This window comes from Solanum lycopersicum, chromosome 8 (genome assembly GCF_036512215.1).
Source record: "Solanum lycopersicum chromosome 8, SLM_r2.1".
In the NCBI taxonomy this organism is placed as follows: Eukaryota; Viridiplantae; Streptophyta; class Magnoliopsida; order Solanales; family Solanaceae; genus Solanum; species Solanum lycopersicum.
In genome coordinates this window covers 56,028,726-56,100,814 of record NC_090807.1, presented here as the reverse complement: position 1 = coordinate 56,100,814, position 72,089 = coordinate 56,028,726, and the positions used below count along the sequence as shown (strand labels likewise).

Sequence of the window (72,089 nt, the reverse complement as noted above, 5' to 3'; positions counted from 1 at the left end):
ATATTACGTACACTTTCAGTTCCCATCCTAATAGAGCTAAAAATTGTAATAATTTGAGATGAGAATAATTGCCTCAAATTAAAGAGATAAAAGTTTTGTGAGTCTCATTATCCTTGGAACCTTCAATTTATAACAACAAAAATTGCTTTGCCTTCTTAACTTTTGTGTGGTGAATCTTAAATTTCATCACTGTTATGTTGAACATGTTAACGGAAAATATCTAAAACTTTGAAAATAACGTAAACTTGAAAAAATATTTCATTTTTTCTCCCTTAATAATTAGGAGATAGGAGTCTTAGGTTCAGTTCGTCAATTCTTTAAAAAAATAAGGAATAATTAATGAAAGTTGGGAAAACAAGTTACTAACATTTTAATTGGTAGTAATCCACACCTTTCAATGCACCTCATCTTCATCCCCGTCCCTCTATCTTCATCTCTCATAGTTTTTATTTAAATTATATTTAATAATACATGTTTAAGATGAAAAAAAATAATTATGTACTAAATACAAAATAAAAAATAAAAAAATAACCCACTTATTCTAAAAGGCATTCTTATATGAAAAACATTTTTCGTTTTACCAAACACTCCCTTCATGTCTCATTTATTTTGTCAATTGCACACTTAAATTTTGTGGAAATTTAATTGTATTGGAATAATTATATAAAATGGCAAATTAATAATATAAAATAAATATAGTGGCTATCGTTTGATTTATTTGTGTTTCATAGTAAATTGTTTGTCAATCGCCTCTCTCCCTCATATTCTCGTTCTCCACTCTCCCTCTCACGCTCGCTCCCTGTCGCTCGCCTCTCTCGCTTTATACAACATAAATGTATAAATTATACATTTCTATTGTATATAGCGAGAAAAAATTGTATATACACATGCAAATACATATATCTTTGTCCTGTACACTTATAATTATACAATACAAATATTTCCCTGTCCAACTCTCTTTTGTCTTTCTCTCTTTCTCGTTTTATACAAATTCAAATTGTTTATAATTCTCTCTTTCTCGTTTTATACAATTCGATTCAATTGTGTATTCCCTGCTCAAGTCTCTTTTGTCTTTCTCTCTTTCTCGTTTTATACAAATTCAATTGTATATAATTTCGCTCTTTCTCGTTTTATACAATTCATTTCAATTGTATATGTATAGCAAATTATACATATATAGGTTTGCTATGAGTACAATTATACAAACTTTGCTATAATATACAAATATAAATTTTGTGTTTGTTATATGTGAAAATTGCCCTTAAATATTTTGGGAGAATCTATGATCCCGCTAAATTTTGTGGGATCGATTATATTATCTCATGTTCTTGTCTACAATATTAAATTATTAATTTAAAATATCAAGAGATAATTTAATGCATATATGTTTCAACATGAACCACACAAATATATAGACCTTACTGGCTATTTTTCAGCGGGAAACACACAAATTTATAGACCTTACTGGCTATTTTTTATTCTTGATAGTATAGAAAAGAGAAATTTTGAAATTTCTTGATTTTATTGCTACAAATTTTTCAAACTATAAGAAATTTTTAGTAATATACACGTTCACCTATTCCCTAGATGTAATCGGCAAATTCAGTTTCATCCCTTAATCATTAATTTTTAACATTTAATAAAATAAATATGTATTCAAATAATATAATAATCAGTTATGAATAAATAAAATCTCAAAATATTATTAATTTGAAATTCTTACCCGAATTCCACACTGACCATGGAGCATATATGAGAACTACATGTGTCCTCTCTCTTCACCTCTAATAATACCCTCATGTCCCTGATTGTTTGATCCACTTTTAAATTAACACACTTATTAAAAAAATAATTATTTACATAATAAATTTGTCATTTTATCTCTATGAATTGTAAAGTGAATGAATTAAAAAATTAAGATTTTACGAAATATAGTAAGAAACATACGAGTAGAAAATTAAGAAAAATAAGAAGAAAATTAAATAAACTATATACGAAATATAAATAACTCAATATCACAAAAACTGATAACATAAAATTATATCAATTAATAGATAATATATCTAAAATAAAATATAAATATATTTAATATTTAAAGATACAATGAATAACAAGAATAACAAATACAAAGAAAAACTTACTGAAATAATTATAGTGAAAAGACAAGAATTCGGACATAGTCAAAATAGACTTAATAATTACATAATCGCAAGAATTTATAAAAAAATCTACAATAGCACAGAGAAAAACTATTTTTTATCTAGAGATACAAATAGAAAGTTTAGAATATAAACTTCAATACAATCTATAAATGAATAAGGAATAATAAGTGATATATGAAAAAACATATGAAAACTACGATGGATTAAAAATAAAAAAAATATTTTCTAATCTAGGAAGAAGATATAAGAAAATAGGTGATAATCTAAATTTAATGTTAGAAAAAGAAACGGTAAAACTAGAAGATAGTTTAACTGCTATGATAAGAATAACAAAAGAAAATGAAGGAATAGATAGGAAAATGGAGATCAAAAAATAAAACTGTCACGATCGGAGTCTAGACCCCAAACGAGACCGGCGTCGTTGACCTCTCAGAGGTCGCAGACAAGCCTACTTACATCATTCTTACTTCGTCTAACTTAATTTTAGCGGAAAATTTGAAACTTTGTGTTTCTTAACATGCCTACTAAATATTCTACTACATACGTAATTATTCACCATCAACCATCTAACATTAAGATCATCAAATGAAAGAATTAGTTTATTATAATAATAAATATGTACTTGCCAAAATGACACCAATACAATGAATAAAAACGGGAAAGATTCTCTAGTGGAACATACTCCAATAGCTCAATCCTACAACTAAGCTAGAATGTAAATGGAAAATCATCCTCGAAAGCATGAGGGCCTACCAAGTCCGGATGAATGCTTGACGTCCGGATATCTGCAGCGTTGATCCTGTAGCTCTAGCGTCCACCTGTGCCTACACCACCTAAAAGTTTAGAGTTGTATAGGGTTAGTACACACTTGTACTAAGTATGGGTAGATGCAAGAACACACCAAGGACATGCATGAGTAAGAATAACTCTTTCCTAGCAACATGATTATAGCAGGTCAAGTCAGTGGACTTACCAACTTGAGATTAGGAAAGTGGATGAACTTTCCAAATTTGGATTAGGAAAATTTATGAGCTTTCAAAATTTGGATTAGAAAAGTTATGCCTTGAGAGTAACATGCATCATCATACTTAACATTTTGCACACAACACACAGCAGTGTACACATAACACATATCATAATTCCTATAACACATTACGTTGTTCATATTATTCATTCTTATGCCATGAGACCTTGGAATCATTGACTTGACATTAAGACTTTCCAAAAATTAGGGCTCAACATATGGGACCTCAACTAGGGAGTTTGCTTTAGCAAACACAGAGTCTTCTTCGTTCATTCATACGTACTTCATTTCATAACATTCATGGGCCAGTGTAAACACTAGCTATACCTAAGATGTAGTTTAAGACTTTCATCGGGTTCGTTGTGCAATGACCACGAATGACCTAATGTCATTACTCGAATCTAACTCACCTTTTGATTATCCTATTCTAACACCTTTGGTATCATTATTTTTATTACGTGCATCATTTGAGGTTGTCCTCATTCATTCTTTGGAAACTTTAACTTTAACCGACATAGATCATGTGAGCATCATGAAATTTAGTGTCTTGAAACCCCACACCGAAAAAAGGTGGAATCACCGGTCAAATAGATCCAAAATATGCTAGCGTACATAGGAATTGAACCCCGCCAGATCCCTATATTGGCAGTATAGGTTCGAAGACTAGGAGATATAAGGAAACCTATACTCCGCATAACGGACAGTCTCATCTCATGAGTTACGTGAACCTCCGTCCTTCCCAATAGAAGGTATCACCACTCATAACTAGTCTATCGGTGCTCAAAATAAAGTTCCATTACATTCAACTCATATGTCATGGAAGTTGGCTTCTAGTATGGGGACATCATAGCTCAATGGATGATTTATCATCTCATCATTAGTATTAAGTGTGTTAATCTCAATACTTTCGTTAGAGTGTTCATAGAGATTGATCTCTTCATTAACTTAACACTCTCAGAGGTTAGTACGTTTTTGTAACATTTACTTAAGGTCATTTGACATTTCTCTCATCTTTTACATTAGCCTCATATCATGTTGTCACCACATTCATTAACATTAGCACATTTGTTCTTCATAATTACTCACCCCTTTTTACCTTAATGTTCATTTCATCATATGCCAATGCACTTGGTCATTTAGTGTGTTTCACACTCTTACTTAACCCTTCTAGGGTTTCATCATTTCATTGTTCATTTCATTATTTCTTTGTTTATTTCATCATTTCATTGTTCATTTCATCATTTCATTGTTCATTTCATTATGTGCCAATGCACTTGGCCATTAAGTGTGTTTTATCCTCTTACTTAACCCTTCTAGGGTTACATCATTTCATACATACATCTTAGGTTCACTTATTTTTAAACGTATGCTAGACTTATGGGTCTATACATACAAGCCATGATGCTTCATTCATCATTCGTTTAAGTGATTCATATCTTCCTAAGATTATGTAGTACAAGACTTATGCATCTTGTATGTATGCCAAAATCTCAATTTCGATCTAAGTAGGCAACATTATTCTTGAATATTCAATTCACGTATGACTTATGTATCCATACGGAATTTGGGCAAGAGAACCACATTTAAAATCCCTTGGACAACACTTCACATTTAATTCAAGTCCACGTGACATTGGAACCCCAGATCGAGCCACAATATCACCATTTCCTTTTTAGTTCTATCCTTTGAAAATTCTCTTTCTTGGCTGAGGGGTTGTGGGATCAAACCCCCACAACCCCTTTTATTTTTTTTTATCTATTTCTCCTTGTCTATTTTGAGTTGACTATGAGGTCGTGGGATCAAACCTCCACAACTTCTTTTTATTTTTCTTTTATTCTCCTCCTTAAGTAAATCTAAGAGGTCGTGGGTTCGATTTCCACACGTCTCCCCCTTTATTTTTCTTTTATTCTCATCCTTACAATATGCCTAAGAGGTCGTGTGTTCAATTCCCACAGGCCTCCCCTTTTATTTTTCTTTTATTCACCTCCTTAATCTGCCTTAGAGGTTGTGGGTTTGATTCCCACACGCCTCCCCATTTAGTTTTCTTTTATTGTCCTCCTTAATCTGCCTAAGAGTTCATGGGTTCGATTCCCACATGCCTCTTCCTTTATTTTTCTTTTATTCTCCTCCTTAAATATGATTGAGAGGTGGTGCGTTCGAATCCCACTCCTCTCATTTCTTATTTTTTCTTCTAAGTTACATTTTCTAGCTAATACCATGGTTCGAATCCGCTTCACCACATTTCTTTTTACTTCTTTAAATTCATGGTTTTTATCATGGTGAGGTCACAGGTTCAATCCTCCATGACCTCAATTGTTTTAATTATTTCTTTTAACATTTTGAACCCTCTTTGCTAACCTAAATTCATCACTAGAAGATGGAAATTTTGTTTTAATTTTTCAGCATCTTTTCATCAAGTGACACCTTAGTTCTTAGGGGAATTTTGTAGTGCATTTAGAACGTTTTAGGTGCGTTTTCATGGATTCATTTAGACAAGAGATTATCCCTCAAATCAGCCACATTCAACTCATATGAACATCACATTTACATCAACATGTGTACATGAAATATAAAGAACTATCATGTCATTTCAAGTCCTAAACCATGAATAATAGCCACGGCAACACACAGATACACACGCAATTACATTTTCAAAAACATCAACATAAGTCACATAATTCCAAACATACGTATAAGCACATAATCATCTTCATCCTTAGTTTTCTACCATCAAACATAACCAACCTATGATTCAATGGGAGCTAGTGACAGGGACATGCAACGGGGAACAATCCTAGTTTTTGGAATTGATTCGTCTGAACCTTAGGGGGTCTTGGGAAAGGGACCAAGAGGGAAGAGAACCCATACCTTTTTGACGTTAAAATCTTGACTTTCTGCCCAAAAATATCACCCAAGAACAGGTCTAAGCCTCCTTAATATCAACTCCACTCGAATGACAACCTCCCTTAGCCTAGTGTGCGATTAACGTTTGTTTTTTTGTGATTTCGTGTGAGTTCTTCAAGGGTGAAGAACTTGGTTTATTTTTCTGCGTTTGTATATTATTTTGGCAGAGAAAAAATGTGAGAAATAATAAGAGAGATTTAGCGTGAGATTGGAGAGATAAACGTGAGAGAGTGGGAGTTGTATGAGGCTTAGGAGTCTAGTTTTAGGATTTAGTCAATAAGGTTTTGTTTATTTAATAAAAATATGATTTTTATTTTATTTTAAATCAGATAATAAATAATAAATAATAATTAATTACATTAATTCAATAGCTTAAATAAAAAATAATAATTTAATTCATTGCTTCCACCTATGTTCGAACTTAGTGGAGCAAGACTTCACGTCAAGAGGCCAATTTTTGTCCTCTCTACCCAAAATACTACTCCACCTTATTAATTAAATAATTAATTGTATATTTAGGGTTATTACGATACTACCCTTAGCCCCGAAAAAACTATTTTACCCCTAGATTCTCTAAACCTAAGATTTTCCATTTTTTAAGTCCGGTAAAGACTCTTTCAAGTAAATCTTCATATTCGAGAGTCCTACATGGTTGGACCCAACCTTTCCAAGCTCAACTAACTCCCAAAGTTAGTTGTCTTGGCTATAGTAAGGGTTCCGAGGTCTGGTTCTACGTGCATCAATCCGTGTGAACCCTGGTCTAATCATAGGTATTCTTGACACATTAAGCATTTCTTATCTTATCCATTTTTAGTGTTGTTACAAAAACAACAAGCAAAAAGGAAAGTACAACAATTAGAAGAAGTAAAACATACTAAATTAATGGAGCTAGAAAAAGAGCTAGCAATATTAAAAGAAATGCATGAAATTAAACAAAGAGAAAAAGAACAAAAAACAAAATTAGCAAATGAGATAATTAAATTCAAAGAAAAATTGCAATTAGAAGATGAATTAGAAGAAAAATAAGAAAATAGTCAAGATAATCTACCCGAAATAAGAATTGATGAAATAAACAATGATGATCTAGAATAATATTCGGAAACAAGCGAAACATATATCAGAAATTTTAGCAAATATAGATAATGCAAGAAATTTAGAAATAAATACAGGAGCACATCAGGAGTAAAAATCCCAAAAAATTCAAATCTAAAATATTAAATGAAAACTATAATCACTATGATAGAGAAAAAACTATATGGGATAAAAGATTGAATAAAAAATGGATACCTAAACCAATAATTGAACAACACAATTTTCTAGATTTAGACTGTGAAGAAGATATAAATAAAACAATCCAATTATGGTTAAGATATATATCAAAACAATTAAAAGATAACAAAATAGTAATAACAGAGACACCGGGATATATAGAAAGAAAACTTATAGGAACAGTAAAATTATGATTACAAAATTTATCAGATGAAAATTTAAAAACTCTAAGAAGTAATAAAAAATCTAGTGGCGAATTAGCTACTACAACTATGAAAATATTATATAAATATGAAGTAGCTATAAGAAATGAATTTAGCAGTATGACAACAGAGGTAGAAGAATAAAATAAAAAAATCATAAATCGAAATCTAATGATAAAATTAGTAATATGTAATATGTGCTACATAGATGAATATACATGTGCATTTAGGGAATACTATTATAAAGGAGCATATAGCACAGAAGAAAGTAAAGAAATAAGAAAATTATATTTTACAAAATTACCAAAACGTTTTAATTCAAAAGTCATAAAAGTTTGAACGAAGCAGAATTAACAGATATCTTAGGAGCTAGAATAAAATTCTTGCAACGATGGTGTATGGAACTATGTGAAAAACATAAAGAGAAAATAAAAATGAAAAAAAAATTAATAAAAAAATTTGCATGTTGCAAAAATAAAACAACACCTCAAATTGGTTGTACGGATAGGTATTATAAAATAGAAATAATAAAAAATACAGATCAAAATATAAATACAAAAAACCGAGAGAAGATACTATGTAAAAAATTATAAAATCAAAAAACCATATACACCAAAAAAATAACAGAATGTACTTGTTATAATTGTAGAAAACTAGGACATATAGAGAGAGACTGTAAATTACCTAAAAATCCAAATAAAAAATAAATATTAGAAATAATAATAAACGATAAAAAAATATACACATATAGAATACATAGATTATGAATTAGAAAGTGAAGATAGCATATATGAAATATCAGAAAATGAAATGGATAACGATATTAGAGAATGATCATTAGCTGTATGTGATAGATTTTAGGCATAAGAGTATATGATTGTTTTGACTTATTTATTTATTTTCTCCGGATCAAGTTAGTGATTATAATTTATGGATTTTATCCTATTGTATTCTATATGGTTGTTATATAGTAAAATATTATGGTTATATAAGGGTGTGTATTGGATAATTAAAGGTTCATTTTTATTGGAAGGTGGACATCTGCCATTAATGAGGAACAACTAAGTGTTAGTGATGGAATTTAATAATATTGGAAAAGAAGGAAAGTTAATTGGAGCCAATGGTTATTAGTAGGAATAATATTATTATATACAAAATAGAGGCAACATGTATGTTGAGGAGTTTTGTTGTACATAGCACGTATGAGTGCACAGTTTGGTGTTGACCGGCGTTGGTTTCATTACAGTGGCTTCAAACTTGTGGTATTAATGTTTTGATCTAAGATTATAAATTATGTGTGAATATATTGAGATAGGTAATTAAATATTTGGTGTATCATACTGTTTAAATTTCATTAAATTTATGATAATTGGAGGAATTAAGACTTACCATTAGGCTTAAACTTTAAGAGATTGATTATAGAATTAGGTGAATGATGGGTCTAGGCTAGACACAAAATAATCAGAGTGTTTATGGCCTTGTGAACTTACACCTTATATATATATATATATATTTGATAGATTGGAAGGGTTAGGAGGTAATAAGGAAAAGAAAGGCATTTGAGAAGTAGCTGCTTGACTTCGATTCTTTGGTGGAGCAAGTGTACCATCGGCTTCGGCTCGCCCTCAGCTCTAGCCAATCTCCAGCATATCAGAGTTTAGGGTGAGCTATTAATTCTAGCTCGTGCTGGATTCTCTCATTCACGTCTTGATGTCTTTGAATTTCGGACATGGGCCATCTTTTTGCTTATTTTGATTTCTTAAACACTTTTAGACTTGGTAATTTGGAAATAGATGTCCTTGATATGATAACTATCAGAATTTGGGATAATAAGTATTAAACTTTAAAAACTTATTTAAATTGCTTACTTAATAACTTTTGGAGCTTCCGCATTATTTTTGTTATTTATAGTTGAAATATTGGTATATGTTGGGGTTCAAACGTATTGGTTAGCCCACCTAGGTGGGGTAAGTGTGGGTGTCACTCACAATTTATTTTGGGTCGTGGCAAACTTGGTATCAGAGCGTTAGGTTCGTTGGTCTCATTACACAAAGACAAGTCTAGTAGAGTCTTGAGGAACGGTGTGGGGACGCCTTTACTTTTCTTCGAGAGGCTATAGGACTTTAGGAAAACTCCATTCTTTCTTTATTTCGTGCTATTACTTGGATTCAATTGTTATCTAGGTGATACAAATTGGTATATGACATTCTCACTCTATTTCGCAGATGGTTAGAACTAGAGCAACAACTGTGCCAACACCAACACCGGAAAGACACGGTGCGTCTGAGCCAACCATTGGGCTGTAACTCGAGGAGGAGCAGTGGCAAGAGGTCGTGGTAGAGGTCGCAGGAGGACGCCCATTAGAGGCAGATGACAAACACCTGGTCCGGGTAGGAATAGAGCAGTGACTTCTCTACCGACTGATGAGGTAGTGAAAGAGGGTGAGGAAGGGGAAAATGAGCAGGTTCAGGATAAGGAAGTACCACCCCAGCCTACCCTAGAGATGATTAATTAGGTTCTGACTTATCTTAGCGGGTTATCTGATCAGGTCCAGACACCTCCAGTGTTTTCTGCACCAGCACCTCAGGTTCAGGAGTACAACATGCAGCTGTTGTGGCTCCCCGCATGGATGCATCATTAGAAGTAGGCACGTTTCCTCGATTGACTACAGGGTCTATAATGACAGGTGATCAGCATGAACTTTTCATTAAGTTCTTAAAGTTGAAACCTTCAGTCTTCAAGGGTGCTAAATCTGAAGATGCCTATATTTTATGGTTGACTGTCATGAGCTGCTACATAAGATGAACATAGTAGAGCGATTTAGAGTTGAGTTTGTGACCTACCAGTTTTAGGGGGATGCCAAAATGTGGTGACGGTCGTATGTTGAGTGTCAACCAGCAAGGGAACCACCTATGACTTAGACATCATTTTCTAGCTTATTTATGGAGAAATATATACCCCGGACTTTGGGGGATAGGAGGAGAGATGAGTTCCTGAGCCTAGAGCAAGGAAGGATGTTTGTTGATGCTTATGAGGCCAAATTTTTTGCACTATCCAGGTATGCCACTCAGCTTTTCTTTAGCCCACAAGAGCGGATTCGTTGCTTTGTTAAAGGATTGAGATCATATTTGCAGATTTCAGCCTTACAGGTAGCTGCTGTAGCAAACTCCTTTCAGGAAGTGGTTGATTTTGTGATAGATGTAGAGGGGGTGAAGCCAGACGACTTCACCACAACACCGACATTTAAGAATTTTTGTAAGGGAGGTGAGTTTAGTGGTTCTTACTCCAGAGGGCAGAGTTCAGGAGGTTATCCAGCCCGTCTTATTCAATCTTCATTGCAGAATTTAGTTGGGGGTCCATCGTAGACCAGTAAGCCTTTTTCTGAGTTTGGAGGTTATCTCTAGACTTTGTCATTTTCACAGAGGCTTATACTTGACTCCAGGACTTTTTATGGATGTGGAGAGGCTGGAAATATTAGGAAATATTGTCCAAAACAGAGTTACAGATCCCCAGTAGTTAGAGGTAGAGGTAGTCATGGTAGAAGCCGCCATTCTGGGGAATGTGGTGGCCAAGGTAATGGTGGTCACCAGTTCAGTCGGGGTGGCGGGCAACTTGGAACTATTGCAGCGCATCTTGGTAGGGGCAATGGACAGATAGGTGATAGGGCCCATTGTTATGCTTTCCCGGGAGGTCTGAAGCAGAGACATCTGATGCTGTTATCACATGTACTCTTTTGGTCTGTGATTGCATGGCTTCTGTATTGTTTGATCCTGGATCCACATTTTCATATGTATCTTCCTCATTTGCTACTGGTCTTGATTTATATTGTGATTTGCTTGACATGTCTATTCGTGTCTCTACTCCTGTGGGTGAGTCTGTGATAGTTGAGAAGGTGTATCGATCATGCCTTGTAACTTTTTGTGTGGAGCAATACTTATGTAGATTTGATTATTCTAGAGATGGTTGATTTTGATGTAATTCTGCGTATGACTTGGATTTCTCCAAATTTTGCAACCTTAGATTGTAATGCTAAAACTGTGACATTAGCCAAGCCTGGGACAGATCCTCTAGTGTGGGAGGGTGACTATATTTCCACTCCAGTTCGTATTATCTCTTTTCTTCATGCTAAGAGGATGGTGAGTAAGGGTTGTTAGATTTCTTGGCACATCTCAGGGATGATACTTCCAAAGCACCTTCGATTGAGTCTGTTTTGATAGTCCCTGAGTTTCTGGATGTGTTTCCTGGAGACCTTCTTGGTATGCCACCGGATAGGGATATTGATTTTTGTATTTATCTGGAGCCGGGTACTCGCCCCATTTCCATTCCCCCTTATAGAATTGCTCCAGCTGAGTTAAGAGAGTTAAAGGCCCAACTTCAGGAGTTGTTAGGTAAATGTTTTATTAGACCGAGTGCACCCCCTTGGGGTGCTCCTGTTTTATTTGTGAAGAAGAAAGATGGAAGTTTTCGGATGTGCATAGACTACAGGCAGTTAAATAAGGTAACTATTAAGAACAAGTATCTCATTCCTCGCATTGATGATTTATTTGATCAATTACAAGGTGCTTGTGTCTTCTCTAAAATTGATTTGAGATTCGGTTATCATCAGTTGAAAATACGGGCAAAAGATGTGCAAAAGACTGCTTTTTGAACCAGGTATGGGCATTATGAATTCTTAGTAATGTCTTTTGGGCTTATGAATGCCCCTACTGCTTTCATAAGCCTGATGAACGGGATTTTAAAGTATTGATGATATACTGATATACTCAAAGAGCAGGAAAGAACATGAGGAGCATTTGGGAATTGTATTAGAGTTGTTAAGGGAGAAAAGGTTTTATGCCAAATTCTAAGATTGAAGCAGTGAAGAGTTGGGTAAGACCTACTAATGTTGCAGAGGTAAGGAGCTTTATTGGTTTAGCTAGCTACTACCGTCGATTCGTCAAGGGATTTTCTTCTATTGCTTCTCAGCTGAAAAATTTGACTAAGTAGAATATTCCATTTGTATGGTCGGATGAATGTGAAGAAAGCTTCCAGAAACTTAAAACTTTGTTGACTACTGCACCAATTCTTACCTTGCCAGTGGAAGGTAAGAATTTTATTGTTTATTGTGATGCATCTTATTCTGGTTTGGGTGCAGTGCTAATGCAGGAGAGAAATGTAATTGTTTATGCTTCGAGGCAATTGAAAGTACATGAACGTAACTATCCGACCCATGGTTTGGAGTTGGCTGCAGTTGTATTTGCATTAAAGCAATGGAGACATTATCTATATGGGGTCAAGCGTGAAGTTTATACAGATCATCGTAGTTTACAATATGTCTTTACTCAGAAAGATTTCAATTTGAGGCAGAGGAGGTGGATGGAGCTATTGAAAGACTATGATATTACTATTTTATATCACCAAGGAAAAGCTAATATTGTGGCAGATGCTTTAAGCAGAAAACCAGGGAGCATGGGTAGTTTAGCCCACTTACAGGTTTCTAGACGCCCATTGGCTAGAGAAGTTCAGACTCTGGCTAATGACTTTATAAGGCTGGAAGTATAGATAAAGGAGGATTTTTGGCCAGTGTGGAGGCAAGATCTTCTTTTCTTGACAAGATTAAGGGAATTCAGTTTGCTGATGACAAGCTGAGCCGAATTTGAGATATGGTATTGCGAGGAGAGGCTAAAGAGGTAGTAATTGATGAAGAAGGCATCTTGAGGATTAAGGAAAGAGTATATGTGCCCCGTGAGCATGATTTGATTCACACTATTCTTACAGAGGCTCATAGTTCAAGGTATTCTATATATCCTAGTGCAACAAAGATGTATCGTGATCTAAAGCAACATTTTTGGTGGAGTACAATGAAGCGTGACATTGTTGATTTTGTTGCCCAATGCCCGAATTGTCAGCAGGTAAAGTATGAACACTAGAGGCCTGGAGGGATACTTCAGAGAATGTCCATTCCTGAATGGAAGTGGGAAAGAATTGCAATGGATTTCGTAGTTGGTCTTCCAAAGACATTGGGTAAGTTTGATTCTATTTGGGTAATTATTGACAGGTTAACTAAGTCTGCTCACTTCATTCCGGTTAAGATGACTTACAATGCCGAGAAGTTAGCTAAACTCTATGTCTCTGAAATTGTTCGCTTGCATGGAGTTCCACTTTTCATCATATCTGATAGAGGTACGCAATTTAATTCTAAGTTTTGGAGGACATTACATGTTGAATTAGTTACTAGACTTGATTTTAGTACTGCATTTCACCCTCAGACCGATGGTCAGTCTGAGTGAACGATTCACGTGTTGGAGGACATGCTTCGTGCATGTAGGATAGAATTTGGTGGTCACTGGGATAAATTTTTACCTTTGGCAGAGTTTTCATATACCAATAGCTACACTCGAGTATTGATATGGCGCCATTTGAGGCATTGTATGGGAGGAGATGCAGGTCTTCCATTGGTTGGTTTGATGCATTTGAAGTTAGACCTTGGGGTACTGATCTTCTGAGGGAATCATTAGAAAAAGTGAAATTTATTCAAGAAAAGCTTTTAGCAGCTCAGAGTAGGCTGAAGGAATATGCAGATCGAAAAGTTAGGGACTTGGATTTTATGGAGGGTGAACAAGTCTTGCTGAAGGTTTCACCAATGAAAAGGTGTGATGCGGTATGGTAAGTGAGGTAAGCTTAGTCCGAGGTATATTGGACCATTTGAAGTTCTTAAGCACGTGGGGGAGGTGACCTATGAATTGGCCTTGCCTTCACGGTTGTCAGGAGTGCACCCAGTATTTCATGTGTCAATGCTGAAAAAATACCACGGTGATGGAAATTACATTATTCGTTGGGATTCAGTTCTTTTTTTATGAGAATCTGTCTTATGAGGAGGAGCCTGTTGCTATTCTAGATAGGGAGGTCCGCAAGTTCAGATCAAAGGATATTGCATCTATCAAGGTTCAGTTGAAGAATCGGCCAGTCAAAGATTCCACTTGGGAGAGTGAGGCTGATATGCGTAAAAGATATCCACACATTTTTACCAATTCAAGTACCTTTCCTTACTCTCACTTTCTTTTGATCGTTCGAGGACGAACGATGGGTAAATTGGTATCTACTGTAACGACCCTTTGGGTCATTTCGTGTGTTAAAACCTTATATTTCATAAAATACTTTCCGATATATTGTAAGTGGATATTTTGGACTATTCGTAATTATAATTATGAAATTAGTGAGGAAGCTTTTAATAGTTATTTAGTTGGTGGTTAAGAAAAGTAACATTAGAAGTAAGGTGGATCACTTTTACAATTTTTATAATTGGTTATATTATAATTAGGGTAGAAAATAACATAATCCGTAAAAGGAAAGAAGGGGAAGAGAAGAACGAAGAGAAAGACGAGAACAAAGTAAAGGCGATTAAGTCAGGTATGCGTTCATATGTAGATTTGCTAGATATATTAAGACGCCTTATTATATATATATTGTATATTAGAGAATGATCATTAGCCGTATGTGATAGATTTTAGGCATAAGAGTATATGATTGTTTTGACTTATTTGTTTTTTTTCCCGGATCAAGTTAGTGATTATAATTTATGGAGTTTATCCTATTGTATTGTTATATAGTTGTTATATAGTAAAATATTATGGTTATATAAGGGTGTGAATTGGATAATTAAAGGTTCATTTTTATTGGAAGGTGGACATCTGTCATTAATGAGGAACAACTAAGTGTTGGTGATGGAATTTAATAATATTGAAAAAGAAGGAAAGTTAACTGGAGCCAATGGTTATTAGTAGGAATAATATTATTATATACAAAATGGAGGCAACATATATGTTGAGGAGTTTGGTTGTATGCACGTATGAGTGCATAGTTTGGTGTTGACCGGCGCTGATTTTATTACAGTGGCTTCAAACTTCTCATATTAATGTTTTGATCTAAGATTATAAATTACGTGTGAATATATTGAGATAGGTGTATCATACTGTTTAAATTTCATTAAATTTGTGGTAATTGGAGGAATTAAGACTTACCATTAGGCTTAAACTTTAAGAGATTGATTATAGAATTAGGTGAATTGATGGGTATAGGCTAGACACAGAATAATCGGAGTGTTTATGGCCTTGTGAACTTACACCTTATATATATATATATTTGATAGATTGGAAGGGTTCGGAGGCAATGAGGAAAGGAAAGGCATTGGACAAGTAGTTGCTTGACTTTGATTCTTCGGTGGAGCAAGTGTACCATCGACTTCGACTCGCCCTCAGCTCTAGCCAGTCTCCAGCATATCAGAGTTTAGGGTGAGCTATTAATTCTAGCTCGTGCTGGATTATCTCATTCACGTCTTGATGTTTTTGAATTTCGGATATGGGTCATCTTTTTGCTTATTTTGGTTTCTTAAACACTTTTAGACTTGGTAATTTGGAAATAGATGTTCTTGATGTGATGACTACCAGATTTTGGGATAATAAGTATTAAACTTTAGAAACTTATTTAAATTGGTTACTTAATAACTTTTGGTGCTTTCGCATTATTTTTGTTATTTATAGTTGAACTATTGGTATATGTTGGGGTTCAGACGTGTTGGTTCGCCCATCTAGAGGAGGTAAGTGTGGGTACCACTCACGATTCATTTTGAGTCGTGACAACTTTCTACTTATATGTTTCAAAAATTGTGTGCAGCAAATAGTGATTTCAAAATAAGAAGGTATGAATACACTTGTGTCAATATTTCCTTTGACCTAATTTTTAGAATCATTTTTATTTAACAATTGAATTATAACCCTTTTTTTCATTGATTCGGTAACTCTGCAATTCCAATATTACAAAATGAGATTAACAAAAACCTTTTCTTTATATTTTATGATCCCCATGTCCATAGTTAACTAACCAAATTCAATTTTTGTCCCAAAAAAGTAAAGAAGAAGGAAATCAAGTGATGTTATATACCAAAAACACCCTTTATGTCTCTTTTTTACATTTCCACACTTCAAATTTTATGGAAATTCTATAATCCATGTTCTTGTCTACAGTATTATATCATGCATTTCAGAACATCATCAGACAATTAAGGATAAAAATAATCTTGAGTTGCATAATTGAATTAACCGGAGGTTAATACCTCAGATGGTCACTCAACTATGCACTCTTTTCTTAGAAAGTCACTCAACTTTGAATTTTAATTCAAAAGTCACTCAACTATCCACTCTTTCCTCAGAAAGTCACTCAATCTATTAAATTATTTTTTAATTAAAATTTATTGATATTAATTAGTTATATAACAAATCAAAAAATTTTAAAAATAAACTAAATCATTTAGTGATCCACCCACCTAACCCGACCCATTAAAAAATATGATATGACCCATTTTATTATATCTTTAATCCTAAATTAATCCCTCTCTTTAAATCTTGAATTAGGATTAAAGACCAAATAAAATGGGTCATATCATGTTTTTTAATGGGTCGGGTTACGTGAGTGGATCACTAAATGGTTTAAATGGTATTTTTTATTTTTAAATTTTCTTTATTTGTTATATAAATAATTAATATCAACAAGTTTTAGTTAAAAAAACAATTTAATAGATTGATTGATTTTCTGATGAAAGAGTGGATAGTTGAGTGACTTTTGAGTTAAAATTCAAAGTTGAGTGACTTTGTGAGAAAGAAGTGCATAGTTGAGTGACTTTTGAGTGAAAATTGAAAGTTGAGTGACTTTCTAAGAGAAGAATACATAGTTGAGTGACCATATGAGGTATTAACTCAATTAATCGTCATGTACAAGACACTCATATTATCACAATACAACGAGGGTAAGTCTTTGCTGAACTTGTTATTATCCTTAATAATGGAAAACATCTACACCCAAACACTTTAGAATTGAGGAAAATAACTTTCTTAAGAAATGAAAGTTTCGAAAACAAGTTACTAACATTCCACATTGGTAGTAACTCTCACCTTCCAACACACCTCATCTTCATCCACATCCCTCTATGTTCACCTGACATAATATCTATCTAAATTATATATAGAAACAAATGTGGTTAAGATGAAGAATACCAAACAAAAAGATAAAAGAAAAAAATAACCAACTTATTTACCTAAAAGACATTTTCTTATATGAAAACGTTTTTCGTCATACCAAACACTCCCTTCATGTCTCATTTTTTGTCAATTGCACACTTCAATTTTGTGGGGATTCTATTATTCCATTAATTTTGTGGGGGATTCTATGGTCCCATTAAATTTTGTGGGGATCGATTATGTTATCCCACGTTCTTGTCTATAATATTAAATCATTAATTTAAGATATCAAGAGATAATTCAATGCATATATATTTCAACAGCAATCACACATGAATATATAGACCTTAATGACTATTTTTTATTCTTGATAATATAGAAAAAGAGAAATTTTGGAATTTCTTGATTTTACTGCTACACATTTTTCAGACTATTAAGAACTTTTTAGTAATATATACGCTAGTAAACCAATAGGCAGTATACAATCACATTTTAAACTATTCCTTAAATATGATTGGCACCCGCCATGTTAGATTTTATTTATCATGATTTCTTATCATAAATAGATTTTTCTATTTGGAAAAGGATATGTCTCTCTAGTCCTTTTTTCCCTTCTTTTCTTGTAGGAAAAGATTTAGGACTCCATAAATATAAGTTTGTACCTTCTAACTTAATTAACATTCACATTGTAGTCTTAAACTTTGAGAGTTTTGATTAGGGAGAGAATTTGCGGGACACAAGCTTGATACATTATCATTTGTATGAACCTCCCATGCATTTTGAGTTAATTGGTTGAGGTTATGTCTCTATATATTTATTATAATGGATTGTTCATCTCTTTTGTGGACGTAGGTCGATTGACCGAACCACGTTTAAATCTTTGTGTTTTTTGTGTGTTTCTCATTTATCTTCTTACTCATGATCTTTCGAGGTTTGTTTTGCTAGCTTTCGCGTTACACCTGCTAATTTTTTATCCTAACACGCCACACTCCAGAGGCCAGGTAATTTGAATTTCATCCCTTAATTATTAATTTGCATCATTTAATAAAATAAATATGTATTCAAATAGTATAACAACTAGTTATGAAAATTAAAAAGGCAACTTTCACATATACAAAACATAAAATTCATATTTATATGCTATATCAAAGTTTGAATAATGCGCTCTATAGCAAACTTACATATGCACAATTCGCTATACATATACAACTGAAGCGAATTGTATAAAAAGAGAAAGAGAAAAATTATATACAATTTTGAATTGTATAAAATGAGAAAGCAAGAAAAGCATAATTGAATTGTATAAAACGAGAAAGAGAGAAATTATATACAATTTGAATTTGTATAAAACGATAAAGGCAAAAGAGACTTGGCAGGGAAATAAGTCTCAGTCAGATTGCTATTAATGGGTTCCACCGATTTGTATAAGTTAAAAAAAATTAACGTTATTCCCTTTGTACAATCTCTTCTTCTCGTTTATATCTTATATTTCCTTCAATTTCTCCCCAAATCAGTTTGAAAAAATTCAAATCTTCACCAACTGGTTCTCAATCGCGGTTTCACAATTTCTTCAAAAATTCCAATACCGCCAAAACTTATCTCAATCGATTAATTTAAATTTTTGTCTATTTTTTCAAGCTATTTTTCATACAAGTTCATAATTCATATAGAGTTTTCATTCAAACAGTGGATGTCCAATCTCCATTTAAAAGATTCACAAGAGATATACCCTTATATGGTGAAAATATTGTTGAACACACATTGTTTTTCTTGGTCTAATCGGGGTTTGGGGAGTTTGCAGGTTAATGTCCATATCTAACGCAAAAGATCCTAGTCGATGTTGCATTATTGTGAAATTATGAAATACAAAAGATCCAAGCCGATGCCACTAGTGACAGCGAGGCACCAGAAGGGTCAATCAGGATACACAGGAATTGTGATAGCAGTCAAATTAAAGGATCCTAATTAATTAGAACATTAGTATTAAATTTTTATTTTTTTCATATGCAAATGACATACATAATAACCTTGTATATTTTGAACTTCCAAGTTTTTTACTTATTTATTTTTGTTAATTTCATTATATATGCAGTTTAACACTTATGTAATTATAATCAATCAATTAATTATAAAAATGATTAAATTTGTATTTAAAAATGTATCAAAACAAATATTAAAGTCGAGGTAAAAGAGAAAATTAAGCATGAATAAAAAAATGCAACAAATGAAATGTTAGACAATGATTTATAGAGTGAATTAAACTTATATCAATAATGAATTAAACAAGTATCCAATAGGGACAAATAAATAACAATGCAAAATGAATTAAATTTGTATTAAAATTGTAATATACTGTGTTAAATTTGAATAAGAAGAGAGAATTAAAAATGAATGGAAAACGTAGCTAATGATTGACAAGACAATGATTTGTAGAGTGAATTAAAATTGTATCAATAATGAATTAAACAAGTATCCAATAGTAACAAATTAAAAAAATGTTCAATGAATTAAATTTACATTAAAATTGTATTACACAGTATTTAAAGTTGAATTAGAAAAGAAAATTAAGAATGAATGAAAAATGTAACTAACGAAAGACATGACAATGATCTATAAACTGATAAGTTATATCAGTAATGAATTAAACAAGTATCGATAGTAACAAATAAATTAAAAAAATTCAAAATTAATTAAATTTGCATTAAAATTGTATCATCTACTCAACTTTAATACTTTTGCAGGACAATTTAATGTTATATTTAATTCATTTCAATCCAATATTTCTCTTAAAATCAATTATAAACTTGACCAAACCCTCTTAAAATTGATATATAAACTCCAAACGACATTTTCAATTATTTGTAAAATTATCTATTTAAACTTATCACAAATTTGTAAATGCAAATAATGAATTCAAAATTTGAAGCTTATAATGACTATCAATTGTGAACTCTTACTTCTGTAATTTTAGTGATTCGAAATTTCTGCTTTAAAAAGTGATTTTTTACAATTTTACGGGTTTTTTGTTCCTCTTTTCATCTTTTTTTTTTTGTATAAAAATAGTGACATGCACATAGTGAAATATGAAAAATTGATTTGTTAATTAAATAAAAATTGAAAGAAGAAGAAGAATTAAAAATAATAATAATAATAATAATAATAAGAATAAGAATACGGAGATAATAATGAAAGAGAGAGAAAGATAAGAAAGAAGATCTTTAAAAAGAAAAGAAAAAGATTAAGAGGCAAAAGGACCGAGAAAGAAAGCGACGGTACATTTTCTTTTATTTCAAAAAATTGTTATATTTAGTTATAAAATTACATTGACATAAATGGTAAATATTTTTTAAATATAGCATATTTATGTGATTTACCCAATTTAGAAATATGTTTTATGTTGAGTATATATATATACACACATTGTTAGGTTTATACAATCATTCACAAAGTATAAATATATATACTTCATAAATTACAACATATATTTATATATTAACTATATAAATCTATGAGTATGTTTTATATTGAGTGTATAAATACACATTGTTAGGCTTATACAACGTTTATATATATATATATATATATATATATATATATATATATATATATATATATATATATATATATATATATATATATATATATAACCACCTTATACAATCGTTCATACAGTATAAATATAGAGTGTACATATGCATTTTCTGTTCAAAAAGAGAAAAATATTTCAATAGAACAAATACACATAGAATACAAATACATCGTTTAATATAACTTATACATATGCTATTTTAATAGTCAACTTATACAAATATAATAAAATGTTCAATTTAATTTATACATATAATATTTCTGTATATGATGGACAATACATACGATAATGATAACTCAAACTATATACAAGAGCATGAATACAAAAGAAGAACAAAATGTTTACTATTAATAGGACATAACAAATTTATTCCATCATCAACATTCCAACTCATATAGTTTAAACACAAAACTAGCTAACATTCAAGTATCCATAAAATCCAAGATTGCACTCCTATATAATCGAAAGACCTCACTAAACTTCTCGAGCCCTATTTCTACATGAACGCCTGTTGTGACGTTCAACTCCACATGTGGTACATGTATGTTTCCCTTTGAGACCAAGCAATTCACGTTTTGTTTTTTAACGAGGTTTATTTTTTGGCCTTTTAGGAGGTCTTTTGAATTTCGGGGTCGAACTTTATTATACATTAAGTATTCAGGTATCACCCATTTTGCTACATCAGGCAATGGATAAATCGATATTTCTTCGTATTAAAACTTTTCACAACCGCATGTTTGATTCTTTAAATAGACCACAAAACTCCTACCATCATCAGTCACACTGTATATATATTTAGTCGTCGTCACAACCTATTTCATTTAAATTATATATACATATACATTTATATGATTAAGAATCTCAACAACAAACAGAACATAAACTTAAACAAATTATAGAGAATTTAATTTTTCAGTTATATACATATACATAAAATAATTGACATATATATGTACATATACAGAATCCAATATCCAAAATAAGGATTAATATGCACTGTATAAATATACAAATTCAAATAAACAGTCAACAGTTTCATATACTTATACAACTCACAACAACACTAATAGATATATGTATGTAACGTACATGGAATTTAGTTTTCATTTATATACATATGTTGAACATACACTTATATGAATGATTATATACACAAACTAAATTTTTATACACAAATTTACAATTTCACACGGTGCAATGTTATTGTTATTTTTACCACAATATAGATTTTTGTATTTATATAAGAATCATATATCCAAAATTAGGATTAAAATATATTGTACTAATACACAAATTCAAGACAAAAAGTCAATAGTTTCATGTACGAATTATACATATCTTACTAAAATTATATCTAAACACTTATACGTATAAACTCGAAGCAAGTCATAATACAATTTCTTCATTCATAGGTTCGATATCAAATATACAAATTTGAACAAAAATACTACTGTCAAAAGAACGAATCTTCGATCACAAATTCAAAATAATCAACAATCTCATCGAGAAATTTTGCAAATCACAATTTTTCTTAGATTTCAAATTAACTATACAAATTATAAGTGTTAAACTCTATTACTAACACAATATACACCTATGAATCTACATTCAACTTAAATTGATTAAAGTTAAATAGAAAATCTAATTTTGAATACACGTTAACACCAATTTCGACAAAAGAAAAAAAAATCAGATTATATTCGTCATGAAATTACCTCCTGTTGTTATTTCTAAAATCAATATGATCTTGATTGTATGTATAGTATCGTCAACAGCTTGATCGATTTTTCGAACTGAGTTACAATAAAGTTCTTACTGTTGAAGAAGACATAGAAGGAAGGAAATTCGGTTGGAACAGAATGCACGTGACTTCAGCAATTCTTTTCCTTTTTTTTTCTAACTTAAAATATCGCCTCGTTATTTAAATTTTTTAATCAATTAAAATATATATTAAATTGAAAGAATACCGAAATATACAGAAAGACAGCTCCACAGCAAATTAAAATTTTGCTATGAAGCGCAATTATGATAAAATTTACTCTCTATTTTACTGGCATAATGAACAGAAAATAATAAATATTAGAAAATTCACTTATTTTTCTAAAAGCATTTTTCATATACGTACCAAAGACACCCTTCATGCCTCTTTTTTTTATTATTTGCACACTTAAATCTTATAGAAATTCTATGATCCCATGTTCTTGTCTACAATAATATTATATCATCCATTCCAGAACATCATGAGACAATTTGGTGCAAATCAGATCTTCTTCAACAGAAATCGCACAAGAATAGATTAGAAATTTATGGTAAAATATCTGCTCATGAACCAATAGACAAAGTATATAACATAGTTCATTAATTAGTGATTTACACATAAGTAACTTTGGTACATTGGTTGTAGGGGTGTCAAAAAAAATAGCCCAAACTACTTAACATGCTCAATTCGTTTAAAATTTTGTGGATCGCGACTGGCACCCACACTTACCCTCCTATGTGAGCGAACCAACCAATCTAAACCTTAACATTTCGAACATAATAAATAGAAAACAATGCAGAAGACTTAAAACTCATTAATAAAAACCAATTCAATAATTATTATTTCCCAAAATCTGGAAGTCATCACCACAAGAACATCTATGATCAAATTACTAAATCTAAGAGTTTCTAAGAAGCTAAAAATACATAAAAGCTAGTCCATGCCGGAACTTCAAGGCATCAAGACATGAAGAAGAAGATCCAATCCAAGCTAGAAGCATTAGCTCACCCTAAATTTCCGGTGTAGTAAAGACTGGCTTGAATTATTGTTGAGTCGAAGATGACGGCACGTTTGCTGCACTCCACAAATAACAAGAAGAAAACATAAAAGTAGGGGGTCAGTACAAACACGGGTACTGAGTAGATATCATCGGCCAACTCAAAATAGAAAACAGTATATATTAAGCAATATCATAAAATCAACTAATATCCTTAGCATGCAGCATTTACAGTTACCATAACCCTTGGTTACAACACCAAGCACATCAATGAGGACTCACGCCTCCTCATCATACTCATTTGGGAATTCGGTTCATTAGATTGAATATATTAACATCTTTCAAGATTCATTATCTTTATTCCCCTCGTGTCGGTACGTGACACTCCGCTCCTCAATATACTATCCTGGTGTCGGAACGTGACACTCCGATCCTCATATACTATCCTGGTACCGAAACGTGGCACCCGATCCATATTTTATCCTGGTGTCGGAATGTGACACCCGATCCATATTCTATCCTGGTACCGGAACGTGGCACCCGATCCTCATATACTATCCTGGTACCGGAACGTGGCACCCGATCCCCTAATTTCACTACTTTCATTCATCAAGCCTTCTTTTATAACAAGGCATCATCATTAACAAAGTAGATTAGGGTTTCTTTTCAAGATTTGGGATTCAATAGCTTCATCATGCTTATTTAGTCATAATTACATAATCACATCATTCATGCAAGCATACAATTAAGCATATCGAAGGTTCACAATACTACTAACACATATAATTCGCTATTAAGAGTTTACTACGAATAGCATGAAAACCATAACCTACCTCCACCGAAGATTCGTGATCAAGCAAGCAAATTTTCTCCAAAGCTTTGTGTTTCCCCTTCTCGATCGACCCTCTCTCTCTCTTCTTGTTCTTTCTATTTTCTTTATTCAAAACCCTCTTTCTTTTACACTAATTAGCATATAATTAAGAAAAAAAGATGGCAATAATAACCCACTAATTAATTTAAGGTTACCTCTTTTAACCCCCAAGTAATTAGACTTATTAAAATTAACCCACTAACTTTATAATTAAAGCAAGAATAGTCAAAAACGTCCCTTAAAACGTATAAAGAAATCCGACCCAGAGTGGGATTTCGCAGCCTGTGACGGCCCGTCGCGCCTGCGACGGTCCGTCCTGCTGCTCCGTCACAGACTTCAGAGACTCAATTTCTCTGAAGGGTCTGTGACGGTCCGTCACACCTGTGACAGTCCGTCCTGCCATTCCGTTACGAAGTTCAGAGAGTCGATTTTCAGTATCCAATTTCAGATTTTCTAAGTGTTTTGAAACGAGACCCTGCGACGGTCCGTCGTGCCCATGACGGTCCGTCGTGGGGTCCGTCGCTTCTGCCAGTTTTTCCAAAATTGAAGTCTGCTGCTCAAAACGACTAAACAGGTCGTTACAATAGATACCAATTTACCCATCGTTCGTCCCCGAACGATCACAGGAAGGAAAACAAGGGTGAAGAGGAGTACCTGAATCTGTAAACAGCTGTGGGTATCTTTCTCGCATATCTGCCTCCTTCTCCCAAGTGGCTTCTTCAACGGGTCGATTCTTCCATTGAACTTTGATGGATGCAATCTCCCTTGATCTCAACTTGCGAATTTCTCTATCTAGAATGGCAACAGGCTCCTCCTCATAAGACAAATTCTCATCAAGCAAAACTGAATCCCAACGGATAATGTAGTTTCTATCCCCATGGTATCTTTTCAACATAGACACATGGAATACCGGATGCACTCCGGACAGTCCTGGAGGCAAGGCTAACTCATAATCCACCTCCCCTACTCGCTTAAGTACTTCAAATGGACCAATATACCTTGGGCTAAGTTTACCTCTTTTACCAAACCGCATCACCCCTTTCATTGGTGAAACTTTCAACAAGACTTGTTCACCCTCCATGAACTCTAAGTCTCTAACCCTTCGATCTGCATATTCTTTTTGCCTACTTTGAGCCGCTAGAAGCTTTTCTTGAATAGATCTCACTTTCTCCAATGAATCCCTTAAAAGTTCAGTACCCCAAGGTCTAACCTCAAATGCATCAAACCACCCAATGGGAGACCTACATCTCCTCCCATATAGTGCCTCAAATGGGGCCATATCAATACTTGAGTGATAGCTATTGTTGTAGGAGAACTCTGCTAAGGGTAAGAAGTTATCCCAATGGCCACCAAACTCTATCACACATACACGAAGCATATCCTCCAACACTTGAATCGTTCTCTCAAACTGACCATCGGTCTGAGGATGGAACGCAGTACTAAGGTCCAACCTAGTACCCAATTCCGCATGCAATGTCTTCCAAAACTTAGAAGTAAACTGCGTGCCTCTATCTGATATAATGGAGAGTGGAACCCCATGCAATCGCACCACTTCCGAGATGTAAAGTTTGGTTAACTTCTCCGCATTGTAAGTCACCTTGACCGAAATGAAGTGAGCAGACTTAGTTAACCTATCAACAATTACCCAAATAGAATCAAACTTTCCCAATGTCTTTGGAAGACCAGCCACGAAATTCATCGCAATCCTTTCCCACTTCCATTCACGAATGGGCATTCTCTGAAGTGTTCCTCCGGGCCTTTGGTGTTCATACTTTACTTGTTGACAGTTTAGACATTTGGCAATAAAATCCACAGTATCACGCTTCATTCTACTCCACCAAAACTGTTGCTTTAGGTCACAGTACATCTTGGTTGCACCCGGATGTATCGAATACCTTGAACTATGAGCCTCTGTCAGAATAGTGTTGATCAAATCATCGACGCGGGGTACACATACCCTTCCCTTAATCCTCAAAACACCTTCCTCATCGATTGTCGCTTCTTTAGCCTCTCCTCGCAACACTTTATCTCGGATCCGGATCAATTTTTCATCATTAAACTGCTTTCCTTTAATCTTGTCAAGGAAGGAAGATCTTGCCTCCACACAATCTAAGAATCCTCCCTTCTCATTTACTTCTAATCTCATAAGGTCGTTAGCCAGAATCTGAACTTCTCTAGCCAATGGGCGTCTAGAAGCTTGCAAGTGAGCTAGACTTCCCATGCTTCCCGCCTTTCTACTTAAAGCATCCGCTACAACATTCGCCTTCCCCGGATGATACAAAATAGTGATGTCGTAGTCCTTCAGTAGTTCCATCCATCTCCTCTGTCTCAAGTTCAAATCTTTCTGAGTAAAGACATACTGTAGGCTACGATGATCAGTATAGACCTCACACTTAACCCCATATAAATAGTGTCTCCATTGCTTTAATGCAAACACTACCGCGGCCAATTCCAAATCATGAGTTGGATAGTTACGTTCATGCACTTTTAATTGTCTTGAAGCATAAGCAATCACATTCTTCTCTTGCATTAGCACTGCACCCAAACCCGAATAGGATGCATCACAATAGACAATGAAATTCTTACCTTCCACTGGCAAAGTAAGGATTGGTGCAGTAGTCAACAGAGTCTTGAGCTTCTGAAAGCTTTCCTCACACTCATCCGACCATACAAATGGAACATTTTGCTTAGTCAAGTTCGTCAATTGGGAAGCGATAGAAGAGAATCCCTTGACAAATCGGCGGTAGTAGCTAGCTAACCCAATAAAGCTCCTTATTTCTGACACATTAGTAGGTCTTACCCAATTCTTCACTGTCTCAATCTTAGAAGGATCAACCATCACCCCATCCTTAGAAACCACATGCCCCAAGAAGGACACTGCATCTAGCCAAAACTCACACTTGGAGAATTAGGCATAGAGCTTTTTCTCCCTCAACATTTCCAATACCATTCTCAAATGCTCCTCATGTTCCTCCTTACTTTTAGAGTATATCAGTATATCATCAATAAATACGATCATAAAGAGATCCAAATATGGCTTAAAAATCCCGTTCATCAAACTCATGAACGCAGTAGGGGCATTCGTAAGACCAAAAGACATCACTACAAATTCGTAATGCCCATACCTCGTTCGAAAAGCAGTCTTTGGCACATCCGTTGCCCGTATTTTTAATTGATGATAACCAGATCTCAAGTCAATCTTAGAGAAGACACAAGCACCTTGTAACTGATCGAACAAATCATCAATGCGAGGAAGAGGATACTTGTTCTTAATATTTACCTTGTTCAACTGCCGGTAGTCTATGCACATCCGGAAACTCCCATCCTTCTTCTTCACAAACAAAACCGGAGCACCCCAAGGAGATGCACTTGGTCTAATGAAGTCTTTGCTCAACAACTCTTGAAGTTATGCTTTTAACTCTCTTAACTCCGCGAGAGCCATTCTATAAGGGGGTATAGAAATGGGGCGAGTACCCGGTTCAAGATCAATACAGAAGTCAATATCCCTATCTGGTGGCATACCAGGAAGATCTGCAGGGAACACATCCAGAAACTCACGGACCACTAAAACCGACTCAATCGAAGGTACTTGGGTAGTGTCATCCTTGAGATGTGCCAAGAAAGCTAAACACCCTTTACTAACCATCTTCTTAGCACGAAGAAAGGAGATGATACGCACCGGATTGGAAGTGTAGTCACCCTCCCACACTAACGGATCTGTCCCAGGCTTGGCTAACGTCACAGTTTTAGCATTACAATCCGAGATTGCAAAATTCGAGGAAAGCCAAGTCATACCCAGAATTACATCAAAATCAACCATTTCTAAGATAACCAAATCTACATAAGTGTTGCTCCCCACAAAGTTCACCAAACAAGACCTATATACCTTTTCAACTACCACAGACTCACCCACCGGAGTAGAAACACGAATAGACATATCAAGTAATTCACAATGTAAATTTAGACCATTAGCAAATGAGGAAGATACATAAGAAAATGTGGATCCAGGATCAAACAATACAGAAGCCATGCAATCACAAACCGAAAGATTACCTGTGATGACAGCATCAGATTTCTCCGCTTCAGATCTCCCAGGGAAAGCATAACAATGGGCCCTTTCGTTTGTTTGTCCGTTGCCCCTACCATGTTGTGATGTAGTGGCTCCAGTTTGCCCATCACCTCGATCATTTTGGTGACCACCATTACCTCGACCACCACGTCCTCCAGAATGACGGCCTCTTCCATAACCACCTCTACCTCTAGCTATTGGGGGTCGGTAACTCTGTTTTGGACAATATCTCTTAATATGTCCAATCTCCCCATATCCATAGCACTCTCTGGGTTCATGCATAGGTCTCTCAGGGAAGTGTTGACCGGTCTGAGGTGGACCCCCAACTACAGTCTGTAGTGAAGACTGAATCGGTCGGACTGAGTAACCTCCGGAACCCTGTCCTCTAGGGTAAGAACCATTAAACTCACCTCCCTTTCGAAACCTTTTTGATGTCGATGTCGAGGTGAAGTCATCGGGCTTCACTCCTTCCACCTCTATCACGAAGTCTACCACTTCTTGGAAGGATTTAGCCGTAGCCGCTACCTGTAAGGCCGAAATCCGCAACTCTGACCTCAACCCCTTCACAAACCGGCGAATCCGCTCTTGTGGACTGAAACAAAGTTGAGTGGCATACCTGGATAGTGCACGAAACCTAGCCTCATATGCAGTAACCGACATCCTACCTTGCTCTAGGCTCAAGAAATCATCCCTTTTCCTATCCCTCAAAGTCCGGGGGATATACTTCTCCATAAACAAGCTAGAGAATGAGGCCCAAGTCATAGGTGTTGCCTCTGTCAGTTGACACTCAACATGTGATCGCCACCACATTTTGGCGTTCCTTTGAAACTGATAAGTCACAAACTCAACACCAAACCATTCTACTATACCCATCTTGTGTAGTAGCTCATGACAGTCAACCAGAAAATCGTAAGCATCCTCCGATTCAGCACCCTTGAAGACTGGAGGTTTCAATTTCAAGAACTTACTGAAAAGTTCATGCTGATCATTTGTCATTATAGGCCCTGTAGTCAGACGTGGAAACGTGTCTACCTCCAATGAGGCATCCATGCGGGGAGCCATAGTAGCCGCATGTTGTACCTCCGGAACCTGAGGTGTTGGCGCAGAAAACACTGGAGGTGCCTGACCCTGATCAGATAACCCACTAAGATAAGCGAGAACCTGATTGATCATCTCTGGGGTAGGTTGGGGTGGCAATTCCTCATTTTGCACTTGTTCAATTCTCACCTTCCTCACCCTCTCTTACCACTTCCTCAGTCGGTGGAGGAGTCACTGCCCTAGTATCAGACGGGCTAGGTGCTAGTCCTCTTCCTCTAGAGGACGTCCTCCCACGACCTCTACCACGGCCTCTTGTCGTTGCTCTTCCTCGAGCTACAACCCCAGTGGCTGGCTCAGACGCTTCTTGTCTTGCCGATGTTGATGTTCGCACAATCATTGCTCTAGTTCTAACCATCTGCGAAATAGAGTGAAGATGGTCAGATACCAATTTGTATCACCTAGATACCAAATTGGACCCAAGTAATAGCACGAAAGAAAGAATGAAAGAATGGAATTTTCCTAAAGTCTTATAGCCTCTCAAAGAAAAGTAAAGGCGTCCCCCTACCGTTCCTTAAGACTCTACTAGACTCGTACTTGTGTGATGAGACCAACGAACCTAATGCTCTGATACCAAGTTTGTCACGACCCAAATCCGGATCGCGACTGGCACCCACACTTACCCTCCTATGTGAGCGAACCAACCAATCTAAACCTTAACATTTCGAACATAATAAATAGAAAACAATGCGGAAGACTTAAAACTCATTAATAAAAACCAATTCAATAATTATTATTTCCCAAAATCTGGAAGTCATCACCACAAGAACATCTATGATCAAATTACTAAATCTAAGAGTTTCTAAGAAGCTAAAAATACATAAAAGCTAGTCCATGCCGGAACTTCAAGGCATCAAGACATAAAGAAGAAGATCCAATCCAAGCTAGAAGCATTAGCTCACCCTGAATTTCCGGTGTAGTAAAGACTGGCTTGAATTACTGTTGAGTCGAAGACGACGGCACGTTTGCTGCACTCCACAAATAACAAGAAGAAAACATAAAAGTAGGGGGTCAGTACAAACACGGGTACTGAGTAGATATCATCGGCCAACTCAAAATAGAAAACAGTATATATTAAGCAATATCATAAAATCAACTAATATCCTTAGCATGCAGCATTTACAGTTACCATAACCCTTGGTTACAACACCAAGCACATCAATGAGGACTCACGCCTCCTCATCATACTCATTTGGGAATTCGGTTCATTAGATTGAATATATTAACATCTTTCAAGATTCATTATCTTTATTCCCCTCGTGTCGGTACGTGACACTCCGCTCCTCAATATACTATCCTGGTGTCGGAACGTGACACTCCGATCCTCATATACTATCCTGGTACCGAAACGTGGCACCCGATCCATATTTTATCCTGGTGTCAGAACGTGACACCCGATCCATATTCTATCCTGGTACCGAAACGTGGCACCCGATCCTCATATACTATCCTGGTACCGGAACGTGGCACCCGATCCCCTAATTTCACTACTTTCATTCATCAAGCCTTCTTTTATACCAAGACATCATCATTAACAAAGTAGATTAGGGTTTCTTTTCAAGATTTGGGATTCAATAGCTTCATCATGCTTATTTAGTCATAATTACATAATCACATCATTCATGCAAGCATACAATTAAGCATATAGAAGGTTCACAATACTACTAACACATATCATTCGCTATTAAGAGTTTACTACGAATAGCATGAAAACCATAACCTACCTCCACCGAAGATTCGTGATCAAGCAAGCAAATTTTCTCCAAAGCTTTGTGTTTCCCCTTCTCGATCGACCCTCTCTCTCTCTTCTTGTTCTTTCTATTTTCTTTATTCAAAACCCTCTTTCTTTTACCCTAATTAGCATATAATTAAGAATAAAAGATGGCAATAATAACCCACTAATTAACTTAAGGTTACCTCTTTTAACCCCCAAGTAATTAGACTTATTAAAATTAACCCACTAACTTTATAATTAAAGCAGGAATAGTCAAAAACGTCCCTTAAAACGTATAAAGAAATCCGACCCAGACTGGGATTTCGCAGCCTGTGACGGCCCGTCGCGCCTGCGACGATCCGTCCTGCTGCTCCGTCACAGACTTCAGAGACTCAATTTCTCTGAAGGGTCTGTGACGGTCCGTCACACCTGTGACCGTCCGTCCTGCCATTCCGTTACGAAGTTCAGAGAGTCGATATTCAGTACCCAATTTCAGATTTTCTAAGTGTTTTGAAACGAGACCCTGCGACGGTCCGTCGTGCCCATGACGGTCCGTCGTGGGTTTCGTCGCTTCTGCCAGTTTTTCCAAAATTGAAGTCTGCTGCTCAAAACGACTAAACAGGTCGTTACAGAATATTACTTACCCTTTGAGTTGCCCTTTTAGTATAATAGAGCTAATTAAAGAGGTATCTATATCAAATTTGATTTGTTTGTCTCAAAGATATGGAAATTCTGTGCATCTCTCACTACCATTGGCTCCTCCAATTAATTATAGGGATAATTGTATTATCCCTGTTTGATTTAATTGTGCCCCCTAGTAAACGTTTGTCAAAGTTTTTCAATTGTCTCTCTCTCAAAACTCTCGTTCGTCACTCTCTCATTCTCGTTCACCACTCTCCCTCTGCTCGCCTTTCTCGCTTTATACAACAAAAATGTATAAATTGTGTTTCTGTTTTGTATAAAGCAAGAGAAAATTTTATATACACATGCAAAAACATATATCTTCGTGTTATACACTTAATTATACATTTACAAACATCTTACTTCGATTCAATTGTATACAAATGCAAATTTTATACAAATATTATAGCGAAAAAGGTCAGCGAATTATACAATTGCAGTGAAATACAATTTTCTCTCGCTTTATACAACAGAAGTGTATAAATTGTGTTTCTGTTTTTGTATAAAGCGAGAGAAAAAAACATATATATTCTTCCTATACACCCACCTCACACCCAATGTTTAGCATCTGGTGCGTGGGAATTTTTTATTTCGGGGGTCCCAACATCGGGTGAGACTGTCCCTGCTCTGATACTATGTGAAATTAGGTCTTAGGCCTAATTCACACCCCAAAAGCTAGCTCAAAGGGAGGAGGATTACTCAAACCTTATAAGGAGTTCACCCATCTCATTAACCACCGTTGTTGGAGTTTTCTCATTCTTTAACAATATGGATTGAGTTTCTCATCATGACTTCTAGCAAACAATCGATGATTATAGGAAAAATCTCATTTTGCAGAATTTGGGCAAAATTGTATTATACCTATGTTAGTTTATCTTTTTGAATATTTTATCCTTTAATTTTAATACCTTTTAATTAAAAATTAAAATAATTATTTTAAAATTAAAATAATATTATAGACTTTTTTAATTTTTAGCCATATTTTGGTCATTTAGCGTTACTCAGTAACTTATTAATGATGGACACAGGGAAATATCTTTGGAAGAAGAAGTCAAGTACTTTAGCTAATTTTAAGGAAAGAGAGAATTTCTAAAAATAAACCTTTTGCTTTGGTTGTAAGTAAGAAGATAGATGGTACTAAATAACTTTTATATATATATATATATATGGGAAAAAGGACAAATATACTTTCAAACTATCACAAATGGTATGTTAATATCCTTTGTTATACTTTAAAATTGTATATACTCTTATCGTTATTCTTTTGAATCGTGTATATCCTTGAATCTAACGGATAGACACGTGGCACCATCTAAACAATACAACCATATTTTCTTTAATTTTTATTTACAATTAATAAAAATCCACACAATTTCCATCATTTGACCAACCCACGACCCAACCTAAAATATCCTAACCCAATTATTACCCCAAATCACCCAAAAGACAATTCATCATTCTTCCTCACACTAACATTCCAAAGTCCAGATCTTGTTAAGATGATATGAGTTTATAGTTTGTTAGCACGTCGAAATATTCTCAGTTTACTATTCAATATTCACCTATTCATGATGAAAGCTAAGTGGAAGAAGAAGCTTACGAGGAGGCTCAAGAGTAAGAGCCAAAAGATAAAAAGAGATTGAAGTAGAGCCTTATTCCGAAATTCTAAACGGTCTAGCTATGCTTATGGTCTTCGTTAGGCTTCTGCGATTTAAGTTTTGTTTGAAAACTTCAATAACATTTGAGTTGTGATTTTGTTCTAATCGTACATAATTCAAATTTTGGTATCCAATTTTGGCTATGAAAAAAATGGTTTAGATAGTATTTCTTTGTTTTCCTTATGGTTCAGTTGAATATTGTTTAAAATTAACCGAAGAAAATGAAGATCCAATAAACAACTACAGTTGTCGATGGTGGTCAATTAACTTGGATGACATTGAAATCTTTGAGGATGGATCACCAGACCACTCTTCCGAAGCTCTTATACATATTACGGCAGAAACGATAATAACGGTGTAACCGGCGATGGTCGTGCTAATATTGGAAGGATTGATTTTGGGTTCCAATTTGATGGATATGTTGTTGGTTATAATTGGGTCGAGTGTTTTAATGTGGGTGATGGGTGGGTTTTTTAATTAAAGGTAAAATACTAATATTAAATTAAATTCAGAAAATCATTTGGGTGGAGACACATGTCCCTCAGTTAGTCCAAAGGGTAAATACGTTTTAAAATTAGACGGTGAGGATATCACTGTTCTTAAAGTATAACGAAGGGTATTTAGATACCATTTATAATAGTTCGGAAATATATTTGTTTTTTTTCCCAAAAAAAATTGAAGAAAGAGATGAGTATGAATACAAATCAAAAAAATTATCTAAATACACATTTTATTTTATCACAATTTCTAAAATTTACTACAATTTTAAAAGAATTGCAAATCTATCCACTCTTGAATATATCTATAGTCTCTATTGGGTCATCTATATTCCCTCTTGGATACATCATTTCCCTCTCAAATATATCATTTCCCTCTCAAATATATATGTGAGCTATGTATTGCAAGTTTCCTGATGTATCCAAGATCCTATAATATTTAAAATTTTATTTTAATTTAAAAAAGGGGATAAGATGTAATTAGTTCTTAAGAGTTATGTAATTTTTATCAAAAAAATTCCCTTCCCTATTTCTATGCAGAATACATGACTGTAAAATGTTAATTCTTTTTATATTTTTTCCAATTTTTATTTGCTAAATATTATTGGACTAAAAAATACCAATTTAATCTAGAGAAACTTTCAACTTCCTTAGCTATATTTTGGAAAATTTAGTTAACTAGTTAAAAAAATCAACTTATTTAATAATAATACCCATACTTTAATAATATTAGTAAACATGTCAAAAATGTTATTATTTTAAAAATAAATAATTATTTGATATTATTAATATTTTCTCTCTCATTATTTACACTTTTTTTTCTCTCTCATACATTCCACATTTTCATGTCAATTTCTCTCTCTTATTTTCTTGCTAATCAAATCTCCAGATTTTTCTCTTTTTTTCTTATGTTTCTTTTCAATTTCTCTCTCTAACATATTTGATTTGAAGATTAACATTGATTTGAGTATTATGTTTTACAGATTCCTTATTTATTTACTTACTGATTATAGTGTTTTTTAAATTTTTTTGTTTTGTTGTTGTTCTCAAAACATTTTTTAGGGTTTGAGACTACATAATTGTCTATTCAATGGACGTTTTCAAGAGAGTTACTAGAGGTACTGGACAAAATAATCAAGTTCTTCCGATTTTCCATCATTTAATTTTTTTTCACTCAAGAATTAAACAACAATGTAGGTTCCGCTTCTAATCTAAGGAGGATATACAACGGGGGAAAATGTCTGAATCTATCGATGTACAAAATCTCACGCAAATTCATAACCATGAAATTGAAGAAGATCAATTTGTTGGAGAAGAGGTATTTTTTTGCATGTTCTGTGTCTTACATGTTTAGTTTAATTTGTTTAGTAATTTTTAAGATTAAAAAAAATTCATGTTACAATGCGTTTGAAAGTGTATATTGAATTTTTATTATGTTATAGTTAGTATTTATTTTTGTATTTCATATATTTATAGTATTTTGTGTTCTGTTTTTTTTTTTGTGTGTGTGTTAGTTATGTCAATGTAACACATTATATGAGTTTGATTGTGTATATTTCATAGTTTTAATGTTTTTTGTATTCATAGATTTGGAAGCGTATATTAAATTTTATATTGTTGTTTTAGTTGGTATGTATTTTTGTATTTCATTGTTTTATTGTATTTTGTATTCATAGATTTGGAGTTGTATTTCATATGTTTAATTCATTTTGTATTCTGTTTTTTGTGATAGTTATGTCAATGTACCACAGTTAATATTTATTTTTGTATTTTATATTTTAATTTTTATTGTATTCATAAAATTGAAAGTATATATTGAATTTTAATACTATTTTAGTCAGTATGTATTTTTACAATTAATAGTTGTATTCATTCAAAAATTATGTTGCATTGTTTCTGAATTTGACATTTTTTCTTATTTGTATTTATTATAAAGGTATGTAAACTTGTTATGTATTTTATTTAAGAATGAGTACACCAAATATTCAATTATTTCTTTTCATCTTTATATTTCATTCACTTTTTTATCATACTAATTTTTTGTATTTTATATATTATTATACAAAATTCTAAATAAAAACTAGAATAAATAGAAATACAAATACAATACATATTGAAATGAATACATACAAGATTTTTGAAGAAAAAAATAACTATATAGGGAAAAAAATATATGAATACAAATATATTTCTTAAATGACTATATAAATACATTCGATATACCTATTGGAATGAATACAAACTAATAAAAAACTATAATAAATATAAATAGAATATATTGTGGAATGAATATAATTTTAAAAAAGTAAAAATTCTGGAGAAAAAAAAATTGAACAAAGTTGAAATTTTATTTGAAAATGTAACTAATGAGAAAATTAAGTGATCCTTACTTTTTTTTTTTGAAATATTCTGTCCCCTTGATTTTCTCTCTTTTGTTATTAAATAGTTATATTCTTTAAATAAAAACAAATAATAAAAACACAAATAAGATAAATAACAAATTAAAATTTGAAATTTTTACTAAATATTGAAAGTGTTGATAATAAGCCCTCTTAAATGTTAAAATATCGATATTTTGAAAAATTTGCCCAATATTTTTGCTAATATGAAGGTTACATTGGGCCTCAAACTGTTGGATCAAAGCCCATAAGAAGGCCCCATCTACAAACTGACCCAATAACTGGCTATGAATTCCACGAGTTCTAAATAACCATAGCATATGGCACGTCACTTCCTATATTCATCATTTCAATTAATTAACTCATCTTTATTCATGTATAAATTATTAATTCAAAATTCAATAACTTAAAAGTATTATAATCTTAAATTTTAAATTCTAGCTCGCTTACATATCAAAGTAAAAGATAAAAAAGAATTATCACCAAAATTATTAAGAGAAAAATTATGCAGTTGATCAAACATTTATTAGTTGATTAGCTAACATGGCTATAGTTTTGAGTTAATTACAATTCAAAACTTACTTTAGCTATAATTACATTCTCTCCCTTGTCTCTCTCTTCTCTTCTTCTCTCTCTCGCGCCTTTCTCTCCTCTCTCTGGAATCATGCTCTCCACTCTCCTCTTTTTCGGTCATCTCTCATTCGCCTCTCTCCTCTCCCTATGCAACCTCACTCTTGCTTCTCTTCTTCCAATCTCTCTTTCACTTTATACAAAACACAAATGTATAATTTGTGTTTGCATAAAGCGAGTAAGACCGGATATACAAATAGAATTATATATCTCTCCATCCTATACACTTAGAATTACACAAAAGTATAATTTATATAATTATGTTTGTATAAAGCAAGAAAGAGATTGGATATGCATATACAAATGTTAAAAGTCAATTCAATTGTATATGAATTCAAATTGTATGAAGATATACAAATTCAATTATTGATATATAACCAATCTCAAGTGTCTACTTAAGTATTCAATTAATCAACTGTATATGAATTCAAATTGTACGAAGATATACTAATATCTTCTCCCATTTGTTAGATTTTATACAAATTTAAGTGTCTATTTGTGCACACTCAAAATTGAAAAACATAGATATCAAATCAAGTCAAGTTAAAAGGACAAATTTATATGTTATACCTTATAAAATTTGAATATCCATGTGCAACACTCGTGATAAAAGAAATAAACCTCCAACTTAAGGATCGTGTTAATAATACAATTAAACAAAAAAAAATATGATGTCTCTAATCGCTTTAAGTTTACAAATAAGGTGATTATACACATCAATAACTGAAATAAATTTGAAGAAAATGTTTCTCCTTTTTTGAACATTTTTTCAATGTCTTTGAAAATTGATATATTACTTTGCTAACTCATGGGTTCTGTTTCTTTTTTTTGTGGTTACCATGCGCTATGTGATTAGAAGTCCGCATGAAAATTTAACTAAATTTAGATTATGTCTTGCAATGCTGCTTGAGAATAACATATTTAATAAGATTTTTTTATATTCAAAAATCAAAATTAAGACTTTTGAAAACTCCGATTAGAGATGAAATAGTTTTACATCACATCATTAACTCATATTGATCTAACCTATGGTTTTACTAGGCCTCTGTTCATTCCTGTGGGTTGCTAACTACCCATTTGTTTTCATTTGACAAAGAATTCAAAGGCTACATAGTCTTTCCAACACTTGATGAAAGAGAGTTTTTACTTTTTAATTAACTTTATACATCAAATATATGTAGGGGTACTTTTGGGTTTGACTACTAAAGCCTATCATTTTTCTTGAGCAATAATTTCCTATAAAGGTACCTAATGTCTAATGATCAATGAAACTTATTTATTTTTAAGGCATCTCCCTTGTATTTTGTGATTGACCCATTCATATACATCCTTATCGTTACTAAATTATTTAAATATATATTTTTTATTGATAAAAATGTAAAAATAATTTTAAATTAATAGTTTAATTTTTACTAAAGTAAAATAAATTATTTTACGTTTATCGCAAAGTTAAAGAATATATTTGATTTATCTCATATATGAACGTTTGTCTTCTTTAATTTAACAATTAATTTAGAATTATTATCTTGATGAATAAATTTATTTTTCACTTATTTCTAATAAAAATCTATCATAATTCTTGAATGTTCTATTTTTTCATATATATATATATATAAAAGTAAATTATAATATGATCGCAATAACTATTATTTTTTTTCTTTATTCTATTCACACTTCTTTTTTCTTGTATTCACACAGAAATATGTTGAAAAGAAAACCTTAGTTAATAACCCTTTAATGTAGTTTGTCACTCTCTTTTCTCGTGTTAACTCACTATGACTATGACTCAGCAACAAACATAGATTAATTTTAAGAACGGAAATGGATCAAAAATACCCTTAAACTATCAGAAATAGTTTAAATATATTTTTAAAATATATTTTGGCTTAAATATATCCTAACCGTCAAACTGTAAGGTCAAAAATACCCTTTTCAAAATCGGTTAAATATCACTTAGATGCCATGTAGATGTCACATGGCATGCCACATAAGTCAATAGAGTTCCACTCATGCCACGTATACTAATAAATTTACCCCTAATTTCCGCAATTTTCTCCATTTTCCGTAGAATTTAGAAACGATTTCATTGAAAACATAGAACCCCTTTTCCTCATTTCTCCATTTCCTGAGAACGATTTCACAATATACATAAGTTTTAAGCGAAAGGGGTTCTATGTTCTTCAGTGAAACCGTTTCTAAATTCTAAAAGAAATAGAGAAAATTGGGGGAAATTAGGATAAGTTTATTTTCTACATGGCATGAGTGGAACTCTATTGGCTTATGTGTCATGTCATGTGATACCCACATGAGATCCAAGTGATGTTTAACAGATCTTGTTAATGAGAAGGGTATTTTAGACCTTATAATTTGAGGGAAAAGGTATATTTAAGCTGAAATATAGTTTAAAGGTATATTAAGCTATTTCGAATAGTTCAAGGATATTTTTGACCCTTTTCCGCTTTAAGAATTATATTTTTCTCTCATTGTATATTATAATAGACTAGAACTAGGGATCTATGAGAGTTCAATGGTACTTAACATGTATTTATATAAATGTTGGGTATTTATATCAAGTTATTATGTAAATTTGAAAAATATGAAATCATATTTTGAAATTCTTAAATTAATATTTCTTTTTTGAGAATTTAGAATTTTATCTCATGATTTTAAATTATAAGATGAAATTGTGTATTCAAACGCCTACTAAAAACTTATGTACAAATACAAATCATAAAAGTATTAAATTGAAATAAATATCAACTACGAATAAGTTTTTACGAAATTAAAAAAGGGGAGGAATTCGAATCCTACACCAATAGAGTGATGACTTCAAATCTCATTGTCACAAACAAGTTTGGAGTATTTTTACCAAAACCAAAAAAATTAAAAAATTATCAAGTAGTAAAGTGAATGGAAGATGCAATTATGGAAGTTCTTAAAAAATGCATTTTCCCTTCTTATCTAGTAAAACATTTGACTTCCCTATAATCTTGAAAAAACACATATTCTACCTAGTTAACCTATGGTTTTATTAGCTTACTTTCATTCTTGTGGGCTTCTAACTATCTTTTTTTTTAAAAAAACTCTCATTAGATTATGAGTTAATTATTTAGATAAATTTTAATTTGTAATATTATGTATTTTATTAGATTTTGGTGTGTTTAAATAATTTAGATATGTTTAGATACATGAGGTCAAATTAGGTATAATTTATTGTAAATACATTGTATCTAAGTTTATTTGCATATACATAACAAATTACGCTCTCACGCTCACTTCCTCGCTTCTCTTTCATCACACTCACCACTCTCTTATTTATCTAAGTATATCTTGTTGATTATATATTAAGAAATTTTTAATTAGTAGCAAGATACACAATATTTTTAAAATGTAAATAGTAATAGTATATATAATAATGAAGTATGTCTAATTATATAATTTTTTTTTTTTGATAATGGGCCAAATAATTCAAAGGATTAGTTTTTTTTTTTGGGTCGCAAGATCATGCATGTATGTATATTTAACTACTATAGTGGAAGTGATCAGGTAGCCTTCCATTTATTACCAGACAATTATTTTTTGGAGAAAAAAGTCTCAAATATATTGAAATTAATATAATAATATTGAATTTTGGAAATGATCTTTTTACTCCTACATTATTTAATAGTGTATTTAAATGTATATATATATGTTTACGTGAATATTATAAATATTGTATAATTATAAATAGTAATATGTTCAAGTGAACACATATATACCTTTAAAACACTATTTAATAATATAGAGATAGAAAGGTCCTCATAAAATTTGGCATCGTAACTTCGATCTAGAAATATTTTTCAAACTCTTTCTCCGTATTTTTACCATAATTTATTAGAGTCTAGTTGCCTATACTCTATGTAATTCATATCATTGCAAAATTTTACCTCACTCGGATTAATTTAATACTATTTGGGTGTGGTTGAATCGCACTGAATTTGGTCAACCTAATTTGGATGTTTTGACTATACTTATGATAAAGAAATATAAGTTGATGGGATATATGTTTTTTAAAAAAAAAAGAAAAGAAAGATACTACTATTATATATAGTTTAGCATAACAATTTAAGATACTAAATAATTTAATAAAAAGATACATATGAGTTTATTGCGAACAATATAATTATAATACAATGTATCTTGAATTAATTAATGGTACATATTACTTAACGGAGTTTAAGTTTTTGTACATTGTTAATTTTATATCTTCACACCACATACCAAATTTACATATCATATATAATATGCACTCTTTATAACAAATTCCATATTATAATTAGATATATAGGATCAATAACATAAAAAAAAAAAAAAAACTTTATTTGGTTCTACCATAAAACAAAGCAAGTTTATGAGATAATAAATAAATCACTGATTTGACAATATTTCAATTTAAAAGAGTAATGCTGAGAAGCTAAGATTGTTTTTATTCTACACACTAATGATTATTTATTTATTTATTTGTTTGTTTTGTAGATCGTACGCTAATAATTTTGTTTCTCCAATAAGCAATATAATTGCTTTACAGGTAAGGGAGTTAATTTTTTATGTGAATAATGATAAATTTAAAATTTTAAATTCTAAAAGTATAGCTCGATAAGATTTTACTTATATATATAATAAATAAAATTTTACATATGAATATAAAATTTCAATTAAAATTATTTAATTTCGCTGAATTAAGTAATCATGTTCTTATTATGTGTGTATATGGAGTTGGTATTGACTATTGACTTTGAATAAATTCTTCTTTTTTTTTAATTATTCCTCTCTCTTTTCTAATAAATATAAATATAATATTTGACTTAATAATTTAGCAACTCCATTTTTGAATATTTATAAATTTTGGTAAAAAGTGTCTTTGATAGATGGTTTGAACTAGAAAAGTTAACACTAGATTAATGTTTTGTTGCAATAATCTTCACGCAAAATTTAAGTTTATATGGGAATAAATATTTCTAAACATATATAAAACGTTTTGAAATATTATCTCTTATTTATTTTGACAAGGAAAAAGGTTTGAATATAGAATAGAACAACAAGAGGAAAACTAATAGCCATTAATTAAGGCGAATTTCACCATGAATATATATATATATACATACATACATAATTGATTGAAAAATATGTGATTTTTTAAAATTTATATTTTACAAGTAAAAATATATTATCTCCAAAATATTTATATGACAAAACACAATAGGGTAGAGCGGGGTATAGAGCAGTTGGGAGTTGGAAGCCTCGAGCAAGTGGAAAGGAGAGCTATTAAACTTGAAATATCACTTATAAAAATTTTATTTTGCTATTTTTATATGTGAGGTTATTTTTCTATTTTTCGAAGAACTTGCTTTTTTGAGAATTTTTTTTAAAAAAATATTTTAGTCAGACAAATATGAAAAAAGGTCAAAAAAAAAAATACTCTTCTGAAAATCCTAATTTACATTTGGAAATGAAACTTACTTAAAGTTGTGTTTGATACAGAAAAAAAAAATTCTAAAATATTTTAGAATGTTTGATTGATCAAATATTTTGGAGAATAATTTTATTTTAAAAAAACACGTTTTATATTCCACCCCTATCGTGCTTGCCTAAGTTTTATATAAATATATTTAAGATAATATATTTAACTCATAAAAAATTCACTTATATGAGGAATAAATTTCCTTCCATAACAAACACACTCTAGATTATTATTATTATTTATTTCTTATAGTTTTTCCTTATTTATTATTTGAGGCACATTCTTCTACTTGAGGGGTCTATAAATAGTATTGAGTTTTTTTTTTTTTTTTGCATTTAATATTTTTGATGTAAAGAGTGAGTTTAAAGTTCAACGTTTTTAAGAGTTGTGATTTTGCACGACTAAGACTATATCTTATAAGTCTTCACAAGGGTCCACATGACATGATCCTCATGAGAAGATTATGGAGCAAAACAAGAAAATGCCAACGCTTTTACAATTATTTTTTCCCAATTAATTTAACATTTCTATTTATAATACATTAACACGTCGTTTGATAGTTGATTTAGAGGTAAATTATACTAGTATTAAATCTTGCATAAGTACTACTATGCTTGATAGATGATTAAGAAGCACATCATACAAGTATAAAATTATTAGAGTATTTAATTTGCAATTTAGAGACACACATAACTAATGTATGTATAAATTATAGATGAATATATATATATTTTTTTATGTAGAATAATACTTAAAATAATTAATATATGAATAACTAATCTTTACATAAACTCGCTCATAACTAATATCTACATTACTAATACATCCGTATTTCTAATAAGCTACCAAACTATCGCTAAGGGGTTACTTTGGTTACCGATTAGGAAGGAAATAATGGATATATTAAAGCTAACATAGTTGATATCATGTTAGGTAGCTTTTAATAGCCAATTTAGTTAATACAATGTTTGATTATCATTTTACAAACTTTACATAACTAAAATATCCTTGACAATCTTGCTTAAATCACATGATTAATTTAATTAGACCTCTTGTAATAGTTGTTAGGTTAGTTAAACAGTCATATTCCTATAAGAACTACTAAAATAAAATTGACCAAATTATATAAATCTCATAATTTTAATATGAAATTACAATCTATTTCTAATGAGTTTCTAATTAATTACATTATATAATCCCTTAGAAGTTTTAAAAACCTGATACAATAATTGAATCTCTGATACATTAAATATTATCTTGAATACATTGATATGTAGTTTGAATACATTAAAAAATAGCTCGAATACATTAATATGTAGCTCGAATACATTAAATACTGTCTCGAGTACATTAATAATGTAGCTCAGATACATTAAAAACGAGCTCGGATACATTAATAATGTTGCTCAGATACATTAAAAACAGCTCGGATACATCAATATGTAGCTCAGACACATTAAAAATTAGCTCAGATACATAGTTCGTAGCTCGAATATATTAAATACTGGTTCAAATATTTTAAATATTGGCTCGAATACATTAATATGCAGTTCAGATAATATATCAAAAAAGAGAGATTTAAGAAATTTTTTAAAATAATAGAAAATAATGAAAATAAGTGGAAAAAAATGTGTATTTGTGTAATTTTTCTAATAATATTTCCTTTATTAGTTATTGTAGACTAGAGTACCCCTCCCTAGAAGCAATCTCACAGCCATCCTCTTGGACAGTTTGATGTGTGATTAATAAAAATAACATACTTTTGGACTATATTGCCTACCAAAACTCTCTCTTTCCATCAATCATAAGTTTTAAAAATAGGTTTTTGGAATAATTATTAGGAAATCCAAATCTAATATAATTACTCGATATTCAAAATTTATTTATCAAGTTAACTTGAATTCACATCTTATAAGGTTTATAAGAAAAAAATATATTTTATTTAATTTTTTCATTTTCAAACACAATTCAAAATCATCGTTGAATGGCGAATAATTTACCTTGGTATCATGTGTTAAAAAAAATAAAAAAATCAAATCAAAGAAGAAACTAGCTTTGAAGTGATATTACTGTTTTTAAACAAATACCACTTATATATTTTAAAAAAATTACCGATAATTTCCCTTCAAATTCATTAAAACACATATACTTTAAATAATCGTTATTTTTAGAGAAGTATTTTTATTTATAAAATTTGTGTAATGGCTTTGTGTAGTATTATTAGTAGAGAGGGCTTTTTTTTATTAATTTGTTCTGAATTAACAAATTAATCTTTCACTGTCTCAAAATATTTATAATTTTTGCTTCTAGAAAGTTTAAAAAAAATGAAATATACTTTGACTAACCGGGAACATACGTCTTCGTCATTTCCACAAATTATATAGACCTTCTCAAATATATATATATATATATATATGTCCCTAGCTCCCTGTTATCATTAATCATAATTTTTATTTTATAAATATTTAAGACTTTGGACACTGCAATTAATTTTACTTCCCTTTTCTATATCAGAATTATTTTGTTGTGAAATATAGTGCTTATTGTGTAATTTCCAAACATCTATTGTTAAATAAAATTGAATTGACCTCCATAAATAAAAAATTACAAATTGATTAGAACAAAAAAAATATTTATTATTATATTTTATTCAACTTATTTGTCTTTTACGATTTATTTCTCCTTAAAAGAAAAAACGTAAAATTGTAATCTTAAGAGTATTTGTCCATAATATTATTTATCTCTCATTTAAAAGGTCCGTTTAATTAAAAAATATACTTCATTTAATTTTATATGTGAGTTTTGGCAAGGATAAAATGCAGACATACCTTACCTCTACTTCGTAGGTGTTAGAAATATTATTTTAAAAAACTCTCAGCTAAAACTATGCATATCAACACATGTTTAAGGTGAGTTGAGTTAGATTTCAGCATCAATTAGTAGATTAGATCATGATTCAGCTTTTTTGAAAACAATCCTAATGTGAATAGGATTGAGTCTCAAGACAGGGCAAATCTGAGGTCAGGAGATTTTAAGTTTGGTTTCAAGTCAATATTGTATATTATTTTCATAAACATAAGAATGTAAAACTATTAAAATAGTCACAATTTTATATTTAATATTATCAAATAATCAAAAAATTATATAATCGCACAATAAGTTATTACAAAACTATTTTTTCTCCACTTAAGAATTTCATCACTCCTTTGGTTTTCTTACAAATAATTATGTAACACAATACTGTACAAGCAATGACAATTTTCACTTGTGTGTCAATATTACCATGGTTCATGTCCGTGTGCAATAACACATTTTCATGCTAAAATTAAACATAGTGATTATCAAACATCCATCACCATATTTGTCATTTTTCATATTAAATTGCTTAAATATTTTCATATGCCGAAAGAAAAGTTCTTTTTTATTATGAAAGAACAAAAAAAGTATTACTTTCTCTGTTTTTATTTATATTTACCAAATTTAAGATAATAATAAATTTTATATTCATGAAAATAATATTAATAAAATTACATTTTTAAAACGCTGATTGCATCTTAGCGTCGCTGAACAGTAAACGCAGAGTGTGCGGAAATTTCATTTCAATGGTCAAAGAAAAGGGCCCCAAATCTCGAAGCTTTATTGTTAGGCAGCTCAATGGAATCAATACTTTACTCACCCACTTTACTTATTTTAATCAAAAAAATGATAAACTTTTGATCGAAAAATTTTATCTCTATATATTCATTTTTATCAATTTGGCTTTTCTTCACACCTCCAATGTTTGACCAAACTTTACAAAATCAAATCGTAATTTTATTCATGGAGTTTTCCCATTTTCTGACCGGCTTATTCGCCGGGAAACAGTCCCTTTATCTCATTTTACTACTAAACTTCATACCCATTTTTGTAACTCCGGCCACTACTGAACGTGACACTCTACTGAAGATAAAACGTCAATGGGGAAACCCATCAGCACTTGATTCATGGAACTCTACTTCTTCTCCTTGTAGCTGGCCGGAGATTGAGTGTGATGATGGGAAGGTTACCGGTATAATACTTCAAGAAAAAGATATAACTGTTGAAATTCCGACTTCTATTTGTGAACTTAAAAATCTTACTTTGCTTAATCTCCGGTTGAATTATCTTCCCGGTGAATTCCCAACTTTTCTTTACAAATGTTCCAATTTGCAGCATTTGGATCTTTCTCAGAATTACTTTGTGGGTACCATCCCGGAGGATATTCACCGGCTTGGGAAACTCAAGTATCTTAATCTGGGTGGTAATAATTTCACCGGAGATATCCCGCCATCGGTCGGGAATTTGACGGAACTGGAGACCTTGTGTATGGATTTGAACTTGTTTAATGGGAGTTTCCCAGCGGAAATCGGGAACTTGGCCAATCTTGAAAGTTTGGGGTTGGAGTTCAATGGGTTTTCTCCGATGAGAATACCGCCGGAGTTTGGGAAGCTGAAGAAGATAAAGTATATTTGGATGAGAGATACGAAATTGATCGGTGAAATCCCTGAAAGTTTCGGGGATTTTCTAAATCTTGAGCTTATTGATTTTGCTCACAACAATCTGGAAGGAAAAATCCCTTCTGGGTTGTTTCTGTTGAAGAATTTGACGATGATGTACTTGTTCAATAATCGGCTTTCGGGTCGAATCCCTGAAACTTTTGAATCATCAAAGTTAATGGAACTTGATGTTTCCAACAACAATTTAACTGGAACAATCCCAGAAAGTTTTGGAGAGTTTAAACATTTGAAAATTATGAATCTGTTTGCTAACCATTTGTATGGACCAATTCCAGAGAGCATAGCCAACATTCCATCTTTGAAGGTATTCAAAGTGTTCAGGAATAAACTGAATGGGAGCTTACCATCTGAAATGGGACTTCATTCGAAACTCGAATCTTTTGAAGTTTCAGTGAATTCCTTCACTGGAAACTTGCCTGAGCATTTGTGTGCTGGAGGAACTCTTTTTGGTGCTGTAGCTTATGCTAACAATTTATCTGGTGAAATACCAAAATCACTCGAAAATTGTTCTACTTTACGTTCGATTCAGCTCTACAAGAATCAGTTTTCGGGTGAAATTCCATCTGGGGTTTGGACTTTGGTTGACATGACAAGTTTGTTGTTGAGTGATAACTCATTTTCCGGGGAGCTACCGAGCAAAATTGCATTAAACTTTACGCGGTTAGAGATCAGTAACAACAAGTTTACTGGTGAAATTCCTGTGGGGATATCTTCTTGGAGGAGTTTGATGGTGCTTTTGGCAAGTAACAATTCATTTTCAGGCCTGATTCCAGTGGAATTGACTAGCCTTTCTCAGATAACTCAGCTAGAGCTTGATGGTAATTCGTTATCTGGAGAACTTCCAGCCGATATAATATCGTGGAAGTCTTTGTCAATATTGGATCTTTCCAGGAACAAACTCTCTGGCAAGATTCCAGCAGCTTTAGGTTTAATCCCTGATCTTGTTGCTCTAGATTTGTCTCAGAATCAACTTTTAGGTCCAATTCCACCTCAACTAGGTGTAAGAAGGATCACTAGCCTAAACGTATCATCCAATCAACTTACGGGGAATATCCCTGATGCATTTGCTAACCTAGCCTTTGAAAACAGTTTCTTGAACAATCCCAGCCTTTGTACCACCAACTCTCTTCCGTATCTTCCAAGTTGTAATAATGCCAAAGTCACCGATTCCAAAAGATTGTCCCATAGAGTCCTAGCCCTGATTCTGGTCCTTGCATTCGCTGTTTTCCTATTTAGTGTTGTATCAACCTTGTTCTTGGTTAGAGACTACAGGAGGAAGAAGCATAAGCGCGATGTTGCAAGCTGGAAGTTGACTTCATTCCAGAGGTTGGATTTCACAGAGGCAAACATTTTGTCAAGTTTGACGGAAAATAACATGATTGGAAGTGGTGGATCGGGTAAGGTGTACAGAATTTCCGTTGGCAGACCAAATGAGTATGTTGCTGTGAAGAGAATTTGGAGTGATAGGAAAGTAAACTACATTCTGGAGAGGGAATTCTTGGCTGAGGTTCAGATATTGGGATCAATTAGACATTCCAATATAGTGAAGTTATTGTGTTGTATATCAAGCGAGGATTCAAAGTTGCTCGTTTACGAGTACATGGTAAATCACAGTCTTGATAGATGGCTTCATGGGAAGAAGAGAGTTTCCTTGAGTAATAAAGTCATGGATTGGCCAAAAAGATTGGAGGTTGCCATTGGAGCTGCTCAAGGACTTTGTTATATGCACCATGACTGCACTCCACCGATCATTCATCGCGATGTAAAATCAAGCAATATCTTGTTGGATTCTGATTTCACAGCCAAAATAGCTGATTTTGGGTTAGCCAAGATTTTAGAGAAGAAAGGAGAGCTTAACACCATGTCTGCTGTTGCGGGTTCCTTTGGTTACATAGCACCAGGTAAAAGCAAAATCCAAGCTTGAACTTGGTATTTCGTTAAAACATGATCAAAAGAATGACTAACTAATAATCTACTGTTTGGTTGCAGAGTATGCTTATACAACGAAAGTGAATGAGAAGATTGATATCTATAGCTTTGGGGTGGTGCTATTGGAGCTAGTGACAGGAAGACAACCAAATTTTGGGGATGAGCATACAAGCCTGGCAGAATGGGCATGGAAGCAACACGGAGAAGGGAACACTGCCATCGATAATATGTTAGATACGGATATCAAAGAAACATGCTACTTGGAAGAAATGAAGACAGTGTTCAGACTCGGGCTTATATGCACGAGCAACTTACCTGCGAGCAGGCCTTCCATGAAAGAGATTCTGCAGATACTTCATCGATGCAAGTCCTTTAGGTATTCTGGAGGAAAATCACCAGATACAGAGTATGATGTTGCTCCTCTCCTTAGCGGGAACAACAGCGAAAAATACATTGCTAGTTACAAACGTATTAATTCCAATAAGGTAATAGATGATAGTAGTGATGATGGTCTAATAATTTCCAGTGTGTAATATTACAGATGCCAAAGTAATCTGATCATAGAAATAGGTCACCAGAATAGTACCACCACTAAGTACAAGTTTGGGCATTTTGTAAGAATAGAAAACCCCCTATAAAAATGTTGTTTTCCTAGTGTAGTCTTGAATTTTTAACAGCTTTATTTGTTCACTGCACTGAAAATGCATCCTTTTGACTTTTGCTTGGTTATATAGATTGTAAGGAAGTGGAAAATGAAAACGCCAATCTAATCAAAGAGTAAAATGACAGGGAAGTATGTCTAGACAATAGTCCATGAAGTAATCTACTCTAATAAGTTGGCATGTTGCAACTCTTAATTCTGTTTGAAACCCTCTCATTGTACTAATTGTATTACTCCAGTTGTTATATTTGATATCCATCATTATTGATCATCGTTTTCAATACTCTATCCGTGTATTTACTTTTGAATTATATCACTATTTTCTTCTTTGTGCTACATTTAAGAGAAACAAAAGTTATATTCTATCCTCACCAGATATGGGATTTCGATTTCACTGGGCATGTTTTCAACTTCAACCATATATATACCTGGTCAATTAAAAATATGAGCCTGAACTTTTCAGCCTTGTCAAACCTCCTAACTTGCACACAGATTGCTCTTAACTTAACAGACTTATTGGTTACGCACTGTGAATTAAATAAAATCAGGTATTCATTCATGTACCAATGTCTAAAAAGATAATAAAATTTCGGAATATGACATGCATCGAGGATAGTAACTACAAATATATCAGATGTATATATACTACAGGAAGTCCAAACAAAATAGTACCATCTCACAATAATAAGGTTAGTAACATCATCACAATAAAAAGCATGTCTTTTCTAGACCGTTGAAAGAAAAAAAGTAGTAGCCACTACCCTGTTTCACGCTGCTTCTTCAAACAAACATCCACATGCTATTTGTTTTCCACATCATCTACCAACGTTCTTAACAAATGAAGCAGATAAGATCCACGACTCTATTCAAGGTATCACCTCCACGCCGGCTCTCGACTGCACAATAAGCAAGACATTCGTTTAACTTCACAGCTCCTTTTCTTCATCATTTTTTTTGTACTTTTGTATTTTGAGGGGTGGGGGTGGGGGGAGGGGGGTTAAAAAGGCACGAATTCTCATCTCTAAAATTCCTTCATCCAACTCCAAATTCGGATCTTGAAGACAAAATCCACACACATAATCTGCAACGTCTTCTCACTTTAAAACGTGAGTTTGGAGACTAATCCAAACACCTCAACTATACCATCTTTCAAAAGGCATTTTCACAACCGCACATGCTTCAAAGTATGCTAATCTTGGAATGTCTACACAAAATCAAGCTGTTGATTCCAGACTCAACCTGCTAGGGAGAAACCATGACAGGAACAAAGCAAGAAAACATAAAGATAACATAACCTATCAAATCATAAAACACAGGTCTACAGAAACACATGCCTTATTGCAGCCTCCTGCACAGCCTCTGAGCTTGTCCCATCCTGTGGTTCCATTGCCCTTGTGAGAGAAAGGTTTGGCTAGAAACAGGAAAATAAACAATGAGCAAGTTCTCCATCGTCAAGATACCAAATATAAAGCCAGATGCAGAAGAAGGCTTAGCAAGACGTGTATAACCCTTGTTCATAGCTAATTAGGAAGTAGAAATCCAGTCATAAACACCACCATGAATTGGTCAGATACTTGCTGAATAAGCCAATCAAACTTAAACAGAAATGATTTTTAAAAGAGAAAGGAAAATGAATAGTTTTTCAACAAGCCGAGGGATGTCCAATGATAATCCAAGATCATGACATACTGCCCAACTCTTCTTTTTTCAAGATAGGCACAAGTCATGACACACTTACAATCAAAGAAACCAGCTTCATCAATTTTCCAATACACAACAGATGATATGCCCAGCTCTTTGATGGCCACAATAACCAAACAAAAAGAAAATGAGCTTGAACACCGGAAAATAGGCATGTGAATGGTAATAATGGGAACTCTTTTTCTTTGAAAAAAAAATACTGGAAACGCATACATATGATGTATAAGCTTTGATGAGAAATTGGTAAAAATGGACAAACTTTTGCACTCCACCTGTGACATCTCTGCCAAGCCATTACCCAGTTCTCCATTCCCACTTAGACATCCATCCCCAAGTTGTGAAATCCGATCAGCCAAGCTTATATCACCCTGAAAGGACTCTTAGCTCTCACTATCTTCAACACTTCCATAAATCACTGTCATCAGCTACAATTCAAGAGCCGAAACACGCAAACAGAGAAACTCACCTCGCAAGTGAGGTTCTGGGTGTTGGAATTTGATACAGTCACTCTTTCGAGACTTTCTGCACAACGAGTCTGAATGCATGGTTCGTTGAGCTGCCCAACAATATCCTGATGAAGTGATCCCAAAATCTCCCCCTTCTCATCATTCTGCAAGACTTGAAAAGTCTGGACGTCTCTACTGCATATGTCTTCACATGGACTGAGCACTTCCTTGTTTGGGAGGGATTTTGTGTTGGAACTATCTAATTCAACTTCTCTGGAAACTCCTAATAAGGTGGAACCCCTCAACGTTGTATAGTTTAAACTATCAGGTGTACAAATGGAACTGTCACTCGGAGAGGAATCACTTCTGCTGCGCAATATCCTATGTAATGATCTATCATCAGAACTGTCCATTAGGCAAGAACTCTCAAGCTCCCTCTGTGACTCATCAGAAATGATTATCTGTGATGATCCGTCAGACCTGCAAGAACTACCTAGAGGAGAAACAGATCCGATCCTCTGCGGACTGATAGAAGCACGTTTCCCTGGTTTGCCCAAATTTACATGGACTGTTTCAGTCTCCTGTTTCCTCTTTGGCTGCCGTTCTTCAGGAGACATGCAGTCTTTAGCAACTTTCTCAGGAGTACTATGACTTGTATTCCTAGGTTGCCTTGGTCTCTTATACCCATCTGGAAAGACAAATGGAGGAATTTGCTTCCTCCGAACATGAGATACATAGATATCCATGCCTGGTCTCCAGTAAGCGTACATGCTTACATCTTGCTTAAACTCATCGACTGTGCCACGAATATCAAATTGTTGCCCTTCTTGCACTTTGACACCCTGTTTCCTCTGCAAGCCCGTAAAAAAAGCACAATGCGGACATGGCTTAGATAAGTCTACAAATTCATTAGGATACGGATGGCACTGCAACATCCCGTTCGTGTCCCGCTCTATCTGAAATGCATCAAAGGATAAGCATGAGTTCCGGCAATAGAATCATGACAACTGAATTAGAATTTTTCCAAAGCAGAATTCTTTCTTTCCCCTTAAGTACTACATGCAATTTTCATAGACAGAATAAAATCAAAAACATAATATCATTATCATGACAACTGAATTAGATTTTTCCCTCCCAGAATTTTATTGTACTCCATTAGCACTTTTAAATTCTTATATATATATATACACACACACACACATAGGAGAGGGGGGAAGGTGGAAACGATGAAGGGATTACAAGATAGAGAATCAAAATTTCACCTAGTTCAGGTAACCAACAAACAAACTGGACTACTAAGATTTCCTAATAAGCCAATTTAGTGTTCTTTTCTTTCGTTAGTGTTTACAATTCTCACCTTTAGTGTCAGTTGCCTAAGCCGGGATTCCACCCAGCCTTTCCAAGCTAGCAAATCATCATTATCTGCTGCTACAATGTCAACCTGTAGATAGTTTTTGTAGACCTCAAAGAAAAGATAATGCTTAAAAAGCGCGCCCCACTGTGCTTTATTCAACTCTATCTCCTGGATGACAGAACCAAGTGAAAACAACAAAACTACCAATCAAAATGCATCAGTAGAGCTGAAAAGAAAACAACAACAAACTTTTATCTATACCTCACAAATCTTGTTACCAAACTGAAATTGGTCCATCATTACTCGAAGAGTACTTGGGGAAACATTGTAGCTAGAGTTCATGCAAGGGTAAGCAGGAGTAATAATTGGCATATGATGGGTTCGGTCTTTTGGATTCTTGCGAGGATCCCAAACAAGAAAACCCAGCTCGTCCTCTTCTATTGGGCATAGCATCACTGGATTTGGCCAACGCCATTGTGTATAAACTCTGAAGAACCTAGAAACAAGCATACTGGGGAGTGCATTAGGATAAAATTGGCAAATGCGAGCAACCAATAGAGCCCAATTCACACCGCCAAGGAATCCGGTAACCTGAATAAAAAAAGAATGCAGAAAGGACCAGCTTATGAATACTATAGAATTAGACAAACCAGTAAGGGCATTGAGGAAATAAGAGCTCACATTGGAATAAACACCGCGCCTTTTTGCCCAAAACTTTAGACATCTAAGAGTTGTGCGGAAGTGCTGCAAGATTTCAAGAAAATCAATATGGAAATTTAGTTGTCATTTATAGACACCATAACACAAGGGGAAAGTAGGTTTACCTCAGCATTAGGAACTAGTTTTAATATTTGGTCAGCAACCCGGCACCCATTGAGACTTCGAACAGTTGGTTCATCCACATTGTGGAGTACAGATTGATCTGAGATATCTAAATCCTGTTAACATACAATCACAACACCGAATTAAATGCAATTCTAACTCTCATTTAATAATAATTCAACTAATACATGAACTCCTCTTCAGTTAGCACGGATGTGAATTAAGGTAGACTAAGTAAAAATTAAAACAAGACTGTAATGAAGAAGCTGGTATCTATCCACATTGATCAAATGAAACAAAAATGACTGACTACTGATGAATAAGTTACAACGGTAGACTTCTAATTTTACAGTTTTTCAAACGTAGGTTTTAACCATAGGTAATGGATATAATCTAAAAGAAGAATGTACCAACTTACTTCAGGGACAACTAAGAGAGATATACTTGCATAAAGGAGATCAATAGATATTCCTTGAAATTTGAATTTCATAACTGGGACATGAGCATCAGGAACTGGTTGGAGTTCACTGACTTCTTCCTTTTCAGCCAAAATATCATGCAGAATGATAAAAAAATCCTCCTGCAGGGAAAACAAGAGAAAAAATTTCATAAATGATTACGACTAATCATCCGACTGTGCAAAGTTTTGATCAGTAAATGGGAGGGACTCACATCACGATTGACATAAGAGGGACCAACACACAAGGTATCTATGTCAGCTCCAGGTCCATGAACCTGCATAAGCACACAAGGTTATGACCATCAACAACGAAATAGTGACCTTAGGTCATTCAGATTAATAAAAACAATAAATATAGAACGTCAAATTACTTTTGGAATAAACCACAGAAGGTGATTGCATCTCTTTAGATACTTGAATCTATCTGTAGCTTATGACAATTTTTTTTTAGTAACAGATAAAAAGCTTAATAAAACTTAACAAGATGCCAAACATGTGATTTCTACTACAAATTGAAAAACTTGGAGTTGAAAACGAAAAAAGACCTATTAGCCGCAACTTTAGCACCTATATGTTTCTTTTTATTTCCAATAATCTGATCTCCCAATTATCCAAACCTCAAGAATCCTTGGCTTCTCAGGTTACTCTTATATAGTTTACGAACGATGCATAATAAGCAAATATTTTATGCTACTTCACAGAGAACAAAAATACTGCAAAAATCAAGTGAAGTGCTGAAATGTTACTTACTCCTAACCGATAAGAACCAAAAGTGAATATCATAGCATTTGCATCCTCCACCATTTGATCAGTGTAGCCTCTCTGGTGAGTCAACTGTTTCACCCATGATTTTACAATCTACACCACAATTTACCAGTCATTACAACTTCTTCACAATCAAATTGCATCTGACCAATAGAACCATCAAGAACTTCAGTTGATTTCATCTGATGCCACAACTCAGCTTTTTTTAGATAGACAGCTCAAAATTAAAATTTCGACATGATGTCAAGACAACGCAATATTAATTGGTCATTCAATCCAAATACAATAGTAAGCCCTAGAAGATTTGTGCATATCCAATTTATGCCAAAGAAGAAAACCCACACTGTTCTCTGGCATACACAAATTATTACTCAAATATTGAAGAGAAGATGACACATCTGACTTAGCGAATTTACAATGGGGGATCGAATGATTCACATTTTCCATATCCTCTTTATAGAGCGCATCTGCAGCATAGAATCATGCCTCTAGTAAAGATTATCAGAATGCATTTTCTGTATGCGACAATCCATGAAAAGCATTTGACTTTGCCCAACTGGATTTTCATGTAATAGGAGGGAGATTTCCTATTCCTTACCAAGAAATTTATATGGCTATTAAAAGGAACAAAGTAGAGAAGAACTCACCACGTAGTACAGACTACAAAAATACTCCTAGTCCTAGGCCCCACGCATCCGGTTACCTTTGCGGATCTCCGCCGCCTGCTTTTGCGCTATTCTTACTTACGACGTCCCTTCTCTTACGCAATTCCTGACTAGCTGTAGTTTTTCTAAGGACCGGAAAAAGAGGTTTCAGCTTTTCGGAGTATTTAACACAACGACAATTCTATATTGGAGAAGTCTCAAAATTGTTTGGTATCAACTAAACTGAGTTGACTTGCCCGCTGAGGATCAAGCAGGTAATTTCATCCCATCTACCTAGACCTTCGTGGGTAGTGTTACCCAATACCTATGCTGGACCTTTGATAGTGGGAGGTAGCAAGTAACTAGTGGAACAGTTGAGGTGCGTGCAAGCTCACCAAAAATACAAGCATTATAAAAATTTTAAAAATAAAAAGGAGCGGCTAGGTGGCGAAGTCGAGGAAACAGCTCCTTCCATATTTGGAACTTAACTCCACTGAAAAAACATGTTACTACAAACGTGGAAGATCCAAAAACTTAGATCAATTATTACTATCAACACAAGAGTTCCCCATTTTTATGCATATCATTCTATATTTGAGGTGCTTCAAACATATGAGAACAAAAAGGTCAAGCCAACAGTAAAGCTCTTTTCACAGGGGAGAGGCCTTCCCATATTGTGGTACTGTCGGAAGGCATTCTTCACCCCAGCTTGGCAAACTGCATACCAGCACAACATAATTCTTGGCTTGTGCATCTTACTTTCTCTGCAAGCAAACTCATCTAGAGAACTCCTATTATACTTCCGATACGACTTAATTCCTATTTATGAGCTAGTATAAGCAGTTCTTGTTTATCGATTCAGCTAGTATAAGCAAGTGATTTTAGTTCAGTAGACAAAACAATAATGGTTTGTCTATGATGCTTCAGAGTAATAAAGCCTTTTGGTATCAGACTTATCAAAATATGAAAAGGGCTGGAGGAACAGGGGAGAAGATGGAAGCGAACTGATTAGAGCACGGAGTTCTCCACCTATATCTGCATGTTGATGGAAGCTAAATCTCAACGAGGAGGACTTCTGAACTTAATTTAGTGGAAATATAAATGGCATACCTTCCAAAAAGAAGAGCAAGCAATGCAGCCAAAACAGAGATTCTAAAGATGTTAAGTTGAAGATCCAGACGACATGCTCTATACAGAAGTGGAAACAAAAAGAGAGCTTCAGCATGGCCATTGGCGACACAAAGAGAACAATTTGAATGTTGAATGGAGAAATCAGAAAGATAGCAGGCTCTAGTTTACCCTCCTATACATTAGTTATGACAATGAATTGAAATAAATCCTTTTTGCAATTGACAACAATGAGAAAGTTGGCAGGGTGCTATCAGAAATGCCAGGATTTCACTAGGTATGTTGTTGTAATGCAAAATCATACAAATCCTTAGTCGTTGACCTCAGGTCTCATCATATTGTTCTTGTCCTTCTCGGGCTTATTGGGTTTGATTAAAATGATACCCCACATGATGACGAGCTAGATACACCAGAGAGAAACTAGCAACAACTAAAAACTTCTTACTAGCATGCACTTCATATCAGTATTCAGTAAAAAAAAACTTCTACATTACAAAATCTTAGTGCTGAATATGTACAACATAGTAGAATTTAAAGCAAAATAAAGCTTCTTATAATGTGCATTTTAGTTATGACCAAATATAAACTGGTCGTACTACAGTTTGATTACACGATTTTCATGTCAAATTTAGTCAATTGAAAGTGCAATTCAAACTACTCGACCCATTTCTTATTTAGAACTGAATCAGAAATTACATAAAAATACTAGAATGCATACTTTTCTGTCTAAAGATGCTTAGGAAACTTTCACCAAAGATGGAAATAATTCAAGGGCAACTTTCTCGAACACGTAGATATAACTCTGCCAACTGTCACCTCATATCATGCCAAAAAACAGAAACTGAAACAACTTCAACCCTGTGTACTCAACACAAGCTTGCGGAGCAGTTGTGCTATTGTACAACTACTGTATATGGCATCATTAATTGCCTCTTTAAGTGATATTCACAAATTTCTTTCTTTAGTGCAGGTATGTGCGTTTTATATATCTTTTGTGTTGTACTACTTTTTAGTTTTATTATGAATTTTTTTTTTTGACAAAGATTTAATATGATAATAAAAATTCTTGCTTCTATTTTTTGTAAGTATGGGCAGGGGAGTTATTATCCCATTATGATTTCAAAAGTTAAAGGCCCTTCATTTCAATAGACGGAACTCATTTTTATGGCATGTATGATCTGTAATTATTAATTGTTGTTGCAATCGATGCGGACGAGCTTTGAATCTTGGTCATACTTTCTAAAAATATTATTTGTTTATTTTTTATAACGATATACTTTCTAAGAATATTATGGAGGCGTGTTGTTGCAGACTGAAGAGGAAATGGCCTTCTTTCTAACCACCACCAAGATATCTTCCAGTGTTTTCAATCTTTTAACTTGTTACAACCCCAAGTAATAATTCAAGTCTACGAAACGTCCTCTCACAAGAAGTTCCTCTTTTTCTTCTTAGGTTGATGGGTAGTGGTAAGAGTCAAACCCAAGGCCTTCATTTGTTCTGACAAAAAAGGACATTTTATTCATGATTTGATCAACCTACAACACACGTATTTTACTGTTTCAAACATATTATTCACATAGTATTGCTTAATGTGGGACATCTAACTTAAAAACTTAAATCTACCATATTGATCCATCTCATCTAAACTAACAACATACCCAGTGGAATCCCACAAGTGCGGTCTGGGAGGATAGAATGCATGCAAACCTCACCACTACCTCATGAAGGTGGAGAGGTTATTTTCGGAAAACCCTCGATTTATATATGACAATTCAACTACAAAAAAGAAATAAGCATAATTCATAAATATGCCCTTTAACTTGGTCTCAACACATATTTATATCATTCAACTTTTGGCGTGCACAAGTAGACACTTGCATAAAGTTGAACAAATAAGCACTCACAAACGACATGGCATCCTACATGGTATGCCATGGCAATTTGGATCCTACGTGGTGCCCTACATGTGTAATGTCATATAGGTATCTACTCAACATTATACAAGTTCAAGTGTCTACTTTTGCAAACCCAAAGTTGGAGGGCATAAATGTAAAATGAATTCAAGTTAGAGGGCATATTTATGTATTAATTAAGTCACAAGAAAACAATGCCAAGTCTACCAGGCGGAAGCAAAATAGTGCAATAATCATAACACAATACGCAACATACTAAAATAGAGCAATGGAAATAATAATAAATATGGATAGTATTTTTATCAAACTCTTCAATATTCTTGATAGTAAGTTAATAGCTAATAGCTTCCCCATTACCTTTAGTTTTCTATATCATCATAATTTCACTATTTTATTTTCTAACTGGTAAGTGAACCAGTGGGCACCACTCTTATTATCAGTGACCAAATTCAACTAAATTAGCACTCTGTTTGGATAGTTGTCAAGTATTGTTTCATAATGTATTATATTGTATTTATTGTATGTATGTACTGTATTGTTTAATGAATACAAAGTTTGGATGGATTGTATTGTTCTCTATCGTAACATAATATCACTCATCAACAATTTGAAGGATAAACTTACAATAAAAATGAATACGAGGTAGAGATACAATAAAAAAATGGGAAATGATAAAATAGAATTATCAAAAAAACAAGTAAAGATAAAAGTTACCATTTTCAAAAAAAAAAGTAAAGATAAAATGAGAAAGAAAAAATTAAGGTAACAACACAATCACATAAAATCGATAACTACACACTATGACTTTTTGTCATTACCTAACGATAAATTTAATGATACGGTACAACAAAATATAAGTAACAATCCAATTTACCAATTTCAAAAAAAAAATATAAGTAACAATCAAAGAAAATATTGTATGTAAACTAACAATACAATGGTAACAACCATCCAAATAAGTTGTTATTCCGTTGTGTGAAGTTATTATCTAAAAGCTCATCTTTTATTCAAGCTCATCTAAAAGCTCCTCAACTAGTATTAGAGCCTCAATAACTTTGATAGTTGGTTGAGTAGCTCATGCCTCTTGGCAAATGGCCTAATACCCCCCCCCCCTTTCAACCTTAGTTGGGCGGACTCTTCACTTTTGATGACGCATCCATCTCGAATTCTTCAAAAATACACTACTTTTGGCGAATCCGACACGCACCGGTTGACATTTTTGAAGAGTTCGAGCAACATAGCCTTCAAGTACAGTTTTCTTTATTTTAATAGTTTTGTATTACCTATTGCTTTACGTGAAATTGCTTTCTCTAGTAATGACCTAGCTTCGATATTGTATTTTCATGCAAATGAAGAGCTAGAAAACACTATGGAATGAGGATGGTTTAATTTGATGTTGCTTGAAGAGTTCAAACACAGGAATTGGCTAAATAAATGAAATAATCAGGCGGTCATGGTCCTCTTGAAAAAGGTACATCTTTTATTAGAAATCATTTGATAAGAGCCTTTATTACTGATAAGATTCTTTTCTTCTTTTTCCTTCTCACACAAATTCTATGGTACAACATCAAATAAATTTGAACATAAAAGAATTTTGTTCTTTGACTTTTTGACAAGAGCTATAATCCAGTGTTTTGGGAAGCGAGAAGCGAAAAAAAGCGACGAGGGCTTGCTTCACAGAAGCGAGAAGCATGAAGCGAAGCGCGCTTTTTTTTTTAAAAAAAGCGACATTTAGTATAAAAATAAAAAAATATTAAATAACTAAATAGAGGTAATATGGTCTTAGATTGAAAGAAATTTCATAGGCAAAAATACTCAGAAGTCATAACATATAAAGCAAAAAATCAAAAGCATAATTAAATCACAACTGATCACAAAATTATAAAAAAAAATGAAAAAAAAACAGAGGAGGCAGCAGTCAGTAATTAGAAACAGAACAGGCAACAGAGATGAAGAAAAGAAGAGAAGAAGAACAAAAAACTAGAGTAGTCGAAACTCAGAGAGATGAAGAGATGAAGCACAGGCGAAAATTGTATATTTCAGGAGAAAAGAAACTCATAGAGATGAACTAATAAACATTAGCTAAAAAGAGATGAACAAAAAGTTACCTGCAGTCGCGGTCGAGGTTGAAGAGAGAGGCAGCCTCAGTCGAGATCGTCAGGAGAGAAAGAAGGGAAAGAAGTATTGTGAAAGAAGAGTCGCGAGGAGAGAAAGAAGGGAACGAGTCATGAAAGAAGAGTCGTGAGGAGAGAGAAGGTTATATTTCAGATTATTTTTAAAAAAAAACTAATTTTTTTAAAAAAAGCCCTAATTGTCGCTTTTTTTTATAAAAAGCGCGCTTTATTGCGTTTTTGCCTTAGGTCGCTTCTCGCTTCTTCATCTAAAGCGAGAGCTTTTTTCAGATCGCCTCGCCTCAAGATAAAAAAGTGCACAAGGGTCGCCTCGCTTTGAAGCGCACTTTTCACAACACTGCTATAATCTTCCAGCATACCTGTTTTCCGTTTGTTGAATTATGCCAGCACCATTTAAAGTACAAACAACATTATGAGTTCAATCCAATCTCAACTACTAAGCCTCTAAATGTTCTGCCAAAAGATCTTATTTTCTTTCCTGCACATCCTTCGGTACTTCTTCCTACTAAGCCCTAAAACATTCCATACGTCTTCCTAATAACTGAAGTGCTATGAATAACTCAAAACACAATCTAATGCTTACATACCCTTTAGGATGAAGACTGATCAACAAATATGGACATCATCATGATTATCAACAATGCCCTCAAAAAACACAATCTAATGCTTACATACCCTTTAGGATGAAGATTGATCAACAAATACGGACATCATCATGATTGACGGCAGGGTTCAACAGGAAAGTCTTCACTTATTCTACTCCGCCTAAGGCCAAAGCTATAACCAAAAGCTAATAATCAACAATGAACAACCCAACCCAAAACACTAAAATATTTCAGTTTCTCATAGTGTATTTGTTTGCTCAATTCCCCAAATATATCACAGCCCCTGAATTTATAATACAATATAGCTGCAAACCAAACATATATAACAACTCATACAAAAAGCTAAAGCTTGTACCCACAAAATTGAAGTAAAACAACTACAACTGTTTAAGCTAATACTGATAAGCTTCAAAACTTACCTGATCAATCTGATGCAGCACCTCTTCTCTCCTTGCTGTCTCTTCCTCACTCTCATACAACTCTGATTCCTTCAAAAACTAAACAAAAAAAAAACTCAAATTCAAGGGCGAAATTGAGTTCAAATCATATAAACCTAGGAAAAAAATTTAAAAAAATTGCACATTTTCTAATGCTTCATTTCTTTGAAGATCTGCCTCGGTGGGCCCAGCAAGAGACAAAGGCTTCGTAACTCCCTGCTTCTTCGGGGGTGGCGCGGCCTCTGCCGCCGCCGCCACCACCGGCGGCGGCGTTAAGCTCTCGGAACCCATCATGAATTACCAAGAAAATGAGCAAATTACAAAATAAAGAAAAAACCCCAAAATCAAAACTTTACAGATCAAACCTAGAAAATGGCGAAACGAGAAATTGAGTGGGCAATTTCATATCTGATTCGACTGAAAAGGAACAAATCTAAATTAGAATTGAGCAAAGTGGGGAGAGAAAGAAGGAGGGAAGGAGAGATCTGGGGAGAAAGAAAAGGGTAGAAGCAAGTGTGGAAGATGGAAAGGGGTCAATCAAAGCGGTTTCTGGAGTTTTCCGGTGGTTGAGCCCCAGGGAGAAAAAGAGTATTTTTCGATTGGTAGTCAAATTGGTCAATTAATAAATTTGTTGTTTTCTTATTTTTCAAAACCACTTAATATGAGAGGGTGATTAAAAAAAAAAGATAAATTACACTGACTTTGAGTTTATATAATTAGTTACATTTATATATATATAATTCGCTAGAATATATAAATATATATGTATAAAATATAATTATGTAATTGATGTACGTATTCAATTCACCTCTCTCCTCCCACTCTGCCTTTTCTCGCTCATCTCTCTCCTCCCTCTCCCAATCTAGCTTACAATATATATAAATGCATATGTATAATCTACAATAATCTAACCAATATACATATACAATTCAGCTCTCTCCCACTCTCTTCGCCTCTCTCCTCCCTCTCCCAGTTTAGCTCGCCTCTCTTCTTCTCTCCCAGTCTCGCTCGCCTCTCTCATACTTCTCCCAATCTCGCTTTCCATATATACAAATACATATGTATAATATACAATTATATAATCGATATACATATACAATTCATCTTTTTCCCACTCATTTTCCTCTCTCTCTCTCTCGCCTCTCTCTTCTCTCTCCTAGTCTCGCTCGCCTATCTCCTCCCTATAACATGTAGTGACGAATTGTAATTATCAGACTATGCTATGAAAAGTAATTAGACTATTTTTAAGTGGTTATATGTGAAAGTTCCTCTAAAAAATATGTAAAATTAACACAAATTTTAATCATTGAATGACAGTAATTTTAAAATTCTCAATGTAAAGTTTTTTTCTATATATGGAAAAAGACTTAAAATATCCTTAAATTACTGGAAATGGTACAAAGTTACTCTACACTTACCTTTTGGCAACCAGATATCCCTGTCATTCATCTTTGAGTCGAATATTGATCACTTTTATAAAGAATTATTATTTAAATAATTTTTTAATGTGTGGCGATCATCTATTGGATATAATTTAATTACTTAAATTAATTTACAAACTCGCCCATTGTTAATTATATGCGACTTAAATTAACTACGTAAAATTCATTAAGTACACTTGTCTCAAACCCGATTAAAATAAATACACCCTTCATTCCCTACATTTTCACTTCATCTTCCAACTATCTTCCCCAATATATTCAACCATAATTTTAAAAAACACTTCTTATAAATACACACACGTATCACCCAAACACTCATCACTATTCTGGAAAGTTTAGACAAGAATTGCATAAGGGAATAAAAGTAGGAAGTTGAAGAAAAGTTGTGGGGATGAGCTGGAGAAAATGCATGATACTTAGGATATACAGGTTGATGTTGCGGCTGGAGTTTATGAAGGTGATATTTCTTCACTTACAGAGATGGAAGAAAAAAATAAAAATAGACAAAGGTAATATCAAAAAGAGAAAAAGGATAAAATTTGGACACAACTTGAAAATCCTGCGTATGAGAAGAGTGAAAAGAGAGTGAGAGGTTCATATTTTCCCTTCATTGAATGATTCAAGTGATGAAAAGCATGAGATTGAGGAAGAAAATTTAGCGCATGACAAGCGATTCTCAAAGTTAGAATATGAAATTATTAAAGAGGTTGTTCATAAATACATAGAGATATATAATATGTGCGAAGAATGGCTAGCTAGAATAGGTTTTATATGCTTACATCTTATCTTGAAATTAAAGGTGGCTGGAAAGAAATAGGGGAAGTGCCTACGATACAATTTTTTTAAGGCATTTTATTCACATATCATATTTTAAAGGAGTTATATCACGTAAATGGACTAAAGAGTATACGATGGTACGAAAGTTTCAGAAAGAGCATCGGAACAATTGAAAGGTCTTAGATAGATGATAACTTGGAAAAACATCGATGACATGTGAAAGATACATAACGAAGGCTAAAACTGCCCAATCATAATAAGGGACAGTGGACTCAGCAGCAGTACCAAAATTTGTTTAATTTAGTGAATTTGAAGCTTTCTGAAGAGAAGAGATGTAAGCATGGGAAGCTACGGGATAATTTTGTATGTGGTGCAATAAGTGAGAACTTATGTAAAATGTTGCTTGAAATGGTATGATCAATTAACATCACCCATGGTGGCCAACGGTGAATGGGTGAACATTTAGTAGACATAATTAGAAAGAGGTCAATACTGTATGGTGGAAAGAAAATGGAAAGATTTCACGGAGAGTCGTTTTTACTCTATAGGATAAGAGATCAATCAACTTCAACTTGAAACTAAAGGTTTTGATAATTTGTTGTAATCATGACTTTGGTGTTTCTATCACAATTTTATTATCTCTCTTACCCCCCCCCCCCCAATTTCATGATATATGCATGTGTTCAATACTTCAGCTAATCTTAAAATATCATGATTTTAGAAACTTGTGTCACGGAATCACACAGGACACCAGAAGCTCCAACTGCTCTACGGGGTAGAGATACAAGGCTAGCAATTATTGATTGTAGAGTGTAGTTAATTGAAAGTTTGGTTTTTCTTATTGAATCACTCATTGGTTTGTGAAGTTAGGCCAAAAATACATATTTAAAATCATTATTTGTCTCACATTTGGTATTTATATTTGTTCCTTTTTAGCATGGATTTTTTGAATTATGCTAAATAGTATATTTTATTTGTAGTACTATAAGCTCCAGCAATTGTTGATTACAAACTGTAGTTAATTGAAAGTTTGATTTTCCTTACTAAATCTCGATTAGTGATGTGAGGTCAAAAATACATATTTTAGATTAATATTTACCTCATATTTAGTATTTACATATGTCATTTTTGAGTATGAATTTTATGGATTGTTATAAATAGTATATTTTATTAGTAAGAATAAATTGGTGGGAAAATAAAGAAGTTGGAGCTAAAACGAATTAAAAATAGGAGGCTAAAAAGGGAAATTAAGCAGGTAATTTTAATGAATTAAATTTAACTAATAATAGTCCCTCTGTTTAAAAAAAATGATTTCATTTCCTTTTTAGTCTGTTTAAAAAATAATAGCCTCTTTCTTTTTTGGTAACATTTTATTTTTAGATATTCACATGGTTAAAGCCACAAGATTAAAGGGTAATTTTGTACATTTGACATATTTTAATTTAGGACCACTTGATTCAAAAGTCTTATTTATTTCTTACACCTCATCTCAAGTCAAACTTGTAACACCCCAGAAACTTTTTTCGAACTAAGACTCGAACCGTTCATCATAGTGCATATTTTACCAAGGAATTAAAATTTCTTAAGTATTAACATAAGTTCACTAGATTTAGCACCTTGAGTTTCAAAAAAAAAAATTAAATTAGAAATAGCAAAATCTAAAATTTTACAAGTTAAGCTAAGTATGAGTTTTCGATCAACTTTAAACGACCATAACTCCTAGCACAAGATGAGTTATGTTTGCTATAAGATATTATAGGAAAGATCTTTGAATTATATTTCCAAAGTCGCCGAGTTTGTTAAGTTTGGAGTTTGGATGAGTGATATATGACCTTATGTAGTTAGGTTGTCTAGTTAAAGAAAGTTAGCCGAAAATATGAGGGGTATTTTGGTCATTTCCTTACCCAATTAGATTTAATTCATTTTTAGTAATATTTGTAGGGTCATAATCCTTTTGGGTTCAGTTTTAAAATCCTAATATACACCTAGAGTTTTAATTGGAAGTTTAAGAAGAGGCAAGAAGTGAAAAGAGGAAAGGATGAACGCATTCGTCGACGTTTTTGAGTTTAGTTACAGATTTTCGCCTTGGGTTTAATCCATAAGAGGTATGTAATCTTCCATAGTGGTGGGTTTGTTCACCCACACGCCAAACATGTTATTTTCAGCACAATTCCATTCTCGAAAAGTTGAAGGATTCAAGTTCTTGTTAGGTTTTCTTTAGGTTCATCACAGATCTTGTCTTGTTGACGTTTTGATGATTTCTGGAGATGAAAGTGATTGTTTGGAGTGTTTTTTTAATGTATTAGTGTCACGACCCGCATTACACCCTAGAAGTTAGGACATTCTTAGATCGCAACACGGCGTACTTGACCTCTCGGAGATCTTGTACAAACCTTTTAGACATCTTTCATTGCATATATATAAAAAGTACACAGAATTAAAACTTTTTTAAAAAAAAATATGCGGAATCCATTTCATAAAACGTCTAACACATGTCTCATAAACCATCTATGACATCACGAGTACAATAGTCTTGGGTCACAACCCATAAAAGTCTAAAAACATAAAAAAAACATAAGAGACAACGTAGGAGTGATGTCCGCGGATGCTATGAGGACTCACCAATTTTCTTTCCTTGGAAGCCTTGAAACTCTACCCTTGAAAGCCAATCAATATCCTCAAGACCCTACATGGCAACATGTAGGCAATATGCGTTAGTACGATATGTACTAAGTATGGAAACTATCATACCAAACATAAGATATCTCAAAGGGTTAGTCAATAAGAGAGATAATCATAAGAGATTAATGCATAAGCATTACATGTACATCATAAGCATACCAAAGCATCTTAAAACACATAAGCGTGCACACTTACTTTCTTGTCCTTCTTACTCAAGTGAACTACATCACAAGTTACCTTCAAGTATACTAGTGCAAGGCTAAGGTAGCATCCCATACTACCAAATTTAAGTACATTTAAGTACATCTCTTTGGTCATTGTTGATCATAATCCACTTTCATAATTAAGACCTTAATTCATCATGTCATATAACACTATGCCCCTAAGACAACTCAAAACATACTTTGTGCAATGCATGTGAAGCATCCCATACTACCTCACACGCTTGCATATCTTGAAGTCACCCTATCTTGTTTCATTAAGTCTCTAGTAGCCTTACTTTATACTAAACAATACTATACTCCTATTATTTACTCAAAACATGTTTGTGCAATGTACATGAGGTAGTCCATACTACCTCACATACTAAGCTTATCTTGAAGTTATCCTTAACATGTTCACATTTCATAGACGTATCATTACTTAACTTCACTAATTAAGATTTTCTCATATTTTGTCTACCTTAATAGGAAAGGCAACACTAGTCCAATCCTATCTTCAATCTCTTCTTCTTTAATGACCCTAGGTTATATCTTGTGTAATGCATTTATGATGCCCTATAACACCATTCATGCAAGGTACTACTTTTGGATCCTAATCTATTACTTCTTACTTTGGAGCCTAGCCCCTATCTTTATCTTAGACCGAATGACTCTATGAAATTACGTCGATACTTTCACATATTATGGTTAATGTAGGAGACATCTCTATTTTTCCCCCGGAGAATCTTTAGAATTCCCACTGCTTAACTTTCAATTCGCCTCTGACCGTCAAATGAAATGTGAATAACCCGTCTCTCTTCTTTTTTTAAGCATGTCTAATTTCCTTAATCATATGGATCCTACGAGATACTTTTTAAGGTATGTCTTGATCCCTTAATAGTCATGAGCACTACGATATACCACTTGGGCATGTCTAAGTTCATTCACACACTATGAATACTACGAGATACCCCTTGGGCATGTCTAAGTTCATTCATTGCTTATGAACACTACGAGATGATTCTTAAGCATGTCTAAGTTCATAGGATATGGAGATCTCTACTAGGATACCTTAACTCTACTACGTGATGGACTCCCGCCTCATGAGACCTACTTGAATAGTCATCACAACTACTAGGTGTGACTCTCCTTTCTACTTGGAGTCCGAACCCTTGCTAGACCATACGTCTCACTTTGCATATCCACTTGGACTCAAGCATATACTCCAAGGTTTACTTGTCAATCCTTGCTCAAGCTTCTCTCATGGAGGGTGATATACCGTGGTTTCACGATATAATTAATACTTTTTCCTTAAGTTTAGTGTGTCCGAAAGCCTTGTTTATGCTAATTTTGATATAAGTTTCTCTTTGTTTTGCAGGAAATCTGTCCAAAGCTGAATGCGGAGATTTTGAGCGAAAATTGCAGAAGAGACCACCTACGGAACTTATGACGGTCCGTCGTGCTTGTGACGGTCCGTAGGTGGCAGCATAGAGAAGCTGCTGAAAAAAGATGGGGAAGTCTGACCAAGTGTGGGATTACGAAGCTTGTGACGGTCCGTCATGGCTATGACGGTCCGTCCTGCAGGTTCGTCGTGAAGATCAGAGAAGTGATCCCAATACCAAGATTTCAAGAGTTGAAGTATTTTGAAACGAGACCCTCGACGGACCGTTGTGCCTATGACGGTCCGTCACACTTGTCGTTGAGGGGAATGAATAAAGCAGCAGAAGAATTGCACCAAGTATGGGACGATGGAGTCCACGATGGTCCGTCGCGTGGTCCGTCGACCCAGTCGCATTTTGGCAGATTTCCAGTAATTAGAATCCTTGTTTAATTAGGTTTTTATTTTTTATAAATAGTTCGAAAAACCTCGTTTTTGAGGTTAGACTCTGTGAGATTAAACATCATATTATTAGACTTTGTGTTTTGAGTGTTTGATTGTTAGAGATTCTTACAAGTGATTTTTGGTGATTAATCAAGCAAATTTTCGGACTTTATTCTTTCTCATTGAAGTAAGTACATGAATTCTTGTTTAACATATTTGAATATTGTGTTTATGGCTATGAGGAACTAAACTCCATAACTAGGGTTGTGGGAACCATAGACAAATAATGAGATAAACCCTAGCTAAAATAACAATTCTAGAATAGCGTCTTGCAAGTATTAATAATTCTTTCGCTTAGAAGTCTTTTTAACGGATGATCAACGTTAGAACTCGCCTTAATGCTACTTGCCGGACCAAGGAGGTAGATAATAGGAAAAGAATTATTAAGATAGATTTAGTGTATACTATCTAATAGGCTAGTATTGATTGGTACGAGGTAATAACTTAGTCAAATATCGAATACGATGCTTAATATGAGGTAAGGAAAAGGGTTAGGGAAGCAACACACGTAGCCGGACCAAGGTGCGGAGTGAGATTTTCTAGATGCCGGACCAAGGATTTAGAAATACATAACTTATCACTTTGCATGCAAGATACTAGGAAAGAATTGTTATAGTTAGAATTATCAAGTTATGAACCTGTGGGGAACACGTAAACCCTAGTTACTTTGATTACTTGATTAAAACCTAACATTAAAAGCTGTTAAGTGTCTCTTTTAAGTTCGTTAGTTATTTTTTCTCATTAGGAAATACAAACCCCCCTTTTTTATGCTTTTACTTTCTAAGGAAGTCATCAACCGAACAATAGTAATAACAAGTTGAAGTTAAGTCTAGACTATTTTTCTCGTGGGAATGATCCCAACCTCACTAGTTGGGTTATTTACTTGACGCGACCGCTTTACTTCTCATTTAAGAAGTAAGTTTGAGCGTATCAAATTTTGGCGCCGTTGCCGGGGAAAAAAATTAGAAAAGGTCTATCTTAAAAATTTTGGTCTATCTTAAAATTAGACCTTTCTTTTTCACCTATAACCCTAGGCATAGGTGATTTTGCTTTGGTAGTTTCTTAGGTCGTTGGGATAGACACATATAGGTCCACAACACTACACAACCATGTGGGTTCATCGGGGATGCGTAGGGTACCCCCAGTTCTAACACTGCTACTCAGAACGAGACCCCGATGACGGCCCGTCGCACACACGACGGACAGTCGTAGGGTCCGTTGCACAAGCCCTAGCACCCCTGCCCAACGACGCCTATGACGGACCGTTGTCTTCACGACGGTCCGTCCTGCACGACCGTCATGGTTGTCAGAGACCCTGTTTCTAAGGGTCTCTCAAAAAAGTGTCCTACGACGGACTCTTACGATGGACCATCGTACCCACGACGGTCCGTCCTGCACGACCGTCATGGTTGTCAAAGACCCTGTTTCTAAGGGTCTCTCAAAATTTTCTAAGTGTCTTACGACAGACTCTTACGATGGACCGTCATACCCACGATGGTCCGTCCTGCACGACCGTCATGATGGTCAGAGACCCCTCTGATAAGGGTCTCCCAACATTTTCTAAGTGTCCTACGATGGACTCTTACGACGGACCGTCGTCCCAGTGACGGTCCGTCTTGTTTGACTGTCATGATGGTCAGAGACCCCTCTTTCAGGGTTCTTTCTATATACATTGACTAAGTACAACACGACGGACCTCATGACGGTCCGTTGTATCCACGATGAGTCGTCATCCAGCTCGTCGTGTGATATAGTTTCACTATCACTAACACACTATTTTAAATGTTTTATGTTGTATGGGCTTGCTTGTCTTGTTTGACATTACTCGTACTAATAGTGATCCTTTTCAGGTACTATCTACTATGGCACCCAAGCAAGATCGAGCCTACGCACGCGGGCGATCCAAGTATGTTGCCCCGTCTGCACGCTTGATCATCGGGTCTGATGATGAGCGGGACCCTGAATATGTGCCCCCAGGCACTTCCGCACCTTCCCGTGCTGCACGTGCCCCCAGAGCCACACCCAAGACGGTGGCGTCCGGCGTAGTCACTGCCTCCCAGTCTGATGAGGAGCGCACACTGACCGGCACACCCTCTGGGTCAGCCACAAACGAGGAAGGAGCGTCTGGCTCCTTAGGAGTATCCTGGTTCGAGGAAGCTTCAGGATCTGCTGAGGTTCCCGCACCCGCCACTGCTGCAGCGTCGGCCTCGTCTGATGAGGCTGACAGTTCAGACTCCACATCCGGCACACTAGCCTAGGTCCCCACCCCAGCCTCTGACCAGCCAAACCGGTGGTGCGTCGAAGGCCAGTTTCAAGTTTACTCCGACGCAAAATTCCTTACTGATAAAGGGGTAATGACTCGGACACTCACCTTGGAGCGACGGATACTTACAGGGAGTCTCCCATCGATGCCGGAGATCCACAACTTATTCACCATGCATCGCTTAGAGTGGACAGCCCGTCCGTTGGGACGATACAGCGAGAAAGTGGTCCGAGAGTTCTACGCATCCTACGTAGCGACTCTCCGATCACAGATTGATAGGCGGGCTGCTCCCGCTAAA

The 72,089-nt window shown here is 33.9% G+C and overlaps 3 protein-coding genes across 9 annotated transcripts in view; 1 reads left to right on the top strand and 2 right to left on the bottom strand.

Moving 5' to 3' along the window:
* LOC101248599 (histidine decarboxylase-like) overlaps positions 1 to 93 on the bottom strand; it is a 3,749-nt gene extending 3,656 nt beyond the window's left edge. Inside the window, exon 1 of the mRNA XM_004245098.5 lies at positions 12 to 93. Within this exon, the coding sequence (XP_004245146.1) occupies positions 12 to 26 (15 nt within the window). The 5' untranslated portion in view covers positions 27 to 93. The remainder of the gene's footprint in view (positions 1 to 11) is intronic.
* A 46,521-nt stretch (positions 94 to 46,614) lies between these two features.
* On the top strand, positions 46,615 to 50,179 carry LOC101247544 (receptor-like protein kinase HSL1). Its single transcript, XM_004245095.5, has 2 exons — positions 46,615 to 49,449; positions 49,538 to 50,179. The coding sequence occupies exons 1-2, from the start codon at positions 46,791 to 46,793 to the stop codon at positions 50,008 to 50,010; spliced, it is 3,132 nt and encodes a 1,043-aa protein (XP_004245143.1). The 5' UTR covers positions 46,615 to 46,790; the 3' UTR covers positions 50,011 to 50,179.
* Positions 50,180 to 50,672: 493 nt separating this feature from the next.
* Positions 50,673 to 63,180, bottom strand: LOC101247241 (nuclear poly(A) polymerase 4-like). 7 transcript variants are annotated; one of them, XM_010326765.4, is made up of 13 exons: positions 62,690 to 63,180; positions 62,528 to 62,605; positions 55,672 to 55,779; positions 55,134 to 55,196; positions 54,880 to 55,041; positions 54,464 to 54,577; positions 54,321 to 54,383; positions 53,901 to 54,230; positions 53,643 to 53,807; positions 52,306 to 53,241; positions 52,099 to 52,207; positions 51,473 to 51,549; positions 50,673 to 51,377 (listed from the first exon to the last, which is right to left on the bottom strand). In XM_010326765.4, the coding sequence occupies exons 1-13, from the start codon at positions 62,837 to 62,839 to the stop codon at positions 51,318 to 51,320; spliced, it is 2,415 nt and encodes an 804-aa protein (XP_010325067.1). In that variant the 5' UTR covers positions 62,840 to 63,180; the 3' UTR covers positions 50,673 to 51,317. The 7 variants fall into 7 exon arrangements, with proteins under 7 accessions (XP_010325067.1, XP_010325068.1, XP_004245142.1 ...); XM_010326766.4 differs by having other exon boundaries at positions 50,673 to 51,034; XM_004245094.5 differs by having other exon boundaries at positions 52,112 to 52,207.
* Positions 63,181 to 72,089: the final 8,909 nt, after the last annotated feature.

Coding starts and splice junctions, on each gene's coding strand:
- LOC101247544 (XM_004245095.5), top strand. CDS start 46,791: ATGTTTGACCAAACTTTACAAAATCAAATCGTAATTTTATTCATGGAG. Junction 49,450..49,537: donor CTTTGGTTACATAGCACCAG/GTAAAAGCAAAA, acceptor GTTTGGTTGCAG/AGTATGCTTATACAACGAAA.
- LOC101247241 (XM_010326765.4), bottom strand. CDS start 62,839: ATGATGGGTTCCGAGAGCTTAACGCCGCCGCCGGTGGTGGCGGCGGCG. Junction 55,042..55,133: donor CCTCTTATGTCAATCGTGAT/GTGAGTCCCTCC, acceptor TTTTCCCTGCAG/GAGGATTTTTTTATCATTCT. Junction 51,378..51,472: donor GTGCAGGAGGCTGCAATAAG/GCATGTGTTTCT, acceptor TCTCCCTAGCAG/GTTGAGTCTGGAATCAACAG.